General features: G+C 46.2%; 1 protein-coding gene across 1 annotated transcript; it reads right to left on the bottom strand.

Moving 5' to 3' along the window:
* Positions 1-13336: 13336 nt before the first annotated feature.
* Positions 13337-48758, bottom strand: LOC144790789 (uncharacterized). The gene is made up of 3 exons (XM_078665478.1): positions 48753-48758; positions 15570-15978; positions 13337-15294 (listed from the first exon to the last, which is right to left on the bottom strand). The coding sequence occupies exons 1-3, from the start codon at positions 48756-48758 to the stop codon at positions 14309-14311; spliced, it is 1401 nt and encodes a 466-aa protein (XP_078521604.1). The 3' UTR covers positions 13337-14308.
* Between the last annotated feature and the right edge of the window lie 23331 nt (positions 48759-72089).

Raw genomic sequence — 72089 nt, 5'->3', positions numbered from 1 at the left:
ATACCGATTCGGTATTTAAGAACTGGCAATCGGGAAGTAGGTATTTTTACCGATTCAATTACCGAATCGGTAAAAATCGGTAATTACCGAATCTGTATTTGACAGATTCGGTAATTGCCATTGATTTCTATGGGCCTTGAGGCCCATTGGAATCAATAGCAATTACCGAATCGGTAAATATCGATTCGGTAATTGGGGGAAACATAGAAGGGTGGCAGGGTGTCACTTTGACACCCTGTTGCACCCCTCAATTGTGCATGGGTGCACATGTTGCACACATACATGCCCTTAGGGCATGTATGTTTGCAACATGGCACCATTTTAAAAGCAAAAAAAAGGTTTTGAAAGGGTTTTCATTATTTACCACCAACTTCTAGTTGGTGGTAAATAACGACTTCTTAAAACCCTGTAGCACTGATTTAAGTGCTACCTACATGTCAAAATACAGAATCAGTAATTTTACCGATTCAGTATTTTACAGAATCGGTATAATTACCGATTCTGTATTTTAACATGCCCCCACATCTCCATCTTCAAATACCGGTCGGTAACGGCCGAAATCGGCCGTTACCGACCGGTATTTGGCTACCTACATTGGGCCCTTAATTTCAGATTACATAATCATGCCTTTGTGGACAAGGTCATATATTGTCTCTGGAAGTATTCAAAGAATTATTGTTCTCTATAAATAGATCTACTCTAAGCAGATTACTTGTGCCAAAACATGAAAGATACAAATTTGGAGGAAAAGTATTAATCATATGAAAAAGTTTCAAAGTTTAGTCTTTGTTTTGAAAACTGAAGGTCAAATTCAAAGTCTCTCAGAACACTGTGTGCCAAAATCAAAAGTGAGTGTTAGGGCTTGGAGAAAACATCAAATCTTCTAATCCTGTAGACAAAAAGTTGTCTACCATTGTAGGTGAAAGTTGGATTACCTCGTTTAGAAGACTAACCGCACATAGATGCATTGGTCGCATAAGCAATGTTCGTATCTGATTGTGTCTGTGAGATCTCAATGAATGCAGTCATCAGGATTGGTAGCCGCTGGGGACAACACGGAGCATGGGCCGTTACTGGGTCCAGCAAAGTATCGATATCCGTAGGCATGACTGATGGGAGTGTTAGACAGATGTCTAGCACTCATTCTTCACCGCAAAGCAGGCAGTGTAGAACAGGTAAGATGCAATCTTGCCAGATTGGTCTAAATGACAGAAACCATGTAGTATTAAATTCTCGTAGTCGAGGTAAACCTAAAATTTGGACAATGCACTCACGACACTTCCTCTCCAATAGAGCTCTCTCTATAGTGCTTGGAGTGACGCTGGTGATGTGGCTTGCCATATCGGAGCAGTAGGAACAAAAATAGGATCCCTGCAACGAGTCCAAAAAGTAGTGGCAGTCCGCCAAAAACAGAGTGCAGGAAGTTGGGAAGTATTCCGAGGACTGCTTGAAAAGGTGCTAACAGTCCTGAACACACGGTCTTAAATACATTTACAATACCACTCGTATCAGACATGTTTAAGATACATTCCAACATTCTGAGAAATGTATAAGGCAATTTGTATTCAAAAGGGCATGTATCTCTGCAAAAGTCCTTGTGACTTGTAGATCATAGGTTTCTTTGGCCGAGGTCAGTGGCACAGTTTTTGCAAAAGAATGGCTTTCATTCAGCTTAGAGTATCAATTCGTATCAATTCGTATAGAAGAGATGTTCAGTGAAGGCCATAGAGGAGACTCCCTGGCTGTCTTGGTTTGTGGAAATAATACTTGCATACTGTCACGATTCATACCCGAAGAAGGGCTAGATAGTGGGAAACATGGTTGAATGCATGAACTACATCTCCCAGAAGTCTAGGGATGGTTTTAGTCCTCTCTTCCTTTCTTCTTTTCTTTTAATCGCTTCCTGACAGGGGAATGGTGCTTGTCACTTAAAAGAAGAAGCCGACTTGCTATCCTAAAGTCCTTCGCGCCTGGGGCACTTTGTTCCTTCGAGCGCCGGACGGCTGGATTCTTCGTTGTCACCTTTGCATCAGGGGCGCCGTGTGATTTTCCTCGCTCCACAAGGCGCTGAAACCCTAATTACTCTTCGCGCCTTTGGCGCCTTGTTATTTCCTAGAGCGCCGAACGGCGCTAAGTATTTCTGAACTCCTCGCGCTTGGGGCACTTTCATTTTCCCTCACCAGGAAGCACGAGAGCCTTTATTTGTCGTGCGCTGGACGCTTCTGTTCTCGTCAACGTCGAACGGCGTTTTTGGTTGTTATTATTGCACCCGGGGCATTTGGCCTCAATGTGGCCTCCTGAGCAGAAAGGAGAAATCTCCTTCGCAGAGAGTACATGACCTTCAAGCCTCTGCTACGAGGTAATGGATCTCTTAGCCCTTTGAGCTGTTGAGGGCTCGGATTAGTTGTGCATGCAGCATTGGATTGGTCTACACTGCGGATCTTGAAAAGAAACGTTCATATATTTTTACTACAAGAGTACCAGAGGACAGACTGGTGACAGATAAGTGCATAGTAGTTAAGAAGTATCTAATTACCTATTATGCCTTAGAATTATCACTGCTATTGAAGTGATACGAACACTATTTGCTTTCTTTTCTTTATTTTTCATTTTGTGCCTTTTTGTTATGAGGTGCTGGCAGCAGTTATAATTGTAAGTGTATCACAGACACATATTACATTGATAGAGCACTGCCAATGTTGTCTGTATATTTATGTGTCGATGATTATATCTTTATACAGGATACACTGAGTCACTGCAGGGAGAGAGGACTACACAACTCCACAACAGTACTCGTACCACGTCAGTTGGCTGCTGCAACTTTATTGTTTCCTGTGAGAAGTTGGCCTGATGTATGATGTCTCCAATTCTGGGGGCACCTTGTATCAGTCCAAACAATCCCTTATGGTGGTGGTTGTAAGTCAACCTTAAAAGACAAGCTATCCTAATGGTAGCATGGACTAAGCAGCCTAAAGGCTTAACTCAAGAGGGCATGTGAAGCCAGCTGTTTTACCATATGCAATAACACAAGTTATATATTATAAAAATATGTATTTATTACTAGAATAATCCCCTGTACTCTTTATGAGTATAGAAGCACAAGCGTTTAAACAAAAGCACAGTGTAACATCTGAATTTTGCACAATTATGGATGAGGCCGGTGGCCACTCAAACCATATATCAAAAAAGTGGTATAAGTATCACCTTTCGAACTGTGGTAGGCCTTGGGAATCGATGGGACTACACTGGACTAACAGCAGTTAGGACGGGAGTAGCCCGCGGGAATCGGGTGCAGCGTTAAAAGCACACGCATGCACCAATGCAAAGTCAATGGTGCATAAAAGTTATCGAGTTACAGTTTTAGTAGCCTTCCGACTGGAATAGAATTACCATACTTTAAACTTAGGCACTAGAGGTGTAAACCACTACAGGAGCACCGGTGTTAGATCGTTACCTCACCCACAGGATGCGGGTGCATAGGTGCCAAAGTGTGTTGGGTTTCGTCGTGTAGATCTATGGAGCCTGGAGATGAAGATGCTGTAGGCGGCCAGTAGAGAAGAGTCCGGTTGGATCCAAGGGTGGATCGAAGATGTAGAGTACCTGAAAGCAGAGGGGACAGAGTCTGGGTCACTAGCCAGTGACCAGGAAGGAACCAGGCAATGTCGGGTGCAATCAGGTGCTTGATGGGAAGCTTGTCTCCACTGCCACGATGACTCTAGGGCGTCGAGGGCGTCCAGGAGTGAATCACGAGCTGTCCCTAAAGGCTCTCGCTGACGGCGGTGTCGGCTTCCAGATCGGAGTTAACAAGCCTTGGCAAGTGCAACACACGCAGGATTGGAAGATCACTTCTTGTTTGGACCAGCAAGGTCAGATAGATTGCTCCTTTTCATGGGAGCAAGGGCCAATCTAGAGCAACCAGACCAATAGTGTAAATTTAAAGGATCTTGTATGTCTTATATATATATATATATATATATATATATATATAAAGTATGTCTTCTTCCTCTCCATCCTGTTGTATCCTATAATCCATGTCTGCTACCCCATTTTTGACTTGTATCTTAGAGGTTTGGTGTCGACCCTGGTTGTCATTGTCGCCGTCTCCCGCTTCCACCACCCCCATTCCTGTTCTGGTGTTTTCGTTTTGGTAAGTATGTTTTTCAGTCGTCCGTTTTGGACGTGTACTGTCTTCCTGATCGTTCTTGTCACTATTCTCTCTCCTCACTCTTTCTTTCTACATTTTCTCACCCTCTCTGCTTTTTTGTCTTCATCTCCTTTTTTCCCCCTCTCTTCTACACCCTACTTTCCTCTCTTTTACACTTCTCTATTATCTCATTTCCTTTTCTCAAATTTTTCTATTCAATCCTCATATGATTATTCTTTGACCTTAACTAATCTCTTTTTTCTCTCTTTTCTATTTTTTAACAATTTTTCTTGTTCATTACAATTGTTAAGCATGTTTTTATTATTAATCTTTTTATACTGTTTCATTCCGAGTTACAACTTGGAATGTTAAGGGATTAAACAATCCCATTAAAAGGCAAAGGATTCTATCGCATTTTGCTAGATTGCATACAGATGTTGCCTTCGTCCAGGAATCTCATCTGTCCGAGGAGGAGGCTCTCAAGCTGAAACGTTGTTGGGTAGGCCATGTTTTCTGCTCCCCTACTGTTGCTAAAAAGAATGGCGTTGTGATTTTACTTCACAAAAAGTTAAATGTTACCTCTATTTCACATGAATGTGATGTTAATGGTCGTTGGGTCATTGTTAACCTTTTAATTGATAACATTCCGCTCACTTTTTCAATGTATATGCCCCTACAGGAATTGATAAATCTTTTTGGCCCTCTGTCTCGAACAAGCTTGTTTCCCTTTCTGGGGACTATATTCTCTTTGGTGGTGACTGCAACCAAATTATGGACCCCTTCCTAGATCGGAACTCTAAGACCAGATTTACTCCCTCCAAAATGCACTCTCAGTTTGTCAAAACTTCCCAACACAACGCCCTAGTGGATATATGGAGATTGTGCAACCCAGACCTCAGTGAATACAGTTTCTTCTCCCCCCACACCATTCCCAATCCCGCATTGATCACATTTTTCTTAGCAAGTCCCTATCTCAACTCGCCATCCGTTCTGAAATAGGCTCAATCCTCCTTTCTGACCATGCCCCTGTCTTTGTGGATTTGGATCTCCTCCCCTTTTCTCCACCCTCCGGCAGATGGAGATTTAACAACACCCTGCTTCAAGACCCCAATTTCTGCTCCGAATTCTCTACCTTCGCTAACGAATTCTTCCTTCTTAATCATACTCCCGATTCATCTTTCGTCATGGTTTGGGACTCCTTTAAAGCAGCCTCTAGGGGTTTTATTATCAACTTCGTCGCGAAACGGAAGAAACTTCGAGAAGCCAAATCAGCTCAAATCCTAACAGATATTAAGCGATTAGAGCTTAAATATTACTCTTCTTCTTCTGATTCCTCCCTTCAACGTCTTATCGAAACAAAAATCTCCTTCAACAAATTCACGACCGAAGCAGCCTCTAACATGTTATTAAAATGTAATTCCAGGTACTACGGTGGTAAAAATAAGATGGGGAAGCTCCTTGCCAACTATTTGAAAATCCGGAAGGAACGTACGAAAATTGAATCCATCCGTACTTCTTCAGGTGCCTTTTGTTTTAAAGATAAAGAAATTCTCTCTGAATTTGTCAACTTTTATGATGCCTTATACACTCCTGAATCCGTTCCCTCACCCTCAGATCTTGATTCCTACTTCCAAACATTACCCTCCCCATATACTTCCCACGTTAATCTTGCCTCATTAGACCTTGATATCTCCCTTTCAGAGATCTCTCTTGCGGTTTCTCAACTGCGTCATGGTAAAGCCCCTGGGCCCGACGGCTTTACTGTCGAGTTTTATTCCCACTTTGCTTCTCTCCTTCTTCCTAAACTCCTCCTTCTCTTCCAATCCTTCATTGCAAATTATGCTTCGAGCGGTTCATTTCAGCAGGCTTTGATTTGCCTAATTCCCAAGGAAGATAAAGATCACTCTCTTTTCAAAAATTACCGCCCGATTTCTCTTGTTAACACAGATTACAAAATACTAGCTAAGATTCTCGCTCTCCGAATGGATCCCCTTCTTCCTGACCTACTTGGCCCTGAACAATCTGGGTTCGTGAAAGGTCGCCTCTCTTCGGACAATGCACGTGTCTTCCTTAACATTATCAGCAAGTCTTACCGGTTGAATCTTCCCTTTGCGGCTATATCCTTAGACGCGGAAAAAGCCTTTGATAGGATTGGTTGGGATTTCATGTTTCGAGCTCTCCATTGGTTCGGCATCTCTCCAAAATGTATTTCCCTCATTTCCTTGCTCTATTCTAACCCTCAAGCTTCCATTTTTGTTAACGGTATGACTTCAGATTATTTCTCTCTCCATAGGGGTGTACGTCAAGGCTGTCCTCTCTCTCCTCTTCTTTTCGTTATGGCTTTAGAACCTTTTCTCACTAAAATCCGACAAGACGATACCATTTCCAGATTTCATTTTGGCTCCCAACAGGTTAAACTATCAGTATATGCGGATGATATCCTCTTTTATTGCTCTGACCCTCCCTCCTCTCTACCTTCCTTTCTACAACAGGTCTCCTCGTTTTCTGCGGTATCTGGCTATCGATTGAATGTCGACAAGTGCAAGGTCCTTCCTCTGAATTCTCTCTGCCGCCAACATCATTTCACCCAATCCGGTTTCTCGTGGCAATCCTCCAAAATTAAGTATTTAGGTGTCCTATTCGCTCCTACTCTCTCTGACACTCTTAAGCTAAATTTTACTTATCTCACTAAAAAGTTAGACACTAATATCACCCGTTGGCATCCACTCTTTCTGTCTTGGTGGGGGAGACTTAACTCTATCAAGATGATGCTCTCTCCCCTCCTTCTCCACACCCTTTCCATGCTCCCGATACATATTCCCATTCCATACTTTAAAAAAATTGATTCTCTACTTTTGAAATACCTATGGCGCGGCAAACGCTCCAGAATCGCCCTTGCGACCCTTCGACAAGATAAAGCTCACTCCGGTGTCCGTTTTCCGGACTTTAGACAATACCATCGAGCTTTTTCTATGAAACATACTGCTCGGTGGCTCTCGGACGATCTCCCCTTTTATCCTCCCATATGGCTGTCCATGGAATCTTCTTTCATCTCTCCTTTCACTTTCCGTGAAGTTCTGTCTTTCACATCTTGCCCAACTCGCCTCCGCACCCCGATTATCTCGCATTGCCGCACTCTTTTCCTTCCCTTCCTGTCTTCATCTTTCCCTTCCCTTCAATCTTTTCAAGATCAACCTATTTGGTTCAATTCTCGTCTTCAAATTCGTAATCGCACGATTTACTGGAAGGTCTGGCATTCCCGTGGTTTATGTTGGATCTCTCAATTACTTTCTCATGGTATTCCTTTATCTTTCTAAATCCTACAGTCCTCTTTTCATCTACCCTCCAACGCCCGCTCTCAATATGATTCACTTTTACCTGTTCTCATCTCCTTTCTTCAGTCCCTACCTTCCTCATGTGATATGCCTGCTGATCGTCAAACCACCTTCTCCTTGCTGGAATCTTCCCCCTCCGCCTCTTCTCTTTACAATTCATTTCGATGCTCAGTAGATAGAGCAAAATCTAAACTTGAAGATACATGGGAATCCGATTTTTCTCAGAAATGGTCCACCCTTCTTTGGGATAAGATCTGGTGTAAACTTCATAAAACCTCTAGAGCTGCTAATACTACCCAAACTTTGTATTTTCTTTATAACAGAATCCTTATATATTTTATTTTATTTATTTTTTTATTTAAGAAGTTTTCTATAGCGCTAGCCAGACCCCAGGGTATCAGAGCGCTTTACAGTAGGTACAGCACAGATAATCAACAGATAAAGAATAGAGGGAGACATATCCACAGAGGTCTCCCTCTCACGTTTCTCACCTGATACCCCTTCCATCTGCTGGTCATGCCCTTTTCCCTCAGCTGATCTCAAACACATGCTTTTCGATTGTCCACACATTTCCAAGTTCTGGATTTCCTTATGGGCTCAAATTCAGAAAAATTTTCACTTTCAAATCCCCTTCTCCCCTATCTCGATTTTTCTGGGCTCCTTATCTCCAAAACTTCCTCAGTCCCCTGACCACTACAAACTCCTGGATCTCTTAATTGCTATTGCTTTTCATACTATTACTTCTAACTGGAAACAGGCTGCCAATGTGTCTTATCGTTCCTGGTGGAATGCAATCTGCTTCCATCACCGATTGGATACAAACTGTGTCTCTCCCATCTCACTAGCTATCAAGCGGGACCTTTTATGGATCCCTTTGATATCATATCTCTCTTCCACTGCTCCTGCTTGCCCTTCCTTAGCTCCTGAATCTGTTGAGGTTCGCAAACCACCTTGAATTTACTTTGCCTTTTTGTTTCATTGTTATTTCATCATTTGTATATAGAACATTTATATATCTTCTTTGTACCTTATATGCTCATATTTTACATGCTCATTGTAATACTTATTTAATATTCTTTGTAATTTTCCTTAAGTTGTAATTATTATTATACCCTTTTGCTGTTTCTTCTTTTCCTCCCCCCCTTTCCCCTTTTTCTCTTATTTCAATAAAATCAAACTTAAAAAAAAAAAAAAAAAAAAAAGTGGTATAAGTATCACCTTTCGAACTGTGGTAAGGCCTGGGGTCTTGGGAATCGCTGGGACTACGCTGGGACTACACTGGACTAACAGCAGTTAGGACGGGAGTAGCCCGCGGGAATCGGGTGCAGCGCTAAAAGCACACGCATGCACCAATGCAAAGTCAATGGTCCGTAAAAGTTATCGAGTTACTGTTTTAGGAGTCTTCCGACTGAAATAGAATTACCACACTTTAAACTTAGACACTAGAGGTGTAAACCACTACAGGAGCACCAGTGTTAGATCGTTACCTCACCCACAGGAAGCGGGTGCATAGGTGCCAAAGTGTGTCGGGTTTCGTCGTGTAGATCTATGGAGCCTTGAGATGAAGATGCTGCAGGCGGCCAGGAGAGAAGAGTCCGGTTGGATCCAAGGGTGGATCGAAGATGTAGAGTACCTGAAAGCAGAGGGGACAGAGTCTGGGTCACTAGCCAGTGACCAGGAAGGAACCAGGAAGGAACCAGGCAATGTCGGGCGCAATCAGGTGCTTGATGGGAAGCTTGTCTCCACTGCCACGTGGACTCTGGGGCATCGAGGCGGCCAGGAGTGAATCACGAGCTGTCCCACAAAGGCTCTCGCTGACGGCGTTGTTGGCTTCCAGATCGGAGTTAACAAGCCTTGGCAAGTGCAACCCACGCAGGATTTTGATCGCTTCTTGTTTGGACCAGCAAGGTCAGATAGATTGCTCCTTTTCAGGGGAGAGAGGGCCAGTCTAGAGCAACCAGAGCAACAGTGTAAATTCAAAGGGTCATTGGTATTGGGGCCACTAGCCAACGGGCAAGTGACCGGACCAACGGATCAAGCAGAAAAATGCAAAAGGGCCCCACGCAGCACTCGATGAGTGTGGAGGGGAGATCTTCAGTGCAATAGCTGCTCGGGGCTAGGGATTCTCAAAACCCAATGCACAGCATCGAGGGATCCTCGGGAGCTGCACGGTCAGCACTTTGTAGTTTTTCCAAGATGGCTGGCTCCACACTTCACGTCGCCTCCACGGGTCTCAGATTCGCTGGGACTGTGGATCGGCTGTTAGAAGTTGAGGGGAGCTGGTCTTGTTGATCTCTGTCGCTCGAGTTCCGGTCTGAACTGCAACAAAGCAAACCATTGGGCGCTGGATGGTGCCTGTTTGCACAGGGTGGTAACTCCTTGACCACAAGGGAGATTCTTCAGTCTTCCACGTCGAGTGGGAAGTCAAAGGGTCCAGAGTTTCATTTCATAAGTTTCAGTCAGGATAATCTGATGTGCAATAGCACAGCTCCTACCTTTATTCCAAATCAAGGGGCTTGATTACCTGCTAGGTCCCTCCTATGGGTGGGACCCAGGAAGGGGGTGGTTACACCCCTTTCCCTTTGTCCAGTTTCGTGCCAGAGCTGGGGCTGGAGTGCCCCAGGACCGGTTGACTGGATTTTGCATGGGACACCTTGTGTGCCCCAGGCAGTGTCTAGTTTCTTTCAACCCTCCATGCTCCAATCCACTATCTCCTGTCTGGGGTGGTGTAACACCTCCCTGTGACAGGAAACTCTTTGTCCAAGCCTCCCCTGCCAGGGTGCGGTCAGCAGCAGGAGGCCAGACTTGTGTCGGGGCAGCAGCATCCCATTTTGTGATGCTGAGGCTCTGGTTAGGATTAACCGCGTTTAAGTAAAGTAACATGTCTTCTTCCTCTAGAAGGGTGGAATGCTACCCCAGTCGCCTGAACTGGCGAGGGGGTAGTATTCCAAAGTGTATGACACCTTACACGACATGTTTTGATAAATCCAAACCAAAGTTAGCAATAACCGCGAGGATTATAATGCACTTAAGAGTATATGGTATGGCAATACCCTGGAACAGCAGTAAGGAAATGGTTCCGAACACTGCAGACAGGCTCAGCTCATGCTAGAGCACCATCTCACATAAAACCAAGCACTCTGCCTCCAGGATTGTTAAGGCCTGCCATAGGAGTGACTTATAGGTGCATATGTGTCCAGATATAGGCTTAGACATAGGTATACTATATCTAAGCAAGGGGTGATTACACGACCTTGCCCCAGCTGAGTGATCAGCCAGTTGTGTCTTTTTGAATGGCCAGCCAAGGGTTGCAAAAGATATGCTGCAACCCCTGGTAGGCCTTGGATTCACCTATGCCCTGGGTACCTATAGTACACTGTACAGAGGCTGATAAGGTGTCCAATACCAATTTAGTTATGCACCTAGGGTACATGGAGTCCATTTTAAAGAGAGAGCAGATAGCCTGGGGCCCTGAATAGCAGGGTCCCTGGCCAACTAAGTCAAAAATCAGCTAAACACAAGGCAAACAAATCTGGGGTGACCATAGTCAGGGACCCACCTTCCTACATAACCCCCCCCCCCCAAACGAAAGGAGATAAGGCTATCCTTGACCAGGTAAGCATATATTGCCTAAGTGGCCATATAAGGAAGTACCTGCACTAGCATGGTTACCCCCTGTCTCATGGTCCACTAAGCAATCCCTCACCCTAGGGGTATCAGAGGGTCTCCACCATAGGGAATCACTACCTGTGGTGTGTTTTGGCAAAGTAAAAGGCCGGTGTTGAGATGGAGTACTGAAGTGAGGCTCCACTAATGTAGGGCTCAGCTTCCTCCAATCATCTTCCACCATGTGTGCCTTTCTTTCATTGACTGAGTTGCACTGTGCTCTCAGGGTTAACCTCTGGCTGCCTACAGCTGGAGGCTGGGTCCCTTTGGTTGGCTTACTGGAGGGACTGGTCAGGTTTGGGGCCTTGGGGTCACAGGTTTGGCTGTGCCCAACAGTGTCCATTTGGGGGAGGTCCCTAACTAATTGTAAGGGGATCCCTCAGGTATTTTTAAAGTTTTTAACTTGCTAGGGCTGCTAGCTTTGGTGCCCCTAATCTGCTGATGGGGGTGTTTTATTTGACAGGGGGGCCTTTGGGGCTCACTGACCTCCTTGACCTCTGTAGCCCTGGGCTGACTGGGGCAGGGTAGAGAAGGGCAGGTTACCTGCTCCAGACTGGGTCCCACATTGGAAGGGTCCACTGACATCAGGGGTTCTGCCAGGCTAGGCCTGACTACCTCTGGGGCAGTTTCTTCACAAGGGGTAAGATCAGTTCCCTGAGGAGGCTGATCCGTTCCTAATGTCTGGTGGGAGGGAGATTTCTCTTTCTCCTCAATGCTCTCTGTTTGTGTGGAGTGATCCATAGTTTCAGGCTACACAACACATGAATCAGTTTGAGTTTGGGCTGTGGCCATCACAGCCCCACCAACCTTTTCAGGAAGGGACTCAGTTTGGGTATGGGCTGTTACCATAACAGCTCTGCTAACTTGTTCAGGTAAGGAATCTGTTTGAGATGGGGCTCTGACTAGCACAGCCCTACCAACCTTTCCATGGACATTTACCATTTTAGAATGGGTTTCTTGTTCAACCTCAGCCCAGGCTGAGATTTCTATATCATTCCCAAGTAGACAATCTACAGGCAAGTTTGTTGAGACTGCCACTCTCTTTGGGCCTGTGACACTTCCCCAGCTGAGATTTACCACTGCCATGGGATGATTTTTCTGCACTCCATCAATTTTAGTCACCTGATATGTGGCACCAGGTAAAAGTTGCCTTGAGGGGACTAGGGGCCCGATGTAGGTAGGCCGTTACCGATCGGTAACGGCCGAAAATACCGATTTAGGGCCCTTACCGATCGGTATACTGGCATCGAGATGTAGGGCTTAAAAAAAAGTACAAATCGGAGCGAAAACCGAATCGGAATGATTACCGAATGTAAAAGAATCCGATACGTACATACCGAAAATCAGATACAGTACGATTCGGTAACACACCGAATCGGAAGCAAACACCGAATCGGTGCATGTACCGAATCGGTAGTGACACCGAATCGGACATAAGCCGATTCGGTGCATGTACCGATTCGGTAGTGACACCGAATCGGACATAAGCCAATTCGGTGCATGTACCGATTCGGTAGTGACACCGAATCGGACATAAGCCGATTCGGTGCATGTACCGAATCGATATTGACACCGATTCGGACATAAGCCGATTCGGTCCATGTACCGATTCGGTAGAGACACCGAATCGGACAGAAGGCAAATCGGAGAACCTACCAATTCGGTAGAATCACCGATCGGGAAAATCCCCGCTTCGGACAGATGGGGAGATGTAGGGAGGCACAGAAACACCGAATTTGGCTCAAAATCGGTAGAATCCACTCGGCAATTACCATGGATTACGATCAGGTGGTAACCAACTCCAACCCATAAAAACAGCCCCAAAATGCATTGCAACTTGCAGGATGGCAGCTTTTTATGTCATAGCGAGGCGGCTACGGCTACAGCAGCAAGGAGAGAGGGAATGGCAAAGAGAGGAGCAGGTATACAGACAGCGTATCACCCTGGTCATGCTGACAGATGCAGAGATCCTACAGCGGTACAGGCTGGACTCAGAGACCATCACAGACCTCATTAGGGACCTCCAACCCCTGTTGCAGCACCCCACCCCAAGGGCACACGCAATCCCTGTGCAGGTGCAGGTGCTATGCTGCCTACACCTGCTGGCGTCTGGCAGCTATCAAAATGTAGTCGCTGTGGCAGGAGGGGTGACCCAGAGCAGCCTGTCAAGGTTCTTCCACAAGTTCCTTGATGCCATGATCCAGAGGATGGCCCACTACATTTCCTTCCCTGCAACCCAGGCAGAACTGGTACAGACCAAAGCAGACTTCTACCAGATGGCAAGATTCCCCCACATCATTGGCTGCATAGACGGCACACACATTCCGATTTGCCCACCATCTGACACAGAATACATCTACCGCAATCGGAAGTCCACTCACACCATCAACGTACAGGTGATCTGCAATGCGAAATGCACCATCACAGACCTGGTAGCAAAATTTCCGGGTAGTACCCACGACTCCTACATTTTCCAACAGAGCGGCATCTATGCACGGCTGATGGCTGGGGAATTTGGAGAAGGATACCTCCTAGGTGAGACACATCATCAGCCCCCCATAACCAAAAACAGCAAAGTGAAATACATGTATGCATGTAAGTAATTTTACCCCTTTTCCTTCTAGGCGACAGTGCATATGCCCTCCGCTCTTTCATTCTCACCCCCTACCTCAACCCCTCTACACCCAGCCAAAGGAGGTATAACCGTGCCCACAAAAGCACCAGGAATGTTGTGGAAAGGACATTCGGCATCTGGAAAAGCAGGTTTAGATGCCTGCACAAGAGTGGAGGTGCAAGGCAGTACACCCCCATCACCTGTTGCAAAATCATAGCTGTCTGTGCAATGTTACACAACCTTGCGGTGAAGAAGGGCACTGAGGTGGAGTTGAGTGACTACGAGGACCATGATGACGACGAAGCTGTGCCACTAACACAGCCAGCTGGGGTGTGTACGCCAAGTGATGGCAGATATAGACGTGAGGAGATAACAGCAAACTATTTCTGAGTGAGTACAAATGCACAGACAGGTGAATGGTTGTGTTGAATAAGCAATTTTTAATACTGTTGCTACACAGTTACTGCACTGATGTGCAACAAAAAAAAGGTGTAATGTCAATGAAAACAAAAGTCTAGGGTCCAGGTTGCCTCACCCGCCCTTGCTAGGCTATTTCTTTGAGCGCTTTGCAGCCCCACTGTGGTGTCCCTCACCCCCTTCAGAATGACCAGCGGCATCTGCGGAGCGCCTGGTGCTCCTGCGTGGCTCTGACGCAGCGCTGGCCGGGCTGCTGCGGCTGCTGCTGTCCCCAGCATCCCCCAGGTCCAGGGCAGGATTTGCGGCAGTGTTAGAGATGATCAAGGCCTCCATTGCTGTCGTGATGCGGGCCATTCCCCTTGTCAACTCTGCGGTATTTTGTGCTAGACTAGACTCCATGTTGGCACCGCGCTGACAGAGTTGTGCCGTTGCTGCAGCAAGGCGGCTCAAGGAGCGGTTCTGCACCCGGGCATCCCGCCTGCGCACCACCTCTTGCTCCTCCATTCTGCCACATAACTGTGTGATGGCAGTGGTTAGCCTGGCTAAACCTGCTACTGCCTCCTTGTTGGAATCCACAAAGGCCTGAAATCCTTTCACCATTTCCCCCATCTGCAGGTTGTGCTGCAGGAGCTGGCGTTGGCATGCCATGATGGATTTCGCCTGCTGCCTTTGGATCTTCACCATATTGCCTTCGAGGCCCCGGAACACACTGGCCTCCCGTGCTGGGTCTGCAGTGGTGGGAATGGCACGGCGCCGGGTACTGCTGCTGCCCGCCTGCTGCGTGGGCTGGGGTGCCACTGGTGGGGGTGTGGTGCTGGCCGGGGCCTGAGCCCCTGCTCCCAGGACAGGGTGTACTGGAGCCACAGTGGCAGGAGCTGGTGTAGGTGGAAAGAGCTCCCTTGTCGGGGAGTTCTCTGGGGAGAACTGCAAGGAGGGTGTGTTTTGCATTTGTGGGGAGTGAAGTGCATCAAAGTCAATTTCCAGGTCTCCCTCAATATCCAGCCCTATGGTGTTTTCCTCCTCCTCCTCGGCAGCCTGACTCGTGCTCGGCCCTGCGAGTGCAGTGGTAGATGGTGCTGCTGCCTCCTTTGGCAGTGTTTGTCCGCCTGATGGTGCCCCTAGGTACAAAGAAGCATTTGTAAATAGAGTGCCGATGTATTACAGTCAGTACAATTAAAGCATTCCACATGTCCTAGCATCTCCGTAGAATGTGTTCCACTGTTTCATGTCTTGTGATTCTGCACTGCCATATTTTGATACCTACTGCTGACTGGATGTACCATGATGCTTGTCTCTTGTATGTTGGTTACAGTACTGTGCTGGGGTTTGGCTATGCATTGTGTCTAATGGGGAGGTGTCTGGTAGGGTGTGTCCTGATGCGCATGCCTCTTACCTGTAGCTGTAGCTCTGGCTGAGCTGTCCAGGGTCCCAATTCCGGTCACGCTCTCCCTCTCAATGGTGCTGGAGACCAGTTCCTCCAGCTCGGTGAGGGGTGGCGCCGGGTTCCTGCCACCACCAGTGACTCCAGCCTGCTTCTGGATCTCTGCCATCTTCCGTTTGGTCAGGCTGCGGATGTCGTAGAAGCGCTTCTTCAGCTCATCCAGGGACCTGGGGGTGACACCCACAGCGTTGACCTTCTGGCCGATTTCGCTCCAGAGCCTCCTCTTGGTGCTTTCTGGCACATTGAGGGACAGCTTTCCGAATAGCTGCCGGTGCACCCTCACCACCTCCTCAACCAACACCTGCAGCTCGGTGCTGCTGAACTTAGGCTTCCTCTTCTGGCTGGACTTCTGGCTCTCACTCTGGTTTGCCATCTTGCTCTGAACAGTTCACTACCTCCTACTCCCACTGCTGCTAACTGTGACTGCTCAGCTCAGGCTGGCTCTCCAGAAAGTTCTTAATTGGCTGCACCTGCCAGGGTTGCCACTCCCTGTTTGGGAGGGGGAGGGGGAGCCACCTCATTGGCTGAAGCGGCTTTTACCGAATCGGCTATCTCCGATTCGGATATTACCGATTCGGTGAAATCCGAATCGGTATCATCCGAATCGGATACAGCCGATTCGGTTTCTTCAATGCATTCCTATGGGCTTTTTGGCCATGGGTGTGTTTTCATACCTCCGATTCGGTAATTGCCGAATCTGATTTTTCCGACTCGGCTAATTCCGATTCGGTGGTAGCCGATTCGGCTAGTTCCGATTCGGTGGTAGGCGATTCGGTACTTTCCGATTCGGTCCATGCAGATTCGGTACGTACCGATTCACATTACCGATGCCGACCGATTCCCTATTATTTCGCTGTTTGTTTCCTACATCTCGTTTTCCGATTTCAGAATACCGATTCGGCCCGCCTCGGTATTTTGGAATCGGAAATTCCCTTTTACCTACATCGGGCCCTAGATTCTCAGTCACCATAGTGATACTAGCCCCTGTGTCTCTGTAGGCCTCAACTTTTTGACCATTGATGAGGGGCTCCTGTCTGTATTTGCTCAAAGTGTTTGGGCAATCAGTGAAGTTGGCAAACCCCATGCCATTCTCACAGACAAGAGTAGCTATTGTAGGGGACCTGGTTAGGCCAGAATCCACCTGTGTTCCAAAAGTAAACCCAGCCAAATCCTTGGGGGTGCTCCACCACCTGGGGGATTACTACTAATAGTAACTGGTGTTGGAGCTTTACTTGGAGGAATATTTTCTTTGTTGCTATTCTTTGGACAACAGCTATCTGTTTTCCAGTGGCCAGTCTGTTTACAGACATGGCAGCAAGGTTTCTTCTGGATAGAGGAAGTATTTTGGGACCCACGACCATCCTTGGAGTTTTGGGGCCCTTGGGGAGACTTTTCTTTTGGTTTATCCCCACCTTTCTCTTGAGCCTTGGAAGTATCCTTCTTTTGGCCATTACCCTGATTCTTAGGCCTAATCCTGGTTCTGACCCATTTGTCGGCCCTTTTACCCAATTCTTGTGGAGAGGCCAGATCTGAGTCCACCAGGTGCTGGTACAAAAGCTGGTTTTGACAATTACTTAGGATCTGCTCCCTCATAATTAAATTATACAATCCTGTATAGTCATGTACTTTGCTGCCAAGTAGCCAACCCTCCAGAGCCTTAGTAGCACAATCTACAAAATCAGTCCAGTCCTGAATCTGAGCTTTTTGGGTATCTCTGATCAACAACCTGTATTGCTCAGTGGTTAGGCCAAACTTATCAATAAGAGCCCTCTTCAGGACAGTGTAGTTTTTAGCATCCTCAGGTCTAACTGTGAGGAACTTATCTCTCCCTTTCTCAGAAAAGGAGTACCATAAAATTGCTGCCCACTGTTCTTGAGGAACCTGCTGTACCATGCAGGCTCTCTCCAGAGCAGTCATCCATTTGTGGATGTCATCCCCTTCCTTGTAGGGGGCACAATCTTTGTCAGGTTTCTATTATCAAAGGTCCTGTCTTTCTCTTTAGGAATTATGCTGCCACCAGTGGGTATCTCCCCACAAAGCCTTTGTTCCCTTGCTAAAGCAAGTTTAGCTTGGGCCAGGGCTATCTCTTCCCTCTCTATCTGGAGTTTGACAGCTCTCATCCTGGCCTTATGCTCTTTTCTCTGGGGGAAGTCATTCCCCTTTGAGATTCCCTTGAGGCACTAGAAAGGTGAGAGTCCCTGGAAGGAGATCTCTCCCTTCTATTGCCTGGAAGTATTCTGGTATGGAATCTGGGGAGATGCTGGCTCTCTCCATTTCCGTGTAGGTCCAAGGTGGTCTGGCTAAGCCTTCCAATTGGTACCTGGTTATCCCCTTGGTCATGATCTGACTCTTCACCTTCTGATTCTGGGTTCACCTCCTCATCTTCTACCTCTGGGGTGGTGTTCTCAGTCTCTGGGGGATTCACTCCTTCTCCTGAACTACCTGAGGGAACTGCACTAGCTTTCTCAAGATCATCCTTCTCTAGGATGGCTATCAGGACAGGAATGGTAGGGTTGTGATACTTTTTCAGCCTCCTTGCAGTGCACAAGGCACTCAAGTCCCTATGGCTGAGTTTGTCATAGCTGTAGGGTGCCTTGGTCAGGTCACCTTCCACAGGCAGAGCAATGGGTTGCTCACCTGTGCCAGACATGACTCTAGTGAAGTGTAAGTGATGCACTTACCTACACTAAGTGTTTTCCTACTGTACCTTGCTAGAGTGTTGTAGGCAGGGTGTGCTAAGCCCTTTAATCTACAACTACTAAGTTCAGTAGAACTTAAATATGTAAGCTTTGTTTATATGTACCTATGGTACTTAATTTGATCTTTCAATTTGATAAAAATATTGCAATGGTAAAACAACAGCAAGCTCAAATCCGCACCGCTGCACACCAATTTGAGGAGTTGGCCTGATGTATGATGTCTCCAATTCTGGGGGCACCTTGTATCAGTCCAAACAATCCCTTATGGTGGTGGTTGTAAGTCAACCTTAAAAGACAAGCTATCCTAATGGTAGCATGGTCTAAGCAGCCTAAAGGCTTAACTCAAGAGGGCATGTGAAGCCAGCTGTTTTACCATATGCAATCCTGTAACATCAAATGAAAGGACACCACACACGTTATATATTATAAAAATATATGTATTTATTACTAGAATAATCCCCTGTACTCTTTATGAGTATAGAAACACAAGCGTCAAAAGCACAGTATAACATATGAAAGTTGCACAATTATGGATGAGAACGGCGGCCACTCAAACCATATATCAAAAAAGTGGTATAAGTATCACCTTTCGAACTGTGGTAAGTCCTGGGGCCTTGGGAATCGCTGGGACTACACTGGACTAACAGCAGTTAGGACGGGAGTAGCCCGCGGGAATCGGGTGCAGCGCTAAAAGCACACGCATGCACCAATGCAAAGTCAATGGTGCATAAAAGTTATCGAGTTACAGTTTTAGGAGTCTTCCGACTGGAATAGAGTTACCAGACTTTAAACATAGACACTAGAGGTGTAAACCACTACAGGAGCACTGGTGTTAGATCGTTACCTCACCCACAGGAAGCGGGTGCATAGGTGCCAAAGTGTGTCGGGTTTCGTCGTGTAGATCTATGGAGCCTGGAGATGAAGATGCTGCAGGCGGCCAGTAGAGAAGAGTCCGGTTGGATCCAAGGGTGGATCGAAGATGTAGAGTACCTGAAAGCAGAGGGGACAGGGTCTGGGTCACTAGCCAGTGACCAGGAAGGAACCAGGCAATGTCGGGCGCAATCAGGTGCTTGATGGGAAGTTTGTCTCCACTGCCACGTGGACTCTGGGGCGTCGAGGGTGTCCAGGAGTGAATTACGAGCTGTCCCACAAAGGCTTTCGCTGACGGCGGTGTCGGCTTCCAGATCAGAGTTAACAAGCCTTGGCAAGTGCAACCCATGCAGGATTATAAGATCGCTTCTTGTTTGGACCAGCAAGGTCAGATAGATTGCTCCTTTTCAGGGGAGCGAGGGCCAGTCTAGAGCAACCAGACCAATTGTGTAAATTTGAAGGATCGTCGGTATTGGGGCCATTAGCCAACGGGCAAGTGACCGGACCAACACATCAAGCAGAAAAATGAAAAGGGCCCCACGCAGCACTCGGTGAGTGTGGAGGGGAGATCTTCAGTGCAAAAGCTGCTCGTGGCTGGGGCTTCTCAAACCCCAATGCACAGCTTCGGGGGAGCTTCGGGAGCTGCACGGTCAGCACTTTGTAGTTTTTCCAAGATGGCCAGCTCCACGCTTCACGTCGCCTCCACGGGTCTCAGATTCGCTGGGACTGTGGGTCGGGCTGTTAGAAGTTGAGGGGAGCTGGTCTTGTTGATGTCTGTCACTCGAGTTCCAGCGGGAACTGCAACAAAGCAAACTGTTGGGCGCTGGATGGTGCCTGTTTGCACAGGGTGGTCACTCCTTGACCACAAGGGAGATTCTTCAGTCTTCCACGTCGAGTGGGATGTCAAAGGGTCCAGAGTTTCATTTCATAAGTTTCAGTCAGGATAATCTGATGTGCACTAGCACAGCTCCTACCTTTATTCCAAATCAAGGGGCTGGATTACCTGCTAGGTCCCTCCTATGGGTGGGACCCAGGAAGGGGGTGGTTACACACCTTTCCCTTTGTCCAGTTTCGCGCCAGAGCTGGGGCTGGAGTGCCCCAGGACCGGTTGACTGGATTTTGCATGGGACACCTTGTGTGCCCCAGGCGGTGTCTAGTTTCTTTCAACCCTCCATGCTCCAATCCACTATCTCCTGTCTGGGGTGGTGTAACACCTCCCTGTGACAGGAAACTCTTTGTCCAAGCCTCCCCTGCCAGGGTGCAGTAAGCAGCAGGAGGCCAGACTTGTGTCGGGGCAGCAGCATCCCATTTTGTGATGCTGAGGCTCTGGTTAGGGTTAACCGCGTTTAAGTAAAGTAACATGTCTTCTCCCTCTAGAAGGGTGGAATGCTACCCCAGTCACCAGAACTGGCGAGGGGGTAGTATTCCAAAGTGTATGACACCTTACACGACATGTTTTGATAAAGCCACAACAAAGTTAGCAATAACCGCGAGGATTATAATGCACTTAAGAGTATATGGTATGGCAATACCCCGGAACAGCAGTAAGGAAATGGTTCCGAACACTGCAGACAGACTCAGCTCATGCTAGAGCACCATCTCACATAAAACCAAGCACTCTGCCTCCAGGATTGTTAAGGCCTGCCATAGGAGTGACTTATAGGTGCATATGTGTCCAGATATAGGCTTAGACATAGGTATACTATATCTGAGCAAGGGGTGATTACACCACCTTGCCCCAGCTGAGTGATCAGCCAGTTGTGTCTTTTTGGATGGCCAACCAGGGGTTGCAAACGATATACTGCAGCCCCTGGTAGGCCTTGGATTCACCTATGCCCTGGGTACCTATAGTACACTGTACAGGGGCTGATAAGGTGTCCAATACCAATTTAGTTATGCACCTAGGGTACATGGAGTCCATTTTAAAGAGAGAGCAGATAGCCTGGGGCCCTGAATAGCAGGGTCCCAGGCCAACTAAGTTGAAAACCAGCTAAACACAAGGCAAACAAATCTGGGGTGACCATAGTCAGGGATCCACCTTCCTACATAACCCCCCCCCCCCCAACGAAAGGAGATAAGGCTATCCTTGACCAGGTAAGCCTATATTGCCTAAGTGGCCATATAAGGAAGTACCTGCACTAGCATGGTTACCCCCTGTCTCATGGTCCACTAAGCAATGCCTCACTCTAGGGGTATCAGAGGGTCTCCACCATATGGAATCACTACCTGTGGTGTGTTTTGGCAAAGTAAAAGGCTGGTGTTGAGATGGAGTACTGAAGTGAGGCTCCACTGATGTAGGGCTCAGCTTCCTCCAATCATCTTCCACCATGTGTGCCCTTCTTTCCTTGACTGAGTTGCACTGTGCTCTCAGGGTCAACCTCTGGCTGCCTACAGCTGGAGGCTGGGTCCCTTTGGTTGGCTTACTGGAGGGACTGGTCAGGTTTGGGGCCTTGGGGTCCCAGGTTTGGCTGTGCCCAACAGTGTCCATTTGGGGGAGGTCCCTAACTAATTGTAAGGGGGATCCCTCAAGTATTTTTAAAGTTTTTACCTTGCTAGGGATGCTAGCTTTGGTGCCCCTAATCTGCTGATGGGAGTGTTTTATTTGACAGGGGGCCCTTTGGGGCTCACTGACCTCCTTGACCTCCGTAGCCCTGGGCTGACTGGGGCAGGGTAGAGAAGGGCAGGTTACCTGCTCCAGACTGGGTCCCACATTGGAAGGGTCCGCTGACATCAGGGGTTCCGCCAGGCTAGGCCTGACTACCTCTGGGGCAGTTTCTTCACAAGGGGTAAGATCAGTTCCCTGAGGAGGCTGATCCTCTCCTAATGTCTGGTGGGAGGGAGATTTCTCTTCCTCCTCAATGCTCTCTGTTTGTGTGGAGTGATCCATAGTTTCAGGCTTCACAACACATGAATCTGTTTGAGTTTGGGCTGTGGCCATCACAAGTGGTACTACCAACTACTGCATAACATCCTTTTGATGGGACATGGGTCGACCGACTTAAGCAGAACATCTATTCGTCCATGCTCTTATTATCTTTGGCCTTGAAAAAGTCTCATAGAGACGAAACACGTGTCGGCGGTGTGAGCTGTGAAGTTTTGTTATATCTATGGATACACAATAAAATCTTGAAAGAATACAACTTGGTTTTGGATCTTTTGAATTTGGAGTATTACTTCATAATAATGGACACTACATATTGTGGACTGTGAATGAATCTACAAAATGTTGTTGTGCTTTGACAGATCCAGAGTACTTTTCTAGGTTTTCCTAGATCAATTACTATTTGGACAATTATCAGAGAGTGCTGTTGGGCCTGCTCTCATTTTTTCTTACTATGATTGTGTAATCGATCTGGAGCCAGGAGCTAGCATTCCATGCAGCCGCATTTACGAACTAACCGAAGCGGAGACCATCTATCTTCAACAATATCTGGAGAAATTGTTATCCTCTGGCTTCATTCGTCCTTCTTCGCCTCTGTTTTTTATTCCAAAACACGAAGGTGGCTAGAGGGCATGCATCGATTATAGAGCCATAAATAGAGTCACAAAGAAAAATCGATATCCCTTGCCATTGATACCTGTGTTGTTGGATCAGTTGAAAGGATCCACCATTTTTACCAAGTTAGATCTGAGGGGAGCATACCACCTGGTTCGAGTGCGACAGGGGGATGAGTGGAAAACGGCTTTCCGCACCAAATTCGGGTTGTTTGAGTATCAGGTGATGCCCTTCGGTCTCTGCAACGCCCCCGCGCATTCCAATACTTCATGGATGAAGTATTGAGACGATTGCTAGACGTGTCGTGTATCGTCTACATTGAGGGTATTTTGATTCACTCCGCTTCTGTCGAAGACCATGTCCGTCATGTTGATGCGGTACTTGAACGCCTACAACAACATTCCTTGTACGCTAAACTTGAGAAGTGTCTTTTTCACGCTAAGGAAGTAGAATTTTTGGGATATGTCATTGGACGTGGTGGGATATGCATGGATAAGAAGAAGACAGACGCCATCACCCGTTGGGAATCACCCTTCAGTGTCAAGGCCTTACAGATCTTTCTGGGATTCGCCAATTTCTATAGACGCTTCATCAGAGATTTCTCCAAGATCATTCAGCCAATGACACATTTACTACGCAAGGAACGATGCTGCAGAACAGGCATTTCGCATACTAAAGAACTGCTTCTAGTGGAACCCAGCTTTCTAAGATGGCGAGGGAGTTTCCAGCAATGGGCGAGTAGTGAAGGGACGCTCAGACTACAATTAGCCAGACGCACCTCCAACGACAAGGCGCTAGACGCAGCAAGGGCATGGGGCGCGTTGGTAGTAGAACTTCAGTCTACAGCAGAGGCAGGTGAAGGGGATGGGGGGGATGTGCCAGCGAGTCAGGGACTAGCGACTGGGATGGGGAATGCTGGGGAACACACTGGAGACAGGATCAACTAGAACCCCGCAAGCACACGATGGTTACCGCATCTTAGGCTGAGACAAGAGGCGTATCTGGCACAGAGGCATGAAACACACCTGAACATCTAGATGGGGCCACCAAACTCCCGAATTGGACGTAGTTGCACATAACCTCAGAAGAGAGTTAGGTACCTGAGCACGGGGATTTCTGCCATATTAGACCTTTTCTGCCCCGGTCGCAGAAAAGCGGCCGTCGGTCTTTCCGTCCGCTGCGTTCCCCCGCCATACTAATATGGCGGGGGGTCATTTAGGTGAGGATGGTGGGCGGATTGCCCCCGCCAGGCCGGCGTTGGCTACCGCCAGCCTGGCGGGGGCAATCCGCCCGCCATCCTGATGGGGCCCTTAATGTGGTGAAAACGAATAGTGGGGCAATTTGATCAAACTAGTGCATTCTGCTAGGTGTCAAAGGGCTGCCAGTCCCTAGGATGACTAGAGATACTAATGGTGATTCAAAGCGAAGTGACTTGAATAGACCCAGCGCACTGCTGTGAGCAATACTTTTTTCTTACTGTACTAAATTTCAATGTAGAATTTGTCAGCTTCCATGCAATATAACATGAACAAAAATAATCATCTCACAATAATCTTTCAATAGATCATCATTTACTTCTGCTCATGCACAGATTTGCGTATTATTAGATCTGTCAGTCCACTTTGGCAGTAGTTCGTTTGGAAGTCACAGCGTTTACTCAGGTGACAGATCGCCCTTCCAATCGAATAGGTTTACTACACATTTACAGAAATATCCGTGCTGTTTTCAAGCTCTTCTCTCTCTCCCTTCAGAGAGTGGGAGTGTGGTTGCTGGGACTCCGCTGCTTTAAATGCAGTCCATATGGTTCCATTCCTCGATGAAAATGCAGGCATAGACCGCCCCAAATGTTCTAACCCAGGTCTCACAGTCACCAATTTCAGGGGCCAAGTCTTTAGGTAAGCTTATCGTAAGAATCCTGTGTTTTTCACCAGGAGTCGTGTTAGGAAATACTGCTTCCAGCTGGTCAAATTTCTCGGCAAGCCAGAAAGGAAAATCATCCTTATCTTGGGGACGCTTGCCCATTACTTCATTGACCATCACGGGACTGAGCTTCATGCCGCCCTGTCCTGCAGGAAGCACCGCACTACCCGGGGCCCCGCCCAGGAGATTGCGGGTTATATATTGTACCAACAACCTAATAACGCTAACTGAGACTACATGTAGTCTCCTTAGCTCAACAACTATTTAATTGCCGTGTTGAGGATGAGGAGTAAATCCAGCCAAAACAGGCCAATTTGCGCCCGGAATGGACAAAGGACCTAACCTCGGAGCTGCTAAAGTGTGGGGGAGGGCGCCACCAAACCAAACGCGATGCTGCCAAGTATCTATAGGCACTTCCTGTGTTCTATACGGAGTATATTCATTCGGCACAGCAGTTGGAGTGTACGTGTGGAACACACCTGAAGTTCCGTCCACAGCCGGGAATGTCACCCACTAGTAAAATATCTCGTAATTGTAAGCCACCTCTGCACTCACCACCATTATCACCTCCATCCCATCCACGGGAACATTATACTGCAGCAAATGGTTGCGCACCGTAATGCGACTATGCTGCGGAATGTCCACTGCGGCCATAACGACACAGGGAGAGAAATTAGCAAAGTAAACTTTGTAACACAACTGGGTTGTAATTCAAGGAAACCGTTTAAAAAGATTCAAGCTTGAAAAAACCTATTTACAAAAATAGGTAGGTTTTTCCGACACCACCGTTATCCGGAAACGACAGTGAAGGTGTTAACGATTGAAAGACGAACTACTCAAGTGTCATATAGCAGACGCACTCCGCTAGCTACAATCCAAGAGGTTCTAACTGAGAGACTCATCTCCTTTGAAGATTCTACAGTGAGAAAAGAAGGACTATGCAATAAAGCTTTGGAACTCGTTCCTCTTGAGACCCAAATAACAGTTCGTCCTGATACACCTATCTACAATGAAGTAACAAGTGATCAAGAGGTTCCAGCGATTTCAACAAATCCGGATGCAATTCCAACCATTGACAGAACTGCCTCTGGCTATTTCATTAACTCTGATACGTTTTCTGAGGATCCCAGCAAACCTGAAACGACGCCAGCAAAAAGAACTTTCAAAGAACAAGCAACAGACTTTTTTCATCACCTGAAAAAGACTTATCTGGTGTCACCAGGGATTGAACTACAGATTGTTTTGGGAATATTCTTTTTTGTACTTTGGTTAGCTCTGGTAATAACTCTGGGTATGCTCATAAATGGAAGATATATTCAAATGGACACAGTGAGTAAAAAAGTGAACTTACTTCTCCAGCCACACAAATCATCACATCGTGAACAAAGAGACTTGTCAGCAGTGAACATCACAGCCGTTCCTATACCGGATGGTGTAGTTTGGGACAGAACTGAATATGACATTTTTGGTCCGTCGGAGCTTTTGAAGATTCCACACTTATTCAAGATTTCATTAAGTGACTTTATTACCTCTAGTAACTTTTCTGATGATTGGGGCTTCTTCGAGACTGTTAATAATATGATGTCTGGTCTAGAAATGTCAGCAGTATTCACAAATCATGAATATTTAGAGGTTTCATCAGACTATGAACAAATGTATTGTTATAACCATTATGGTCATCATTTCTTGCACAATGTAATGCCTAGAAATGTATATATGTATAACCAATGGAAATAGTGCCCTACACCTCCAAAGGTTAGCTCAAAAATGTTTGCAATGAAATTTCCATATTTTTCAGGGTTCAAATTATCCAATGCTAATTCATTTTATTTTCAAAATGTGAACAAGACAGGAACAAAAAATATGTTAACCAATACAAAACAGTTTTATTCTGCAGCCTTTAGCGCCCAACTGTCTAGACAGGGTTTTGACTTTTGGAAAGACAACATTGAGCCAAAAACTGTCTGGGGTACAAAAGATTGGCAAGTGCAGGGGGTAGAAGCTTTGTTTAGAGCCGGTATCAACCCTGAGCAAATTATGTTTTTGAATGACACTGTCCAACAAAAGTCTTGCCTTGGGTTAGCCAAGATCAAAGACATGAACACACCGACCATACATATACCTACAAGTAATAGCACTACACGGGGAGGTTGACGTACATAATATTTTGCATCACAACAGATCAGATCCAGAATGGAAAAAATAGTTGCTCTGGCCCACAGACACAAACAACTGTCAAGATTGATTCCTGAACAAAACACAGGGTTTCACTATCAATAGGCCAAACCCAAGATATGTTCAAAGACAGCATCCTGGGGTAGTAACAACATACAGTGTAGGAAAACTATGCCTTGATTGGCTACAGAAATCTACACTTGAGGATGTAAAACAACACTTATCTTTACTTAAAGATGGCACAGACCTTAGGGAATTCTTGCTAGGACCAAGAAAACCGCGTCAAAAATGTTTCATATATGCCAGTGTATACGCTGCTTCTAATGAAATATGGAAGCTTACCCAGGCCCTAACTATTTTAAAAGAGTTAAATTTAAGACGGCTATGGACCTAGTTAAAATTTGGCGTAATATTTTGGTTTTTTGTCACACCTCTTTTTATCACCCTAAACTCTTATTGTGGGGGAACCCTGGCCTTCCCGGCATTTTTAATGACGGGGCAACTAACAGTTGGGGTACATGTGGTATAAAAACACTGGGGGACTTATATGGGGCACAGGGTTTTTTGAGCTTTGAGTCACTAAAGGTTTTATATAAGGTCACAGAACTAATGAGGTTCAAATATATACAGATGTTTGATTTTTTTTATTCGGAAAATGAAACTTTTTGAGCTATTGGACTCGAATATTTGGGATTATTTGTATTCTGACATAAATAAATCTTTAATCAGCATTGGATATAAAAGTTTTGGGGTGTATAAGATCGCTGACTGCTCCAGGCTGGTGGTAAAGTGGAGTCAAATGCTGGGGATTATGATTACCCCAAATATGATTTGCCAATCTCTTCGAAACAGCCATAGCTTCACTTCTTCTTCCAGCCTGAGGCTTCAGCAATTTAAAACTACTTGCATGTTGTATCACACCCCTGAAAAGATCTAAAAATGGTCCATAAATGTTTTATATACTGATCGAACTAAATGCCCCAAGTGCGCTCTGGTTGCAGCGGACCTGGAACATATGCTATTTTCGTGTCCTTTGCTATCTGAATTTTGGAAGGCCTTAGATAAAGTAATGAAACAAAAATTGACTCAACCCCCGTCTCTTACGGCACCCCTAATCCTACTGAATATTTGTCAAGTTAATGTACCCCAGCAAACCTTAATCTCAATTATGTTGTCATGTGCCAAGTTAACAATTGCCCGTGCGTGGATCTCTCCCACTCCTCCACACATCATGGAATGGTGGTCTTTTCTTAATGAAATTTATGTGGCTAAACAAAGAGGCACCAATTAGTTAATGAAATTTGAGAAAATTTGGGACTCCTTCTTGTAAGTGAAATCTTGTAAATGTTCTAATTGTTGTTGCTGCCCACAAACTACTAACGCAATAACTACTATTAAGGTTATATGTTTTTTTTTGGATTTATATGTATGAACTTTGTATCAAATTTGACTTTCATTCTGTATTCTTCTTTTTTGAGTTAATTTCCTTTATGTCACAATGTGTATCTTCTGATTCTTGAGCCGCAATAAAAAAAAAGGAAGATTACCCAGGCAGAGACTGCAGAACAAATACGAGAAATTGATCGTATTAATTTAGAGAAATCTCTCTCTGTAGTATACAATGGGTTCACGACTGTGTCGTCCAGGATATATTCATTGGACAGCATTGTGTCTTCTGCCATAGACATCATGGAACAAGGACTTTGTCATGCTGCAACATGGTCGGTCTCAGCTACGTTCTATCATGCTTTTAGGCTGGACGCTACAAAACTTGCGTGCAGGCTATGTGCCTTGGCATTTGATCAACACTACGTCACTGTTTTCAGAATTCAATCTCAATGATAAACAGTCATGCAATAAGGTCCCCGGAATCGTTGGGCGCCATGTAGCGCCTTTGATGTGGTTTGCGATCTCATACTTGCTAATGTCAAGGGAGATGCAGTGAACTTTCAGGTAGCCAATGCTTTGCAGGCGCTCCCCGATGCCGAGTCCACTTGGCCTACTACTTAGTATCGGCCACATAGTGTGGTTTGATCAGGTCGATGAACACAAATCTTTTCTCCTTTTTACCAGCAAGGGGTGGCAGTAAAACTGTTCTTGATCCGTGGATTGCTGGGACAGGTACTGGTTGTCTGTAAGAAGGCCCAAATTCCTTCTTGTCCTTGATCTTTTCTCTGAAAAGATCACCAAGCTTTGGGATCCAGACAGGCCTTGCTGGGATGGTTGTTTTTTCCCCAGTGGTGGTTGGCTTCAGGAACACGTTGCTTTGTTTCGATCTTAGTTCATTTAAGTCCTGTAAAACAGCCAAACGATCTTTGATATAAAATTTCTTATTTTCCACCACTGTTCCATGAAAATCAAGATCCAGAACCAACATTCTTGTCCAAAATAGGACCTCATATTGAGTGACACCCCCTAGAGAACTTCTTGGCCATTTGTTTAGACTACGTTGGACCCCATAAAGATGTTTGACCCACCCATTACATAAACCTAATGCCCTAACTGTTATAGACTGCTTTATGTGCCGGTTTTTTCTTTCCACAACAGAATTTCCCTCAGGATGGAATGGAGAAGAGTACCGCAATTCAACCCCCAAACTGGCCTTGGCTTCTTTGTAAGCTCGAGAGCTAAACACAGGGCCCTGGTCAGAGTGTAGTGTGCCTATTGCGTATGTGCCGATAAAGATGCAAATCTTTTATAACAGTTCAAGCATCAGCCGAGCGCTGAGGCCACACCCATATGGACATTGAACACGACCATGATATATTTATAGTTACCATCCCTTTGTAAGGCACTGCAGTGGTCCAGGTAAACACACGCTAATGGTTTATCTGAAATTAACTGGAGCGTCTGGGCAGGAGGTTTCACAGAAGAGACTTTCATCTTTTGGCATATTTCACAGTCCAGGACATAGTTTCTGGTCTGTTTCCTAATGCCGGGCCACCAGTTTCATTGCTCTAATAACAACACTGTGGCGGAAACACCTGCATGAGCAGAGGTGAGCCCTTCATGTGCTGCTAGGATTAGTTCTAATCTATGTTCCATGTTTGGTATTACCCTAGCCCCCACTCCAGGGATTCGAGCAACCGGAACATTGTTCGTATCAATTATATGAGTATTTGAGTGGAAACTTTTTAGGTAACGCTGCACCGCTGCCTTTGCTTGAAGCATTGACAGCCAGTATTATTTCACTGTCCATTTTCGTTTTTGAACGAGTTATTGCAGCTAAGGAAGCCGTTTGCTCAGCCCCCTTTGCGGCTTCATCAGCCAATGAATTCCCTTCAACGTGAACGCCATCACGTTGATGACTCAGCGTGTGTATCACAAGAGTGTTTTGTAGTCCGTTTCGCAACTGAACTACTTGTTCCCAAAGCGTTTTGTGTTTGATTATCCCACCTTTTGCATTGTTGACACCATTTTGAAGCCAATTCTGTAAATATTCATTGTAAGATTGAACACAGTAAAAAGAATCGCACACTATGAGTGTGGGGAATTCGCGATCCGTATTTTCAAGTGCCATTTTGAATGCTTGCAGTTCAGCTCGCTGAGCTGTACAATCTCCTAGAGATTGCTTTTTTGTGACCATAGGTCTAAATTTGCCATCGCGCATACAACCTTTATTGATCACGCATGCAGCGCTATAAGCTTGTTTACCATCCGTAGCGGGTTGTGCTGATCAGTCAGTATAAATTATACATTCATACTGGTCTAGAGGTAGAATTTCAGTAGGCAGAGGACATTCGTGTTTGTATTGCAGGAATGCTTGTGTTTTCAAATAAGGATCAAAAACATATTCAACATCAGTTGCAGCAAGAGAATTAACCCATTGTATCCATCTTGGATGTAAAGCTTTTGCATTCGGAATGCTAGCTTTTGTAACTGCCTCTAAGGCTGGTACAGGAGTTACGACCATAATGCGTTTCCCCTGTGCTTGGGCTCTTTCTTCTGCTACAGCGGTTTGAACTGCTTCAGATTTTTTTCTGTCAATGTAAATTTCATTTCTGCTTGTGTATACAAATGTGGTTTCTATGCAATTGGAACTTTCTTACCTTCATTAAAAGTTAAGTAGGTGAATCCGCAATGACCCGGAATGATTCGGAACACTAAGTTGCATACGTTTACGCGTGTTTGTGAATGATTTGTTGCTAGCATGTCTGTTTGTAGCGATCGCACAATTTCTATGTGTTCTTTTGTCCAATGTGTCATATAAAATCAGGTTTGATTAATTCGTAGAGAGGTTTAACCCTTTCTGTGTAGTTTAGAGTGTAAGTTCTTCTGAAATTCAGGAAACCTAGAATCGACTAAGTATTTCAGCGTTTTTGGTAACCCTGGGCGTAGTTCGCGAAGTAGCGATATCCGTAGCTACGCAAAGTGCACTTCGCACTATGCGAGCTACGCGTCGTGCTACGCAATCTGCGTAGAGTGCTTTTTTGGCATGATTGCACAGTGCCGGATGCTTGTCCGCACTGTGCAATCATTGAAAACGGCATCTTGCACAGTGCGAGCTGTCGTTTTCTGCCGCTCAAGAAGATTTTTACCCGAGCGGCAGCTTGCTCAACGCGGACTGGTAGTTTCCTCACGACTCTCACCTATCTCTCCATGTTCAGGCCAATAACCTTAATGCCTGCCTGGCCACAGGCAGAGATAACCTTGCCCCACTCAGGAATGTGAATCAGAAAAGACCCCATGACGCACAATGCTGGTTCACCAACAACCTGAAAGAAATTAAATTGTCCCTGCGCCAAGCAGAGCGAAAGTGGAGACAGAACTACTGCCCTATACTGAAATCCTCCTTCGTAACGGCTCTGCATCAATACAAAGCTGCCATCCTGAAAGCAAAATCCGAATATTTTTCGCTAAAAGTTCTTAGTTCTGATAATAAAGCGAAAGAAATATTCTCTATTGTGGACGAGCTTGTCAAACCTGACAGAATCATCACCAAACCAGCCCCGTCCCAACAGCTCTGCGACTCCCTTAACACTTATTGTTTCGATAAAATTGCCACGATCAAAGCTAGTATCCCCAAGACTACACCCCCCCGGTACCCGCTGAGATATATCACAACCCATCCTCATTTGACTTATTTTCACCCATCACACAAGATATCTTTTTCTCCCTCTTCAATAAAGTTTGTTCTGGTTTCCCCACAGACAGCTGCCCCCCCCACATTGCTCGAGAAATCTTCAGTCATCTCCCTGAAATCCCATTGTCTCTTCTTAATAACTCCCTGTCGTCAGGCATTGTCCCAAACTGTTTAAAAATGGCAGAAGTGCGACCCATTTTGAAAAAACCAGGTGCAGACCCCTCTGTGCCCAGCAATTTTCGGCCCATCTCACTCCTACCATTCTTGGGAAAGATCCTGGAGGCTTACGTCACAAGTTGCCTTAGTACATTCGTGGAAAACACACACTACCTGGACCCCCACCAGGCAGGTTTTAGACCTGAGCACTCCATAGAATCCATCTTACTAGCCGTCCACGATGAGCTAAGACAAGGCGTGGACCATAACATCTCGCAGGCACTTGTCCTCCTGGATTTGCCGGCTGTTTACGACACCATCGACCATAAACTTTTGGTCGAACGTGTCGAAAGCGCCGGCATCCAGGGTATCCCCCTAAAATGGATATCTTCCTTCCTCTGCAATCGCCACCATGGCTGTCCGCCTATCCGACCTTACGTCGGAAAAAAAAGAACTCACTTGTGGGGTCCCCCAGGGCTCCTCACTTTCCCCGCTCCTTTTTAACCTTTACATCCGTCCACTAATATCAGACCTACGGAAGAGGGACGTAGCCATCTTCAACTATGCCGATGATATTCAGCTCATCTTCACCATTGACCCCTCTCCCCCTGCAATTGAATCTTTCCAGTCCACCTTAACTTTCATTCGTTCATGGATGAACACAAGTCAACTCAAACTAAACCCAGATAAGACTGAGCTAGTTCTCACCAGGCCCACATCCAACCCCTGGAACCCTAACTTCTGGCCACCCACTCTGGGCCCCCCACCTACCCCTGCCGGAGCAGTCAAAAAAGCCTTGGAGTCTTCATTAGTAGCGATCTCACCCTTAAGACTCAAGTCAATTCTGCAGTCTCTTCCTGCTTCTTTTTAGAGACATCTGGGTGATAAGGCGCTCTACAAATCCTATTACAATTACAATTACAATTACTTGCGCAGGATTAAAAAAATTAGTAAATTCCTCTCCTTTGAGGCCCTGGTTCAGGTCACCTTGGCCCTAGTAAAGTCACGAATTGACTATTCCAATTCCCTATACGCCAGGATCCCGGCTTATCAGCTACAGAGGCTTCAGCTGGTGCAGAACTAGGCGGCCAGACTTGTTCACGGTCTACCCAAGTCGCATCGAGCTAAACCTCTCCTCAGTGGCCTCCATTGGCTCCCCGTGGCGCAATGCTGCCTTTTCAAGATCGGCTGCTTAACCCACAGAGCTCTCTTTTCCCACAGACCAGTCTTAATCGCTAACAGAATCGAGCGCTACATCCCCCGCCGGACCCTCCGCTCCGCCAACGCGAATCTGTTGACTCCCCTCGCCTTCAAGCGGAAGAAACTCGGGGGGCTGAGATTTGCGTCCATTGCTCCCCAGTTCTGGAATTCCCTGCCACCTACGTTGCGCCAAATGGAGTCTTACCCCATGTTCAGGAAATCTCTCAAAACTTGGCTGTTCTCCCAGGCCTATGACCAATAACCCGCACCCCCCCCCTCTGTTCACGCTCCCTTACCCCAGCGCCAAGAAACCGTTGGTGAACAAGCGCTATATAAATCCTTTTTATCATATCATTATCATCGCGAGCGGTCGCGAGCATAGGCGACCACTCGTAATGAGAAACCTGACCTCCACACGTTGAGAATCTCGCCGGGAGGTTTATTTTCCACGCTCGCGATTGCCAACTTGATGTTGCTGATCCCGAACGAGGAAAAAGTCTCGCCGGGGTATCATTTTGCTCGCTCGCGGTCGCCAACTTGATGTTGAAGACCGCGAGCAAGCAAAAAATGACCACTACGCGTGATCGCACTGTGCTACGTGCAATTCGGGTAGTGCGAAGTAGCGCAAACTTCGCAAACTACTCGAGTATAGCGTAGTTGTCCGCCCAGGGTTAGTTTTTGGAGGTTGAAGCAGAGCACACTTTTCTAAAAAGTTGGCTGCCAGGCTTTTGCCTTCACTTGAAAGTATGTTTAGATGGGCAATTCTTGATTTTTTTAATTGAATTTATACCCTTCAGAGGCAAAGCCCAGTATAATGGTGTTCACCCTGTTCAAGTGCCTGTTCAGGTCATCGTCTGTCAGATAGATATCATCGACATATGACAATGCCTCGTCATCTTAAGTTTCTAGTAACTCTGTTACTCTTGCTGAGAATAACCCCGGACTATTCTTGAATCCTTGAGGGAGATGACAGATGTGACACTGGGTCCCTATTATTGAGAAAGCGGTCAAATACCTACTTTCAGGTGCAATGTTTTGACAAAAGAAACCGTTTGAAATGTCTAATGTGGTTTTATATTTTTTACGCACAATGTTATTCATTAATGCTGTACTGTGTGCATTTTCCACTGCAAATGTTTTACAACAAGAATTTAGGTGTCTGTAATCCAAAACTAGACGATATGTATTGTCTGGTTTGGAACCAGGAAACAAAGGATTGTTCATTGATGGGGTGCAAGTTTCAATCACCCCTTGATATTCAAGTTGATCTAAGATCTCCCTGACCTGTTTTTTTAGCTTCTTGCTTAATTGGATACTGCCTATGTGCCGTTGGTTGATTTTTTAAGTGGATTGTGTGGTGAGGTGAGTCCTCATCCCATCCTACATGATTTTTGTATAATGCTGGGGCTTGGGCGACTGCCCATTTCCTGGCATAAGTATATTTTATATGTATTGGAACATGGTTGGAAAAGGCTGGCATAATGATGTCTTCTCCATGTGGGCACTCCCTGATAAATTCTGGTGGCCAGTCCTGTTCTGTTAGAGGTATATCACAACCCTTTGAAAGTCTCTCCCAAAAGAGTGCTTTCACTTTTCTTGGTATGTGTCCCTCCTTCCGGAGTGTTATTTCACATAACCTATGTGGAGAACTAACTCTGGTGTCTGCAGTTTCAACTTGAATGTCTTCATTCAGGTCCACTATCTCCAGAAGTCCCTTCAGGTTCTGGCGAGCTATTGATACTTCTGCTGTGCTGTCCAACATTGTCTGAGCCCATTCTCCGTTCTTGAGCTGTGTTCTCAGAACCCCGGCATGTCAGATCTTTAGACCTGCTACTTTCTTCTTGGAGAATTGAGGTTTTGTTTTGTTTGTCTGAATGTGTTGATCGTCTTTGGACTTCACGCATTCTTCTTTTTGATCTGACCGCCCTCTTCTTTCTGTGACAATATCTGAAAGGTACGATAGGAACGTGTATCAGTATGTTATGTTATGTTACGTGAATTTGTACTGCGCACAGCTGCCCCAGCCAAGGGGCGTCCCGGCGCATGTCAAGGTAACACGCAACAACCACAGGAAACACAACAGCTAAAAGTAGGAAAATAAGATTTAAAACAGGAAAGTTTTTATCGCCTTGCGGAAAGAAAGAAGGTCTTCCAACAGCCGAATCTCCACCGGGAGAGAATTCCAGAGTTCGGCCGCTTTGACCCGGAAGGAACGACCACCAATACGGCACAGCTTGTAACGCGGAGTGATGGCAAGAGCTTGGCCCAAGGATCTCAGGTGACGGGTGGGGACATACCAGGACAGAAGACCCGTAAGAGTTAGAGGGGCCGTGCCCTTTAGGATCTTAAAAGACAGGCACAGCACTTTAAACTGGATTCTTGCTCTGACCGGCAGCCAGTGCAGCGCTTTCAGAGTGCCGGAAACAGGGCAGGATCTGGGAAGACCAACGATGGCTCTGGCAGCCGCGTTCTGCACTCGTTGGAGGCGGGTGACTTCGGCCAAGTTGGCGCCGACCAGTAGAGAGCTGGCATAGTCCAGGCGCGATGTAACAGTCGCCTGGATAACCAACTGCCGTGTCTTAGAATCGAAAAACTTCAGAACTGGTCGCAAAGCCCGGAGAATTCCAAAACAGCAAGCTGCTGTTTTCTTCGTGTGCCCCACAAAGCTGAGAGTGGGATCCATCCACACTCCCAAATTTTTTTATTCTGTCACCGGACGGGGGGCCGGCCCAAGCTCCGAAGGCCACCACCTGTCCCCCCAGAGATCTGCCCTTCTACCGACGATCATGATCTCGGTCTTCTTCGCGTTGAGCTGGAGGCAGTTGGCCTTCATCCAGCTTGCCACCGCTCTGAGTCCACTCTGAAACCTGGGGGCATCCTGGTCCGCATCCCCGCTGATCGTAACCGCTAGCTGGGTGTCATCGGCGTATGACACCATTGTCATACCCCACTGCCTGACAACCTCAGCTAGCGGTCTCACGTAAAGATTGAACAACGTGGGGCTCAGCAAGGATCCCTGCGGCACTCCCTGTTTCAGAGGATGGAAACTGGACTGGAACGGCGGAATCGCCACGCAGAAGAGACGACCATCGAGGAAGGACTGGAACCACTGGAGGGCGGACCCTCCCACTCCAATCTCCTCCAGGCGGTGCAACAGGATGGAATGAGAGACAGTATCGAAGGCGGCGCTTAGATCTAATAATACCAGCGCCGCCGTCTGTCCTGCATCCATCACTGTGCGGAGATGTACAGCCATGGTGAGAAGGGCGGTTTCCGTGCTGTGCCCAGCACGAAACCCGTTCTGGGTGGGGTCTAAGATGTTGGCGCAAGTGAGGTGGTTGGAAAGAACCTTGTTCACGTGGGCCTCTACGACTTTGGTCGGCCAGGGGAGCAGGGAAATAGGCCGGTAGTTTTCCGGCTTTTCCGGGTCCAAAGAGGGTTTCTTTAAAATAGGAGAAACCACAGCCCGCTTCCAGCTTGTTGGAACCGTACCTGAGGCCAGTGAGATGTTAATCAGGGAGAGTACCGCACCCACAAACAACTGGTCTCTGAAAAGGGCTGGCTTAAGCGAATCAGCGGGCGACCCGGATTTCACCTGCTGCGCCAAGATGGTAAAGCCCTCGGGTGTCAACGGGGGTAGCACCTGAAGCAGAAAATGTCCGCCAAAGTTGCGTGGAGTACCTGCCGGTAACCTAGTATCCGAAAAACTTGAATAGATGTTTTGAACTTTTCCTAAAAAGAACCGGGCAAGGGCCTCACAATGCACGATGGAGCTCGTTGTTATGGCCGGGGCTCGTTTTGCCACAAGGTCCTTTACCACTTTAAAGATGGTTTTAGAAGGGTTAAGGCTATTGCCGAACTCCGCCGCGTAAAAAGCTGCCCGGGCCCGACATATAGCACGGTGGTAAGCTTTAACGGCAGCGAGATACACAGCCTTCTTCCCGCTGTCATACACCTTCCGCCACTCCCTCTCCGCTCGCCTACAGCTGCCCTTGAGTATACGTAAAGCACCGTCATACCAGGGGCTTGACTCCCTGGAACTGATTTTCCTAGTTGAAACAGGAATCAGGGAATCAAGTGCCTCAGTGATCCACGAGCAGAACCGGTCGTAACCTGTATCCGCGTCCGCCAGAGGTCCCAACGGCACTGCCGCGAGGGCCTGATGAAGGTCCTCGAGACTCAGTTTACTCCAGTGCCGTGTGGAAATCGTCCTCACAGGAGCAGAGGAGGGAATTCTCGGCAAGGGGGCATGAATGACCACTAAAGAATGGTCTGTCCAGCCGAGCGGGGTAACAGCCGTTACTGAAGCCTCCGTCAGGTTCGTAAAAAACGGGTCCAACGTATGGCCGCCTATCTTGATACTGGTCAGGTTTTCTCAAATTATCCCTATTCCTGAGGTTATACCTCCTTTCAGAGGGCTCCTTTTGAGGAGACCTACCTCAGGATTCAGAATCTTTCTCTTTTGAATGTATGTATTTTCCCACTTCATTTTAGAAGAGGTAGGAGTGTTTTTAGTAAAGGCCTTTTCAGAACTTTCAGACAGTTTTGCTTTAACTGTATAATCCTATTAATCTTTGGATATTAGTAAGTAATTCATCGTCCGACATTGCTTCAATGTGAGGGTCAGGTGTATAGCAGGCTAAAACCGGCATTGTTGCTCCTGGTCTACCTAGTGGACCGAACCTGGTAATGTGATTAAAATGTTTTAGGGCACCTTTAAACAAGAGATTATGCTAATGGCATGTGAGTGGAATTTCAATATCCTCGAATGGAATATATTCCTCGGGTGGTTCATCTTCTTTGTAGAAGTGAAACACGTGTGTTACTGGATTTGATTCTGGAAATACTATCTATGAATAGAATACCTCTGTCTGGTGATATTCATGTGCCTCTATCACAAAAACTGTTCTACCACCTCTTGGTGTTAGGCCATGTTTTATAAGTTTTAGAGTGATAGCTCTCCTTAAATTTGGAGGAATGATTATAGCATTCTCATCGGTTTCATTAAAACCTGTTTGATTTAAAGCTGCTGCAACTTGGTTGGCTGCAGCTCCACCTGTTCCGGTGTTATTGTCCTCGGACATTGTTTAATGAAAGTTGCAGAGCAAGTTTCAAGGGAACAAAGATAAGGTGGACAATATTTTGGAACATTGTATCTTTCAACTTTGAATAAACCAAAAAGCAAATACATAGGACTTTCGTCCTACTCAGCTATGGTAGATATTATCCCTACCCACTCCAGACATCTTATGGAGTTTTATGAGTAGGGGTCTCTGAGAAAAGCACAACTGAGTTACTTCAGTATCTAGTGTTAAATTAGTGCCTTACCAAACCGTTGGGCGCCATGTAGTGTAGTTCCTATATCCCTGATAGGCTCTGTGCATTGGAATACAATACACTATAGTTATGACATAGGACTGAGGTCAGTATGTCTCTATCGAGTACATTAAACTTAATTACTTGTGTGTGCCAGCTAACTCAGAAGTCACTAGAAACTTCTCGAATGAACAAGAAGAGATTAGTTTCTGACGACCTCATAAACATGACAACTTTGTTTCCCTTAGAGTCGGAACAATCTCAGAATCGTGGAAACAATAGATAACCATTTCACTCAGTCAATTGTTCATGCTTCGTTTCTCCAGAGTTGCACAGAAATAGATAGACGGGCGTTTCAATAAAAAAAGGTTTATTGAACAGTCTTATTTCTCATGCAAGAGATAGGAACTGCTACAATTGTAAGACAGAATGCAAAGTATAATAAGTACAGCGTAAGCAGTAGGATTAAATAATACTGCAATAGCATGGTCTGTAGCTGTGACATATATTCATAAAAATACGTACATAAATAACACAGGCTAAAATACTCATCTGGTGCTTCTAAAATAATCCTACTCCAGTGTACCTAACCTAAGTGTAGTACGAGGGAAGAAGTAGGTGCTGTTCAGCTATAGTTTAGTTTAACTATAATTGCCAAGAGTCCCTCTAGGTTCTAGTCTGCTCCATAGCTTAGAATGAGAGAGGTTGGAATCTCTTTCCCGGGTCTCGATCTCCAACAACCCGCAAGGGGAGTCAGAAACACTGGAGCTGGATTCTCGGCAAGGAGGATGGCAGCGTCTGATCAGTGCATCAGTTGGGGACTGGACTTCCTTCTGAACTTGCCGTGGCGAGCGGCATCATGCAAGTAGGCAGTCGAACCGTGGACCGAACCATGGTTTGCCATGGCAAGTGAAGGCATATTTATACCTTGAAGGTGTTTAGGAATGCCAGTATTGACGTAAAAGTTGGGCATATAAACATCATGAAGGAACCCCTAAGGAATAGATGTTCAAGCATAATAAATGAATTCTTGGAGAAATCAATATCCAAGCAAGGGGAGGTCCTAAAGGCTTAAGAGTCTGGTTTTCCAAGAACTCGTTGTGACGTAGATGAATGAATGTAGGTGGCCATGCCTGTATTTGGTTAGCATGAGCAATGCCTAAATAAGGGTTGGATTTCTATATCTAAATAAAATGTGAATTATACCACTATATGGGCATAAATTGGGAAATTCATACGGAATCTAAATCAACACTCAACACCAGGTTGTAAGGTCCTCTGCTGAGATACAGGCACACTAACTGCCCTTTCCATTTTGGAGAAATGGTACAGCGTATCTTTAACATGTCTGATACGAAGGGTATAATAAACCTTTTTAAGACCATAGCTTTCATACACTCCTTATTCAGAATCATTTTTGGAGGACTTCCGCAAATCTTGCTACTAGTTGTGGGTATCCTGATTTTAATTTTTATGCTGCACAATGGTCGTCACAGTCACCAGGGAAATGGAAAAAGTGCTCTTGGAGCGATGTTATCATGATCGCATGGTGCTCCATCTTGGCACACCGCGACTTTGGGAGCTTAGCGAGTCTTGGTTCCTATCATTTTGACCAGTCTGGATTGACTGTGTTTTGCATGTCCTCCGCTCCTTGCGTGGGTGGCTCAAGGACCCACAACAGGCAAGGGCCCAAAACCTAATGAGGCTACATCAAAATTACCTATCATAAAGCGACCTGGTTTTGCAAGGGGGTTCCAATGAGGTTTTGGCCTGGGGCTCAGCGGCCATCTAGGGAAACCTACCTAACCCACACATTTCTGGAAACTAGACACCCGGGGGAGTCCAGCGAGGTATGGCTTGCGTGGGTCCCTTATCATTCTCCTACCCAGAATCCACTGCAAACATCAAATTTTGCTACAAAATTCACTTTTTCTCAGATTTCTGTGTGGTAAAGTTGTGGAATCTGCGTGGATCCTCAAATTTCATCCCACCCAGCGTTCCCCCAGCTCTCCCGATAAAAACGGTACCTCACTTGCGTGGGTAGGCATAGTGGCTGCAACAGGAAAAGGCCCAAATCGTACAGTGGAGACTTAAAAATAACCTTTAGCAAAACTGCCTTATTTTTGGGGGGACCCTGAGTTTTTGGCCTGGGGCTCGGCGGCCATATTTGGAAACTACCATACCATAACAGTTCTGAAAACTAGACACCCGGGGGAGTCAAGGGAGATATGGCATGCGTGGGTCCCCCAACGTTTTCCTACCCAGAATTCCCTGCAAACCTTAAAATTAGGTAAAAAACACTTTTCCATACATTTTTTCGTGGGATTTCCGTGCCTGCACAAATGTCCTATCACCCAGCGTTCCCCTTGTTCTCCCGAGTGAAATGATACCTCACTTGTGTGGGTGGGCCAAAGCAGAACAGGCCAAAAATGCATTTTTAGGAAATTGTAGCGTTCAGGATTGACAAAAAAGCACAGAGAATTCTACTGTTTTGGGGTCATCCTAGTCACAGGCCTTTGGCCCACCCACACAAGTGAGGTATCATTTTATTCGGGAGAAAAAGGGGAGCGCTGGATGGTAGGACTTTTGTACCGGCACGGAGATCCCATGCAAAAATGTATGGAAAAGTGTTTTTTTAACCTAATTTTAAGGTTTGCAGGGAATTCTGGGTAGGAAAACGTTGGGGGACCCACACATGCCATACCTTCCTGGACTCCCCCGGGTGTCTAGTTTTCAGAACTGTTTGAGTTTGGAAGTTTCCTAAGATGGCCGCCGAACCCCGGGCCAAAAACGCAGGTGCCCCTCCCAAAAAATAAGGTAGTTTGGCTAAAGGTAATTTTTAAGTCTCCACTGTACGATTTGGGCCTTTTCCTGTTGCAGCCACAATGCCTACCCCCGCAAGTGAGGTACCATTTTTATCAGGAGACCTGGGAGAACGCTGGGTCGGAGGAAATTTGTGTGGGCCCAGTCATGCCACGCTTTCCCACACAGAAATGTGTGAAAAAACTGATTTGTTTCAGCTAAAATTGAGGTTTGCAAGGGATTCTGGGTAAAGGAACATTGGAGGATCCACACAAACCATACCTCCTTGGAAGCCCCCGGGTGTCTACTTTTCAGAAATGTGGGGGTTTGGTAGGTTCCCTAGATGGCCGTCTAGCACGCGGCCAAAAACCCAGGTAACCCCCCTTGCAAAAGCTGGTGGTTTTGACATAGGCAATTTTGAAGTTGCGTTGATCCTCCAACGTTCCTTTACCCAGAATCCCTTGCAAACCTCAATTTTAGCTGAAAAAAATCAGTTTTTTAACAAATTTTGTGGGGGAAAGCGTGGCATCACTGGGCTCACACAAATTTCCTCCCACCTAGCGTTCCCCCAGGTCTCCCGATAAAAATGGTACCTTACTTGCGTGGGTAGGCAAAGTGGTTGCAACAGGAAAAGGCCCAAATCGTACGGTGGAGACTTAAAAATAACCTATAGCAAAACTACCTTATTTTTTTGGGGGGGGCACCTGAGTTTTTGGCCCGGGGCTCGGCAGCCAACTTGGGAAACTACCAAACCCAAACATTTTTGAAAACTAGACACCCGGGGGAGTCCAGCAAGGTATGGCATGCGTGGGTTGCCCAACATTTTCCTACCCAGAATTCACTGCAAACCTTAAAATTAGGTTAAAAAAACACTTTTCCATACATTTTTGCATGGGATCTCCGTGCCGGCACAAATGTCCTACCACCCAGCGTTACCCTTGTTCTCCTGAGTAAAATGATACCTCACATGTGTGGGTGGGCCAAAGGCCTGTGACTAGGATGACCCCAAAACAGTAGAATTCTCGGTGCTTTCTTGTAAATACCGAATTCAAATTTTTTTTAAAATACATTCTTGGCCTGTTCTGCTTTGGCCCACCCACACAAGTGACCTATCATTTTACTCGGGAGAACAAAGGGAACGCTGGGTGGTACGACATTTGTGCCGGCATGGAGAACCCACGCAAAAATGTTTGAAAAAGTGTTTTTGTAACCTAATTTTAAGGTTTGGAGGGAATTCTGGGTAGGAAAACATTGGGGGACCCACGCATGCCATACCTCTCTGGACTTCCCCGGGTGTCTAGTTTTCAGAACTTTTTGGGTTTGGTACTTTGACAAGATGGCCACCAAGCCCGGGGCAAAAAACTTAGGTGCCCCCCCCACGAAATAAGGTAGATTTACTGTAGGTAATTTTTAAGTCCCCACCGTACAATTTGGGCCTTTTCCAGTTGCAGCCACTATGCCTACCCACGCAAGTGAGGTACCATTTTCAACGGGAGACCTGGGGGAAGGCTGGGTGGGAGGATATTTGAGGATCCACGCAAATTCCACAACTTCACCACATAGAAATGTGAGGAAAAAAAGCTATTTTATTTTACAAAAATTGAGCTTTGCAGTGGATTCTGGGTAGGAGAATGATGAGGGACCCACGCAAGCCATATCTCACTGGAGTCCCCTGGGTGTCTAGTTTCCAGAAATGTGTGGGTTAGATAGGTTTCCCAAGATGGCCACCGAGCCCCGGGCCAAAAACTCATGGGAACGCCCTTGCAAAACCAAATTGTTTTGACTGAATTAAGTTTTCAGTTCGACAGCGTGAGATTCATGGGACAATATTGCATGGAAATTGTGACAGACATTTTCAAGTTTGCAGGACATTGTGGATAAAAAATAACTTAGAATTCACAAGAAAGACATGACCATATACTCCCATGGTTTAACAATAATATCTACATTTAGTAAGTTATTTATAGCTGTAATGTATACCTTAACAGAGTTACTCAAAAGTCAAACATTCCAGCACAGCTATCTATTCCTCAAAGACACACACATACAGGTTGTATTTGGCACGAGGGCGAGTGATGGTTCAGTACATAAAATTTTATTAACAAGATATTTCAACGAAATGAAATGATCTGTCAATAAATAAATGCATAAAAACCGAACCAGTGACTCGCAACTCGTGAGCTGGAAAGCCATGACCAGGCACCAACCGTTTTACAGGCCATTCACGCACCTTTCATACCTGATACACACCAGACCATTGACACCATCCGGAAGGAAAAGCAACACATTACAACATTCACAAAAAGGGACAAGGTACACCCTACTGCAGAATGAGAAAAAAGACAAATATTACTGCACAGACATCTAATCCGCAAGCACACACACATACTGGTTGGATTTGGCACGAGGGTAAGTGATGATTCAGTACATACAATTATATTTGCAAGTTATTTCACAAAAATGAAATGCACTGCAAATAATTGAAAGTATGAGAAACTGAACCACTGACTCACAGCTCGTGAGCTGTAAAGCCACGTCAAGGCACCAACCTCTTTACAGGCCATTCATACACCTTTCATACGTGTGACACATACAAAACATTCACACTGCCAGCCGCGGGCCCATCACATTACAACACTCACACCAGCAGACAGAGCCATTCAAGGGCCCATCACTTTCACACGCCCACATTCCTGACACTGCAACTACACAAAATGATGGACTGCGTGGAGTGTCGGTCAACTAGCAGTGTGTGTAGTGACCAACAGAAAGTAACTACTCACACACCGCCAGCCGAGCGCCAGTCCACCCACACCACATCCAAGCACCAGGCCATGCACACCGCCAGCCAAGCACCACTCCACGCACACCGCCAGCCAAGCGCCACTCCACGCACACCGCCAGCCAAGCGCCACTCCACGCACACCGCCAGCCAAGCACCACTCCACGCACACCGACAGCCAAGCACCACTCCACGCACACCGACACACCGACAGCCAAGCACCACTCCACGCACACCGACAGCCAAGCACCACTCCACGTACACCGACAGCCAAGCACCACTCCACGCACACCACCAGCCAAGCACCACTCCACGCACACTGACCCACTCCACGCGCACCACCAGCCAAGCACCACTCCACACACACTGACAGCCAAGCACCACTCCATGCACACCGACAGCCAAGCACCACTCCACGCACACCGACAGCCAAGCGCCGCTCCACGCACACCACCGGCCAAGCGCCACTCCACGCACACCACCAGCCAAGCACCACTCCACGCACACCACCAGCCAAGCGCCACTCCACACACACCGCCAGCCAAACACCACTCCACGCACACCGCCAGCCAAGCACCACTCCACGCACACCTCCAGCCAAGCGCCACTCCATGCACACCTCCAGCCAAGCGCCACTCCACGCACACCGACAGCCAAGCACCACTCCACGCACACCACCAACCAAGCGCCACTCCACGCACACCGCCAGCCAAGCGCCACTCCACGCACACCGCCAGCCAAGCACCACTCCACGCACACTGCCAGCCAAGCACCTCTTCACGCACACCTCCAGCCAAGCGCCACTCCACGCACACCGACAACCAAGCGCCACTCCACGCACACCACCAGCCAAGCACCATTCCACACACACCGCCAGCCAAGTGCCAGCCTATGCACACCGCCATCACATTTTGAATTTTTTTAAACAAAACAAACAAAATAATTGCAAATAGATAAAAATCTAGTAACACAAAATCTGTAACTAAATACATTGCACAAATGCCAACCTTAAAAAAGAATACAAATTATTTAAAAAAACACAGCCCAAGCAGTACATTTTACCACTCATGGATACTCCCAAAAATTCTTTTGTGTGTGGTAAGATCTATAACAAGCAGGCACACACAGTCAAGGGTTAGAAGGACACCCAGGGCAGTAAAGACGAGTCTCCTTCCACAAACCTCTTCGCCAACAGACTCTACATCTCCTAGTGGGAAAGTATTTTGTAGATGTGGGAGGAATGTAATCAGGAAAGTGGCGATCTTTCAATCGAGCCACATCCTCCACCACTCCAAATCTAGGAACACTTACTTGCTCCACAGCAACAAGGCTAGATATCACAGAGTGCTGAAACTGAAGACATGTCAACTTTGACCCAGGAGAACACTCCTTGAACACAATAAAAGCATTGAAAGATGCTAAGTTGAAAAAATGGATGGCCAACTTCTTATACCAAACATAAGCCTTCCGAATAGCAGTGTAAGGTTCCAACCTCTGATCTACTCTGTCAACACCACCCATGTGCTTATTGTAGTCCAGAATGCACACAGGTTTGTGCACTTCAGCAACCGGACCCCACACTGGTGGAGGTGAAGTACTCTCATCATGGATAGTAGTCAGCATGTACACATCCCTCCTGTCCACAAATTTCACAGCTAGTAGTTCGCCACAACTTAAGGAACTGCACTGACCCCTCTGAAGTTTCTTGCAAACAAGCTCCTTTGGAAAACCTTTGCGGGTAGAGCGGATTGTGCCACATGCAAAAGTGTCCACTTTAAACAATTTCTTAAACAATTGCACAGCAGTGTAGAAGTTATCAAGGTACAAATGGTGGCCTCTGTTGAACAGTCTTCTAGAAAGATCCCACACAATTTTCTCAGACACTCCAAAAGTGGACGGACAACCAGGGGGGTCAATAGTGGAATCTCTACCAGTGTACACACGAAAATTAAAAACATACCCTGTCTTACTCTCAGACAACATATACAGTTTAATTCCATAGCGTGCCCTCTTGCTAGGGATGTACTGTCTAAAAACCAAACGACCCTTGAACAAAACCAAAGACTCATCAATAGATATTTCTTTTGCAGGAATGTAAATCTCTGAAAATCAATCAACAAAGTGATCAAGAACAGGCCGAATCTTAAAAAGACGGTCACAGTCAGGGTGACTACGTGGCAACGCCTAAGAATGATCCACAAAATGCAACATGCGTAGCAAAAGTAAATACCGATCACGAGTCATAACAGCTGGAAATATGGCTGTTGCCATCAAGGGACTGGTAGACCAATATGAAGCCAGGTTTGGCTTCTTTAACAAACCCATCAATAAAGTCAATCCCAAAAGCTTCTTCAGCTCTTCCAGATTTATGGGAGTCCACCAGGTAGCTCTAGAGTGGGGCCTAAGTTTATCACTGTTGACCCTCTGTGGTGTTGGGTTCAAATCAGGCCTACATACTCTGCTAAACTCTCGAACACCTTAGTATAGAAGTTGGCACGGACGCTGGAAAAGGGTAAAAGACAAGTTTATTAAGACCCCATGGGGTGGTGATACATTCCTACAGCACCCTTCGGCAATGTAAGAAGTAGCACACCGAACATCGGTGCGCGACCTCTTTTATACAGTTTAATAGCAATAAAAAGATAGGCGGTTACAAGTTACACATTTTAGGTACATATAAGGTCATTTTTGGAACACAGCCAGCATGGGGGAGGAGTTCAATAGCACTGGTCAGTTAGTACTAACATTCCTAAAGAGTGACCAGTAAATGCATGATGCGCATGTGCGCTTGACCAGTACTAAAAATAGCCTGTTGCCGAGCAGAATAGGGACCATGGGTATCAAGAAAGGACAAAAGGGCACACTGACCATGAGGCAGCGTGTTCATAGAAAACGGAAGTCAGAGGGATTCAAAATGGCCCCCGTTCGTTTTGGTCAAGTTAACAGAAAAGACCGTGTAGCTGTGCTAAACGCTAACTCAGGAGCTGCCAAAACACGACAGACGGCCCTTTTAGCGTTTAGCAAAAGCTACCTCATAGTGAACGTAGTCAGAATGTTCATCCTCAATGTTAATAGCCATTATTTTCAATACTTCATCATTGGTCAGTTTCTCTTGCTTAACAATAGCTCGTTTAGACGGAATACAGGCTGTGATACATACGGAACATAATGTAGGGCCACATTGAACACATAGACAAAGGGAAAATAGTACTCCAATAAAAACACAGAGAATCGTTAATAATTTCCAACCCCAAGTACTAAGCAGGGTCCAGAACCAACCAGAAAAGGTCCATGTTCCATTTTCTGGGTGGATCTCAGCAGCTATCTTATGTAATTTTGTAATCGAATCATATACGGAAGGTGAGTTATCTGGTACGTACACGCAACAACTACTTCCGATGACGCGGTATGCTCCGCCCCTATCAGCTAGTATCACATCTAGAACCATTCGATTCTGGAGCGCCACAATTCTGGTAATTTGCAATTCCTCAGTAATATTCCCTAAAGCAGAGGCAGTTTCATTAGCGACAGCTTCCACCACACGTGTAAGCCGCCTTATCTTCCTGCTATTCAGTGCAGCTCCTACGAATGAAAATAACCCCAAATTGAAATCTACATATTGTTGTAAAGTGGTATCAGTCTGGTCTATTTCATCAAGATCTACTGTTCGTTTAACTCTGTTCAGTATGAAATCATGGTACAGAACGTAATCATTGTGGTACATGGGAGGAGCAATAAATACAGGTGGTAATACAAAAGCTATATAACATGTTCCTAACCATCCCAATGGTAGACGATGGTATCCCTTACTTCCACAAATGAAATATGTGTTACGCGAAGCTACAAATGCAATTCCAGTTGGTGTATCAAAGGTAAGTGTAATATTACATTCACTGCGGCCTACAGGGATTGTACCTTTATTTCTAATACACAAATCTGCTTTTGTATCAATGACTGTTATCATATGCGAGCTCGTCACATTTATAATTCTTTGATTCGTATATACACGAGATGTAGAAACATTGTCCGGACGATACTCTTCCCATTCAAATTTAGTTCCTTCAGCGTGTGGATAGCCATCTTTGTCGTTATAGCAGATTTTATTCAACCGAAAAAGTAGTCCACCTTTCGTTGGCCATCGCAGAGTAAAAAGAAGAGTGTACCAAGCATGACAAGAACCATTATGAGAAAACGGGAGAGGAATGAGTGGTGTTCCTCCCTTCTTCTGATGTCCGGGCAACATTCCACATACCCAACAATTGGACGTGTTGGTCATGTTATGAGTATGATGCAAAATCTGAATAAAGCTGTTATTCAAATAAGTCTGTCTATGTCTTTCTTCGTGAAAAGGCAAAGTAAAATGAAAATGTTCAGATGGACTTGGAGTGGTGGACAGCAAATGTTCTCGTACGGGAAACAATAGTTCTATAGTCCAAGCTAAAGAACTGGCAGTACCCTCAGACTGAACACATTGACCACACCCGCCAGAGCTCCAAGGCTATTAAATCCCTTCCAACTCCTCAACAGTAGAGCCATTGCATAGCTATCGGAGACTTAAGGCTATAGCAACCCCCTTTTTTTTTGGACTATTTTGGACTACTTTTAGGCTCTTATTAGCCTTGGTAGCTTACCCTACCTCCATTTAATTGAGGCAATGAGATCGGGGAAGGTAAGAAGGACCACAGCGGCACCCAAACGGAGGACTACAAAACAACCGGCACCCAAAGAGAAACCCCATCCGGGTAGCCATTCAACCCTCCTGGGTCCCGAGGAAATAGTGACAGCGGTAAAAGCTTCTCCAACCAGCTGCTGCCACTCAAGTCAGAAAGGCAAGAGTTCGGACATGCCAAAAACCATGAAGCACACAAACCTGTTGTCCTACTTTAAGAAAACACCACCCACGTTGGATATGCATCCACAGTCCCAGCCCCAGGACGCAGCAAGGCTTGATGCTCCGGACCAACTGGCCGAAATAAGCGTGCCCCCTCCACAACTGTTATCCCCATTACAGTGGTCAATGAAATCCAAAAAGTCTGTCCAACCCCCGGGAGTGTACATCTTTGGATCAACTTTCAACGATTCTATCTCGGCTAGGCCAGGGGACGTAAGCCCTAAACAAAACCCCGCAGTCATTGTTCAACCACAGTTGCAATTAGGACAGCAACTTTTAACCGCTGGAACAGACAAGCAAGGAGTATGCCCGCTCCAGTCCTCCCCGGTGGACCTACAACCTAACCCAAGTTCCTTTTCAGATTACAAACCGAGATCAGAGTCCCCTGCACTTACCTCTCAACAAGAGCGCGCCCCGTCAAATGAACCTTCAATGGTCCCCCACTGCCAATCAACTCTTGCACAAATTCATGTGCAAAATTCCCATGTGCGCAATATCACTCTCCAAACGTCCTATTCACCCCAAGTCATAAACACATTAAATCAGCTCCCGGTCACGCTAAGTCCCCAGCGCATAGACAACGTCGTGTCAAGTCCTCAGCACTCTGTATTCTCACCACCAGCAGCAAAAATATCATCCCCTCGAGAAACAGCCAAGAAAACCGATCCGAACAACCAGCTCTTAGCGGATCTGTCATTCTTTTTTAAAAACACTCAAAACTCCCCCAATCATACGCCAAATATTAACTCTAACAAAGAAGACCTAACAGTAACCGGAGTCTGGCCACAACTCCTCCTAACGTTTCAACAAACAGTTAATGCACTAAATTATCATTCGGACAAACTGGACGTGCAGGTCGACCTTTTGAATACTCTAGCCCTGTTCACGGCAGGGATAGATAACAAACTCGACAAATTGAACAACTTAATATTAGGAGCACAAGCCTCGACCAAGCTCGTACAGTCTGTCTGCTGTTGCTCCCCAATCATTGACTCACTTTCTTCGCTTCCAGACTTTCTATCCAGTGTCATAAAGGAAGTTAAGTCGCTGAAGGGGGGTAACTCACCCACAAATTCTGGTCTGCAACAGCAAAGACCATCGGTAACGGACCAAGCCTCTACTAACCCATGGTCCATTACTAATAAAGGCTTAAAGCCAAGTGGTGGCACAGAACCAAGCACAAACCAGCTAAACGATCAGCCAAAAAGCGGACACCTCCAACCAGCAACAACAGGTTCTGACCGAACTGAAGTGACGAGTGAAAACGCCGGGGCGTCCACCGGATACACAACCTGCATGGATAACCCTGTGACCAGGTCAACGGCCAGTCCAGCGGCCTTGGTACCCTCCAAATCAGAAGCGTTGTCAGCCCCCCCGCCACCATGCAGCAAGAGAGAGCGCAAACGACAGCGCAAACATAGAAACAAAACAAGAGCCAAAGCAAATGCAGCATACCAGGACTTCTTTCCCCTCTTTGCGAAGGCAATTGATAAGAAAGTCATAAGTGAGACGGATGTCCCATCAACTTTAACTAGTCCCAGTGCCCCCAAATTAAAAGGGGATTCACCAGCAAGCGCCACCCAGCCATCCTTGGGGGGTATCCAAGATCTTATCGAACCAGCTAGGGGAGCAGCAACTGAAGAATCAAGCATAGCTGTGGAAAATTTAATGACCAAAACTGTTGAGCCAAGCCCAATAGGGCCCACAGTTACTTTAATAAAATCTAACCCAATGTCGGTCACATCCCCTCCACGCTTGGACACTGTAAAAACAGGAATGAATCTCACAAAAACAATTTACATCCAAAAAACAACTGTGCACAAAACCAGTCATCCTTCATTGAAGGTTCCTATTTGTCCAATGCAACAGGTGCAGAAAACAGATGCAGGACAGTCTACTAATAAAACCAACAAGTCGGCCCCAAGCATACCCAAAGAAGAGAATAAAAATGATTCCTCACTCTTTCACATCCTACTGGCACCAGAATATAAATCAAGGGGTCGTCAGGATATCCTCAACAGATCTAACATAATAAAACTCGTGGAAGGCATCCCAGGGTTCGCAGGCCTGGCATCGGAGGACATAGAATCTATCGAATTTCTCCCACCAAGAGGCACCCAACCGTCCGAGGTAACGCTAGTGTCACTCAAGTCGGCCAGCTGGGCAGGAGTCTTTTTGAACCATAAGACCACCTTTCGGGACTGGGGCATCAGAGTGTATCCATATTCCACTCCAGGTTACCCCACCTCCCTACTAATCCAGCCGACACCTACTCGAAATGCTGGTACTACCAGACCAGCGCCCTATCTCAGACCGTATTCGATCTTAAAAAACGCGGCAGGATCCGAGGAACTATATAATATTCCCCCAACGGTGGTCTCCAACGTCGACACAAGTCTAGGCTGGGAATGGCTTCCAGCAATCCTGTCAACCAAAAGCTCAGATTGACCCTCCGAAGTAGAGCTTTCTGCCGACAACTACAAACCCCAAGCAATGCCAATTCCACCAGTAGTTTCATCTACAACCGCTCCAATTCCAGAAGCTGATCCAATTTTTCTTATATGTTCTTGGAACATTAGCGGCCTCCACCAGAAAATTACGCACCCTGACACTTTTTCTTTCCTATGCGAACATGCCGTAATAGTCTACAGGAAACCTGGGCTACAGAAGGATTTCCTGTCATTGGCTATATTGAATTATGGAAACCCGCACTCAGGGACAGCCGCTATGGCCACGCCAAAGGTGGCCTTTCAATATACATATCAAATAACCTAAAAGGCCCAATCTCACGACTAAGTACCAAGGAAGATTGGCTACTCGGGGTCAAAATTAACTCGTGGCGAAAACAGCGCCCACTTCTTCTTTTTAATGTATATATCAACCCCAATACACGTACAAAAAAAGATCACTTGGCACGCCTAACGGAAATAATGAGCGACATAGCTGCGGAACACCCCGACTCAGACTGCATTGTCACGGGGGATTTTAACACCAACTTATTCCAGGGGGACTTAGCAGACACCGACGGGCCCTTCTTATTCCCCATTACTGAGGCCCTGACACAAATCAAACCAACCAATCAAGCCTATTGCGGTCTGGGTGAGATCTGTGTGATGAAACTATACAGCGCCGGCTACCTGGTAATGAATGGCAGGTCTTCGGGGGATATCCCCCCGAATTGGTCCTGGTCTAACGGTAGCAAACACTCTTATCTGGATTACACCATCTGTAACGCGGACCTGCTTCATTGTTTGACCAGCTTCTGTATCCTTCCACGTTCTGAAAGTGACCACAGACCCCAGGTCATATCCCTTAACACAAACACAGTGAAGCACAAACCCGCACCCTTGGCGTGTCTGGGAACATATACGGAAAATCTTAAGCGCCTTAAGTGGAGCGATGATATCAGCCCAACTATCCTACAGGTATGCATGGAACGTATAAAAGGTGGAAACGACCAAGATATCTCCCCCATCGTAATATGGACAACGCTGTGCTCCCATCTGACCAACTGTTTTCCAGTAATACAGCAGGCCCGAAGGACAACTCAGCCTCACAATTTCAAACTTTCATTACAGTCAAAGGTACTTAAGAAAGCCAGGAATAAGGCCCTGCGGTCACTTGCAAAAAATCCTGGGAACAGCGAATGTTTAAATCTCTATCAAGCTGCCCAAAAGTCATTTAGGTTGGCGACCTTCAAAGACAAACAGAACCACGAAAATCAATTTTGGTGCAAACTGGTGTGGGAGAGTAAGAGCAAAAACCCAAGAAAGTTCTGGGCCCTAATAAACCACACCAATTCGAGCACCACCAGCTTCGGATCAGCAAATATCCAAGAGTCTGAATGGGCATCATTCCTCACAGACCATTTCAGTTCCCCAGAACATCTAGGACCCATAGGATGTGGACCGTTGAGAGAGACCGCGATCGGGGCCAGCACCCAGCGGAACACACCCAATGAGCCATCAAGCTCACTTAATATGGATCTTCAGGTGTCCCAAGACAGAGTAGCGACGGTTGTGACTAAAGCAAGATTAGATGGAGCACCGGGCCCAAATGGCCTGCCACAGAACCTTTTCAAATCTGATGTAGCTTTTTGGTCAGGAACTCTAACAAACCTTTTCAACTACGCCCTGAGAACCGCAACCATCCCTGATTCATGGCGGGGTGCAATAATACATCCAATTTATAAATCAGGATCTCGCGCTGCCCCTAACAACTACAGACTCATAGCTCTTTTGGACATTGAGGCTAAGCACTATGCAGGCCTCCTCTTGGAGGACCTGAAGCATTGGGCAACGGAACACAACCGGATCCCGATGAATCAAACGGGGTTTGTTGCCAACTCAGGGACTATGACCAATCTCCTAGCAGTGTCAACCATCGTCGACAAAGCACTCTTAACATCCAGGACAGTGCTATGCTGCTTTGTCGATTTCAAAGCAGCATTTGATAGGGTTCCTAGGGCGGCCCTATGGGAAAAGCTAAGGAAGTGGGGAATCCCTGACAAACTACTGGAGGCCATGATTCAACTTCACTCTCGTACCTGGGTACGAGTGAAGTTAGGGTCCGGCACGCATCTCTCCCGGAAAATTATGACAACGAGAGGTGTAAAACAGGGATGCGTGCTGGCCCCCCTTCTCTTTAATCTGTTTATAGCAGATCTGTCACAGACCTTGGATGAAACTAATAGTCATCCTCCAAAGGTGGGCGGCACGGCACTCAGCAATCTGTTATATGCCGATGACCTAGTTCTTTTCAGCCTCACCAAGGTCGGGCTGCAAAGGCTCCTTGACGCACTGCTTCGCTACACAATAGCGAATCAATTAGAAGTCAATCTAAAGAAAACCCAAGTAGTCCCCTTTGGGAAGAAACGACATGTCTGCGGTGGGTGGACTTTCAACAACATAAGCCTCGCGATTGGTCAATCGTATAAATATCTTGGTGTCCACCTGGATTCAAGGGGCAACCTTTTAAAACAGCGTCACGAGATTGCAGTTAAAGCCACGACCCTTGCAGTATCTTTAACCAAGCTTTCGAAAAACCTCTCAGGTCCAACCCTTTCGCCCCTCCTGGAAGTCCTGAGAGCGAAAATCGGCCCCACCCTATCATACGGGATAGAGTCATTCAAGGGTAAATTGAATACGGCCTTAAATCAACATACCACCAAAATCTATAAAAAGGTCCTCCAGTTGCCAACTTCTGCATCTGCTGCACAGATAAGACTGGAGATGGGGCTACCAAACTATGAGGTTTTGAATATTGGTGCATATCTAAACTTGTGTCACAAGCTGAGGCAGGCTAACCCAGGCTCACTAGAATCTCTAGTCTGGCTGGAAATCTCCCAGAAAAATCCAGGTGGAACGTTTGGTCGCCTTTTTAAGGACTACATTCAACAAATGTCAGCAGGTGACCTATGGGCTCTTAACCCCAGTCAGACAGCGTTTAAAATCGCCATCAAAAAATGTGTAAGAATGAGATCACTCATCACAGACAAAGCACTCTTCTCAAAACGCAGCCATTCTTGGGCCCTTGTAAATTCTTACAGTCGGCTACTCCCCGCCGCTTACTTTTCCTGCACATATCCACTGTATCTAAAACGAACCCTTATAGCCATTAGAATGGGTGATTGGCGTTTTCTGCAAGATTTACCTCCTTGGAGACGGACAGTGGAAGATCTAACCTGCAGAGGGTGCGGTAAAACAGCCGAAACATTGCTACACGCGGTTTGCCTTTGCCCAGCCTTTAACCTCCAACGCAGGTGCAAACTAAAACCCGAATGGAATAGGTTGGGCGCCCGAACCTGCAGGCAAGCCATCATTGTGGCTCTGAACCCTGAAAACACTGACTTGAATATCAGACTCACAAAGTTCATCCAGCAAGCTTATCGTAATTTTAACTTAAAGAGGTCCTGCTAAATCCTCCCTCTTATTTCCTTTTTCTTTTTTATTACTTAATGACCCTTACGATGCATCCCAAATTTCTAGGGGGATGAAACGAAAAGAATATGAGTAGTACCCCTAGGAGAATTGGGTCGTTTTTTAGTTGTTTGATATCTAACTCAGTGAGAGTAAAGAAAATGGGGTGAAGTTCCCAGTATATTAGATTTTAACTTTTGTACTATTTTTATTTTTTTTCTTTTTTCTTCTGGTTTTTATCCTTTATAAAAATAAAATTTTTTTATGGACCTAGGAGGCTGAGGATGCGGAAGACCCCTATTTTTATCATGCCTGGCTAATTGACTGTCTTGTTGTTTTTATTTTTAATAAGTTGTATACAACGTGAACTATGTAATCCTCTTTTAAAGATATCTGTGTTATATCTAAATAAAGAATTTCTACTTGTAGTCCAAGCTAATACTGCGATCACCACTACGGTCAAGACAAACAAAACAGCACCAAGAATTCTCCCTTTTCATGTCGAAGGAGATGCCATAGTTCACAAAACAATACTCTTCAAAAGCAACACTAAGCGGGAAAAAAAAACAAAACAATGGTTCTGAACCGAGGCTGCCGTTGATTTGTTCTCCGGGATTCAAGACGGGTGTCGCTACACTGGGCAGAACTGATCCCCCCCCCTTGATATTCCCGGCTTCCGTTTCACAAACCTCAGAGCGGTTACCAACCAGTTTCAAAAACACAAAGGGAATCTTATTTCCTGGGACGTAGATTGTATTTCACTTTATCAGAAACAACGTGGTCCGGGAAGGCTCCCTCCAATTCATCAGGCGTAACAGCTGGGCTCTTTTCTGTATCCAAAATCTTTCTGAAGTCAGATAGCACCACAGGGCTCACCAGATCCGGAGAGACACGTCGGCAGTGCGTTGAATGTATCCACCGCTTCTTATTGGTGACTCTCACAGCAGTCCGCGTCGCCAGCAGCACTTGCTCAGGGCCATGCCATCTTGGTTCCAAGCTGCTGGATCGCTCAAATACTTTGACCATCACGTGGTCCCCAGGGCGGAGATCGTGAGCCTCACCAGTGGAGTTATCGGGGAGCGCCTCTCGAACCTGTTGATGAATAGAAAGCAAGTCATTTGTTAATCGTGCCAAATAATCGTTCATCATTATACAAGGCACATCATGTATCAAGCGAGGTTTTGGAACTCCCCAAATATTCATCGGCCTTCCAAACACCACTTCATAGGGTGTGAGGCCAGATCGAGAATGTGGCACTGATCGAATGGACAGCAATGCCAGAGGCAAAGCATCCGGCCATTTCAGAGATGTGGATGCCACTATCTTTGCTAGCTTCAGCTTCAGAGTTGCATTGTATCTTTCTACCAAACCTGCTGATTGCGGATGAAAGACAGCGTGGAATCGTTGCTTAATTCCCAATCCTTTCAGGACGTACTCCACTACTTTCCCAATGAAATGAGGACCATTATCACTCCACATAAGTTTACAAACACCATAGCGCGGGAAGTACTCTTTGAGTAACACCTTAGCTGTTGTCAATGCTGTATTGTCTTTCGTAGGGTAAGCCTCAATCCATTTGCTGAAGGCACACACCACTACTAGGACATACTTGAGATTATTACAGCGCTCCAGCTGGATGTAATCCATTTGTAGTACTTCGAATGGTGCAGTAGGTGGAACAAACCCTCCTTTGGGAGTATGAGTCCCTTGTCCAGGATTGTGCTGTAAACATATCAGACAGGTCTGCACTACTCTCTTAGCCGTGCTAGCAATGTCAGCATTTTCCCAAACTCGTGTAAGCAATTTAGTAATTGCGAGAGCTCCAATGTGTGCCAGCCCGTGTGTCATGTGCACCATTGTTTGCAAGTAGGCCATGGGTAGTTTCCATCTTTCCATATCTTTACTACGCCAGCAACCCTCGTCATCCAATACTCCTTCAGTGGCCCATTTCATAAGTTCTGCCTCAGATGCCGACTTCTGTATATCTAGTATTTCTTCTCTAGCATCATGCCACCGCTCGGCTTGTGACTTCACCACATACATGGGGAAATTATTTTGCAGCATAGCGGTCTCTCTCGCAATGCGATCTGCGAAAGCATTGCCTTGCCCTATTTTGTCCGTCACCTTTTTGTGTGCGCTGCACTTGACTATTGCAACTTTCTTTGGGCATAACAGTGCATTCAGGAGATCGCGTACCAATTCTCCATGCATGATGTGTACTCCGTGTGAAGTCAAAAATCCTCGTTCCTTCCAGAGTAGGCCAAAATCATGCACTACTCCAAAAGCGTAACGACTATCCGTGTAAATGTTCACACATAGTCCAGCACTTAACTCACATGCTTTCGTTAAGGCTATCAATTCAGCTGCTTGAGCCGATTTCTGGGGTATTCGTGCTGCTTCTACCACTGTCTTAAGTGTCGTGATCGCATAAGCTGCAGAAGTCGTACCATCTGGTAACCTCACGCATGATCCATCAACCCACAGTTCCCCATCTACATCTGGAAACGGTGTATCCTGTAAATCGATACGACCCTTTGTCTGTTCCTCAGTCAGAAAAACACAATCATGTTGTTCTTCCTTCTGGGTCTCAGCAACAGGATCCGGCAGTAAAGTAGCAGGATTCAGTGTCGCACATCGTTTTAGTGTGATGTGCGGCGACAACAACGTTAGCTCATATCCTGTCAAACGGGCGCTGGTTAGATGCTGTGTTTTCGTTTGATTCAATAACGCATCTACCGCATGGGGAACTAACACCAGCAATTTGTGTGACAAAACTATTCCCTCACTTTGTCGTATCGCAACTGCTGTTGCTGCAACTGCTCGAAAACATCCAGGCAATCCTCGAGCCACAGGGTCGAGTACCGCCGAGAAGTATGCACAAGGCCTCTGTTTGTCTCCGTGTGTCTGCACTAACACTGACAATGCGCACCCATCCTTCTCGTATACATACAATGTGAAAATCTTCGTGTAATCAGGTGTACCTAACACTGGTGCAGAACAAAGAGCTTGTCTCAATTGTTCAAAAGCATTCTGACATTCATCCGTCCATTCAATGGGGATCGGTGTATCTTTAGACAACAATGCCAACAATGGTTTAACGATATGTGAAAAACCCAATATCCATTGCCTACAAAAAGACGTCAAACCTATAAAGGCACGAACATCCTTCTGAGTGCGAGGAACTGGAGTGTCTAGGATTGCTTGAATTCGATCTGGTGTCAATGCACGGCCCTCCTTAGACAAAAGATGACCGAGGTAGGTCACCTTTGGTCTACAATATTGCAGCTTTTTCTTCGAAACTTTATGATTATGTTTGGCCAGGAAGGAAAGCAAGGAAAAGGTGCTCTTCTCACATTGTTCTGGCGTGTCTGCAGCAAGTAAGATGTCATCTACATATTGAATAAGAGCCACTCCATCTTGTAATTCAAAGGAATCAAGCTGTCTTTTTAATGCCTGACTATAAATGCTAGGACTTTCAGTATAGCCTTGAGGAACTCGACAAAATCTGTACGATTTATTATTTAATGTAAAGCCGAATAGATATCGACTGTCAGGATGTACAGGGATCGAAAAGAAGGCATTCTTCAAATCGATGACTGTAAAAGTAGTTGCCGTCGATGGAACTAACGTAAGCAATGTGGTGATGTCAGACACCACCGGGTACTGAGGCACTACTATCTTGTTTATTTCCCTCAAATCAATAATGAAACGGTAGACCTTAGCGTCTGTATCTCTTTTAAGGATCGGTAAAATTGGGCTATTGCAAACATTATAGGGGACTTCCTCAACTACTCCTGCCAAAATTAAATCACTCACAATGTGTATCAAAGCAAGTTCACCTTCTCTGGAAATCTTATATTGTGGAACACGTGGTAAAGATACTCCCTCCTTCACAGTAATACGTACTGGAGGAATTATCATCTGCCCTACATCCGTATCTGAAGTGGCCCACAACCTTTTTTGGTAAGGAGGCCAATACTTCAGATTCATGGAGAAAACACACTCGCTCAAAGTCTGGGTAATTCTCATTCAACACAACTCGCACTCCTTCTGGGGCACAGCGAATAGTAGCTCGAAAGTGTTTTAACATATCGAGTCCAATAATATTATCTGGTGTATTTGGAGACAACAAAAAGGGACAAGGGGCAGCAAATTTATCAACATGAAATGCAACTGGTTGAGACAGTGGGCTAGAAGTAGGTGTTCCATCGAACCCTATCGCTGTAATTACCTCGCCAGACAGGGGAGCCCTTGGAACCAAGTATTTGGACAAAGCGCTATGAGTAGCTCCTGTATCGACCAGAAATTGATCAGTAGAACCCAGAACATGTGCTTCTATATATGGACCCCTTTGATCAACTGGTACCTCAACCGATTCCACACCCCATCCTACGCAATCCTATGCATAGTGCTCATCCCGTGGTTCAGCAGAACCACCCTCATTTATCTGATATTGATTATGATTATCAAATGTATTATAATCTGCCTGACCACGACCCCTTGCTCCATATCCTCCGCGGTCATTCGTGCCATAACTTCCTCGATCATTCGTACCATAACCTCCTCTTGACCCCCCATGATTATTTCTAGATCTCCCACTTCCTCGTCCCCTCAAATTACGCTGCTCTCGAAACACCGGACAGTCTGCAATCCAATGCCCAAACTGTTTGCAGTATGCACATTGATTCACAGAAATGTCAGAACGAGGGGGAGGAGCATTACTGTATGATCCTCGCCCTCCTCTATTGTTTCCTCTCGTAGCCTGAACCTGAGCTAACATTACCTTCGTCTTCAAATCCTTCGCCTTCTTTTCACTACTTTCTTTCGCCTCCAATTCCTGTTGTTCATAATATTGAGCCATAGTCAATAAAGAAGCAGGGGTTGCTGTGGTCCATGAGCTTTCACTCGCTTTTAATCGTTTCGCAATCTCCGGTAGGAGATTAGCCACATACTTATCAACGAATAGATGCCTGCCAGTATCTTCTGTCAATAATTGACCACTGTAATCATGGAACGCTTCCTCGAAGCGAGAGAAAAAATCGGAAACCGATTCATCCGCCTTCTGCTTACAAGAGGCTAATATAGTCCAATCAATCTTTTTAGCGGGAGCAAGAGTCTTTAGTTTTGTCAGTATGGCCCCTGGAAGGTCTAATATTAATTGACACGGCTTACATGCTGGTTCCCTATCCAAGTCAGCCTGAACAAGATCTTTCCAAGTGGCCCCGAGAGTCGTGTGGTCATCAAACCTACGAATCGCTCTCCACATATCAGGGGGCAATATCAACCCGAAAAATAGATCAATATCAACTAACGTCATGATACACGAAGAAATTGCGCTTTCAACATTTTCATAAAAAGCCGCAGGATTTTTACGGGGATCAGGTAAAGCATTCTTAAGTGCCATAACATCTGCTCTATTCCAAGGCGTATAAACCCAATTATATACAAAATACCCTTTCGCATCTTTGGATCTTTTATCATCATCTGTGCCATCCCCTTTATGAGGGACATATAAAGGTGCAGCTTCTCGCATAGGTCTAACATTAATCGCAGCGATCTTATCTGTTTCAAAGATAGGGCATTCTTTGGATATCCCCGTCGCTCCGGACGCAGACGAATTCTTCGACTTTGCCACCTCCCGTAGTCGTGTCGCCTCATTTCGCAGTTGAATCAAACGCTTGAAGAAGTCGTCCGCATCTGAAAGAACAAAAAGACCTTTACGAAAATTCTCACGACCCTCGGATATCTCCTTTGGTTCTAACTCGAGAGAATATTTTCTGTACCGCTCAACAACTTCATCTCCAAAATGATCTAAAAAATACAGTCGCTCCTGATCAGACCACTGTTCCATTTTTGCAGTAATGTCAGAAACAGTAACAGTATTAATATTTAGCTTTCGTGCCAACGAACGTAATTCCGCTGTTCGTTCTGCCTGTAACCTGGTACGCTGTGTTCGATTACTATCCTCGTCTGATTCCTCGCTCGGAGCCGTGGGTGCGACATACGGAGGCGGACAACGATCTAGTAATGAAAAATCATCTGTTTCATTAGTAAGGACTGGATAGAGAGGACGCCTGATAGGGAATTGACCATTAACCTGTAAATTGCGTTCTCGTCTCTCCCTCTCTTTCTTTTCCTGTAATTCCTTCTCCTGTAGCTGTAAAGCTTTGTCATGTGCAGCCTTCCGCTGCACTTTCTCCGCCAAGGCTTCCTCACGCTTCGCTCGTTCACGCACCTCTTTCTCCCACATACGCACACAATCAAACATATCTTGTCTAGACCTTCGCTGAAACAAACACTGCTCTACATATTGAACCTTTCGAAGGTCAAACGACCCATATAGTGGCCACTGTAATTCACGATCAGTCTTAGTATACTTGTGCCATAATGTACTATACATTATTGGAGGAATACCGAATTTGACATACATTTCACGATTTGGAGTCCCCTCTGGGGGAGCCGGCTGTTTTTTACTTAATCGATAATTGGTACCATTTTCAGAACAGCACATCCTTCGGAGTGTGCTAAAAACAGGCATGTTTCAAAAAGTACCACGAAAACGCGATACTACAAAAATGACACCTAACGCAGTGCACCGTTCAAATCAAATAAATCAGAGAAATATCCCTACATGCCTGCCTATGTGAGGTGCACTTCACATATTCAAATTCAAATTCAAAGATTCAAACGTTAGCTAACAAATTCAAATTCAAATTCAAAATTCAAAAAGCCACAGTAAGTGTCAGTAGACTACCTCACCAAGCAAAAGCTTACCAAGTATTTTCAAACGTCCAAAGTCCAACTGCCAAGTTCTGTGGTCAAATCAGCCAAAACGGCACATCGCGACAATCCAAGATCAGAATCTCAGTCGAAGACCGGCACCACCTGGAAGGTCGGATCGGAAGGAAGGAAAAACACACCGTGGGTGCCAAGACTCGGGTCACTCAGTGGCAGCGTACGCGTCCATGGCGAGTTTCCTGACCTTCGTCGCGACCTCTCCTTCGGGCATCCGAGTCGCCGATGAGTCCCAATTGTGGTGTTGGGTTCAAATTAGGCCTACATACTCTGCTAAACTCTCGATCACCTTAGTATAGAAGTTGGCACGGACGCTGGAAAAGGGTAAAAGACAAGTTTATTAAGACCCCATGGGGTGGTGATACATTCCTACAGCACCCTTCGGCAATGTAAGAAGTAGCACACCGAACATCGGTGCGCGACCTCTTTTATACAGTTTAATAGCAATAAAAAGATAGGCGGTTACAAGTTACACATTTTAGGTACATATAAGGTCATTTTTGGAACACAGCCAGCATGGGGGAGGAGTTCAATAGCACTGGTCAGTTAGTACTAACATTCCTAAAGAGTGACCAGTAAATGCATGATGCGCATGTGCGCTTGACCAGTACTAAAAATAGCCTGTTGCCGAGCAGAATAGGGACCATGGGTATCAAGAAAGGACAAAAGGGCACACTGACCACGAGGCAGCGTGTTCATAGAAAACGGAAGTCAGAGGGATTCAAAATGGCCCCCGTTCGTTTTGGTCAAGTTAACAGAAAAGACCGTGTAGCTGTGCTAAACGCTAACTCAGGAGCTGCCAAAACACGACACCTCAAAAACTTTTCAGCATACAAATTAGTCTGCTCAACAATCTCACCCAAAAACACATCATCCATAAATAACTGAAAATACTGTATAGGCAAAAAGTTTTCACAATCTACTCTACACCCTGCATCACTGCTAAAGGCAGGGGACACCGGCTGCACCATGTTAGGATCAACCCAGAGTCCAACACTTCCAGTAGGAAGACTAGCAACCTCAGGCTGCAATCCGGATGCCTCTTGCACCATCGGCACAGCAGTGTCCTCCTCTAAAACAGGCCCTTCATCTGCACTGAGAGTACCTTCATCATCCGATGATTCCATGTGGAGAGAAAACTCACTGCCAGAATCTTCCCCTCCCTCCTCTCCCTCAGACGCACTGTCAGTGTCATAATCCGGCTCAGAGGAAGATTCAAGAAGCATACCTACCACCTGCTGAGCAGTCAGTCTACGGCTAGCCATAATGATTACTAACAAAGGTAACTTGACACACAAGTCAACAACTACAATCACTATGTGAAATAAGCAATGAACAAAATTCACCTTTATCAAAAATACCTACACAGTGCAAAACAAAACCACTCACTTGCCAGAAGCAACTAAACTCACCACCACTTAGTTTGCACAGACACAGTATGGATCAACAATATCCCACTAAAAAAGAAAGAGAAAAAAAATAGACATAAGACAATGCAAAACACATCACAAAAATGTTCATGCTCAAAACACTAACTAAATGCCACTAAGACACCACTTACAAAAAAAAAGTATACTTTGCAATATTACTCATTTGGAGTACATACAACAAAAATAATTTTCTTACCTACAAAAATGCAACTACACAAAACTGCAGAACAACCACTGTCGAAACCGCAAACAGGAATCAAAAGATTTAGACTAGATTTAAAAAGAAGAAAAAAACAAATTTGAATCACATATACAAAAAATACACTAGTCCAACATGCCAAGTTAAGGGGTAGGTGGGCCTAAAAGTATAACATCAATAGGGGAGCAATCCTTGCCCTTGAGGCCACCCCCAACAAGACAAACATTTTAATAATTCTGGTGCCTACTGGCTTCTGCCCCCCTTGGGAACAGATGGGACTAAACACATACTGCTACTCTGCCACTCAAAGAGGGCAGAACAGGCCACAATCATCCTCGCATAAAGGAAGGAGAATCACCCATGACCAAGGGGCGGATCCCCAAAATAAAAATAAACCCTGGTGCCCTAGTGGCCCTACAAAAAACAAACAGCAGAACTGCCCTTCCAGGTGATACCAAAGGGGATGATGGACGGAGCGCATGAGCAAATCTAACACTCACCCCCAGGCAACTGATCTTGATTTAATCCATCATCATTGTTTAGCTCACTTCACCAACCCAGTTCAGAAATGGCCATATACAAATCAGACTGACCCTGTGCCCTTTGATTGCCCTAAGTTGGCAGACGTGGGTACCTTGCTCACTTTGCCACTGGACTCAAGCTAACCTGGCGGATAATGGCTGATTAGCCAGTAACCGGTCCCATTATGGTTGTTTTTCTAAAAATGTGCCCCCCCCCCGGGGGCAGCTAAAGGCTTACAACATGCCCCCTAAAGGGGAGCGACCCTTGTCCAAGGGGTTGCTCCCCAAAACAAAAAAAACATTAAGGCTACTCAAAATGGCCTCCAAAAGGAAAGTGACCTTTCCCAAGGGGCCACTCCCCTGCTCTTTGCCCCAATGCATTGTTTCTATAAAAAAAAAAAATTCTGCCCCCGGGGGCCAGACAAAGCAAAAGTAATTACCCCCTAAAGGGGAGCAACCCTTGTCCAAGGGGTTGCCCCCCAAAACAAAAACAAAAACATTAGGGCTACTCAAAATGGCCTCCAAAAGGAGAGTGACCCTTACCCAAGGGGCCACTCCCCTGCTCTTTGCCCCAGTGCATGGTTTTTATAATAAAACATTTATATGCTACTGCCCCCGAAAGGGGAGCGACCCTTGTCCAAGGGGTCGTTCCCAAAAACTAAAAAAAACAATAGGGCCACACCAAATGGCCCCCAAAAGAAGAGTGGCCCTTGCCCAAGGGGCCACTCCACTGCTCTTTGCCCCAGTACATGCCGATAAATGTTAAAAAATCTAAAACTAAATATTTTCAAATGCCCCAGAAAGGGGATCGTCCCTTGTCCAAGGGGACGCTCCCCAAAACAAAAACAAACAATAGGGCTGCTCAGGGCCCCCATTATGAGAGTGACCCTTGCCCAAGGGGCCACTCCCCTGTTTATTGCCCCAAAATGCCGATAAATGTTAAAAAATTTAAATTCTGCCCCCCCGGGGGCAGACAAAGCGGAACAATTTGCCCTCAAAAGGGGGAGCGACCCTTGCCCAAGGGGCCGCTCCCCGAACGCACAAACACTGCCAATTTCCCCCCCCAAAAAAATCCCTGGTGTCTAGTGGGCATTCCTGCTGCACGATCGCACAATCCCCCCCGCCCCAGCCCCCAAACTTACCTGTTTCTCCTCCGATGCGCAGGAAGCAAATGACTTCCCTGCGCGTCGGAGGAGAAAGGGAACCTCCAATGACGTCAGCGCGCCTCGCGCACTGACGTCATTGATGACGCGGGCAGGGAGGCCAGGGAAGGTCTTCCCCTGCCTTCCCCGGACAAACGGAGGAGATCGAGCACCCACGAGGGGAGCGCCAGCGCTCCCCCCGTGGGTGGGGCTCATGACGAGCTGAGCTCGTCATGAGCACCCGAGAGGTGTATGCCATGACGATACATGAACATACAAGGGGTTAACTGAAAGGCTGTTAGGGGAGCAGTTTCCCACTTCCATAAATCAAGGCTTAGGAGCGCTCTCTCATCAGGGAGAATCAGCTGAGGTGAGATCCGTCACCATTGTGCCTTCGCATTGGTCGACAGTGAAGCTCAAAACACCCTTAGCTCAATCGAGAGGCTGTGAGGGGAACGGCCTTCCAATTCAAGCTGTCAACTGCCAGGAGTCAAGCTGCACCTGCCTCTCTATCTACGTCTCAGCTGATTTAACTATTGTGGACGAAGCTGGCAGGGAGGAGGGAGCATTCCTTCCCACATAAACATAACAAAGCCACCATCTGTTACACGGACAGCTTCCCCAAGAAGATTCTAAGGTTTTCTACTGCCACCTTCAGGTTTCTGTAGTAAAACTTCTTTTCACAAAGGCAATCCGGTGAGTAAAGTAATTTATATTTAAGATGTGGACACCCACAGCCAGGCGCTCCCATTGCATACCGGGATCTCCACCAACTGATTAACCTTGGTGGAATCCTGGCATATATCGTTCTGCACCTGATCGTTGAATGAATTTCAATAAAATACAAACAGCTCGAGTCACTCTTGTGCTATCGGCACAAGAGTGCTCTAAACCTACATGCACAATATTATAACTTTTCTCTTTCCACAATGACAAAAGAGAAATGATGACAATGCAAAATGAATGAGAACCTGAAAAGAAAAACAAATGAGTAAAATGAAATAATGTGACAACAAAAAAGTAATTTTCTTAAGACAATACATAGTCATTAAATTTGGCAGGCAATTTTCTTTGATGAGTTCTCAAATCAACATGTGAAGAAGATGCCAACCTAGTCATATCAAGAGAAGTAGAATCATGCAAAATGGGTTGTGCATTAAACCCTGCCCTGTAGATTTCTCAGAATCCTTGAGGGATAAACGAAGACAGATGAAGGATCACGCAGCCAGTTAGTCCAGTCGCATTGTTCCACCCCCTGTTTGGATAACTTAAGTAAAGAGGTAACGTTTGAGTCCGAAAGCCACACAAGTGATCTCTTATTCCACCACCCCCTAGGACCAAGTGGTACTGAGCCTTTGCTCACATCTGTGACTTGTACAGGAGAGGAAAACTTTAACAACTCCTTAGTCACCTTTTTTGGATTTTAATAAGAACCCAATCATTAAGTTTCAAATCGGTATTGTTGAAAAATTTTCCTTGATCATGAACAGATTTCATGTAACTGTTTTTCTGAAACGCGAGACGCAAGATTTTTATCAACAGGTGTACCCTTGACATGTTTACTTTGCAACTAACTGGGACACAAAGTAGTGTGAACATATCTACCTATCAACAGAGAAAAAGCGGGAAGACCAGTAGTGCAATGTGGTGAAATGTTATATGACCATAACTTGTCATCAAGAAAATCTTGAACATCCTTCCCTGTGTAAAGGGCTGCTTGAATGGCATCCTTCACTAATCTGTTTGCCCTTTCCACCAGATCATTGGATGATGGTGAATATAAGGCAACCGTAACCCCTTAGCTGCAGGGACGTTTTCCCCCGCTGTGCTGGGGGGAGTGGGGGCACGCACAGCGCCCCGGTGCTCATAACCAGCTCAGCTCATCATGAGCCATGTTTCTCGTGTGCTCATGACGAGCTCACCTCGTCATGACCCCACCCGTTCGTTAGAACACCCAGCACAGGAGGGGAATTAGCCCCACACCTGAGCGTTCCAACGGTCATGACGAGCTCAGCTCGTCATGAGCACACGAGAACCTGCATGGGAGGGGTTAAAATGATTGACATCCTTCTCTGCTAAAAATGCAGAACATTTCTGAGAAATTAAATGTGTACCATTGTCAGTAACCACAACGGAAGGTGAACCCTCAATGGAAAACACTTTCCTCAAAAACTTTATGGCACTGGTGGAACTGAGAGAATCACAAAACATATGATGAAACAATTTGAAATGGTAATCAATCAACAAGATCAAAAACTTTAAGTCATGAAATAAAAGGTCATAAGGACCCGAAAAGTCTACCCGAACTTTGTCCCAAGGTTTGTTCGGAAATGGAACAGGATGAAAAGGCGTATTCATGACTTTCCATTTTTTGTCTGACGAGGCATTCTGGACATGAATCAATATAAAACTTGACCTGGGCTTCTAAGGAAGGCCACCAATAATGCAACTTAATGAGTTGCGAGGTTTTCGAAATACCTAAATGACCATGATGTGCACATTTAATGATATCTTCTCCTAAACTTGATGGAGGAATAAAAACATCATGTCTCATAACCATGCCATTGACCAAGGAGAGTTCAGAGGCAACCATTGAAAATGCTTTTAACTCATTGCAAAGTTTCCTGCTTTCAGGCCAACCCTTTACAATATATTCCATGACAACTTTAAGAATATCGTCCTTGCCATAAGCTTCCAACCAGACGTGTTCAGAAATATTTGGGCATTCTTTAACAGCATCAAGTGCCGCCACAACACACTCTGTATCTTCAATACTTTCAACATCTGAAATATCCAAAAATGCCATTGTGAAAGGCAATCAGCCCTGAAATTCTTTCCACCAGAAATATGCTTGATTGAAAAATGAAATTCTTGCAATTTTGAAAGTAATCTGATCAGTCTGTCCGAGGCCCTCCCAAGCCCATTCCCATTGAGTAAATGTGTAAGGGGTTTGTGGTCAGTGAATAATTCAAATTCACGCCCCCAAATATAATTTCAAAATTACTTAATTGCCCAAATGCAGGCGAGCGCCTTGCGTTTAATTGTACTATAATGAGTCTCAAAGACTTGAGCATTCTTGATGAAAACGCTATAGTGTGTTCCTTTCCAGCGACCCACTGACCAAGAAGTGCACCCAACCCTGTAAGGCTGGCATCCACCATAATTAAACATTTGGAATCATCTCGAAAAGCATGAAGTGCGGGTGCTTCAAGAATGAGTTTTTTGGTTTGATCAAATGAAGAAGTTACTTCATCAGACCAAAGAAACTTTGAACTCTTGTGCAATAAGGCACGCAAAGGCTTAACAGTTTGCGCATATCCCTTAACAAAACAAGCATAATACTCCGCTAATCCCAAAAATGATTGAAGGGAATCTTTGTCTTTGGGAGGAACAGCATGACTGATTGCCTTGATGAGTGAAGACTTTGGATTGATTCCTTGAGATTACAAAGTATGACCTAAGTAATCCAGGTATTGTATACCAAATTGACATTTATCAGATCTGATGGTCATACCTGCATCATTCAATTTGCTTAAAACACAAGTAAGATTTTTCAAATGTGTTTCCCAATAGTTGGCAAAAACTAAAATGTCATCTTGATAGGCCTGGACCCCCGGCATGTCCATCATCTTCTGAAAAACACTAGCCGCGGAGGCCAAGCCAAAAGGAAGTCTGAGATATTTGTAGACCCCAAAAGATGTGACGAAAGTGGTAAAGTCTTGTGAATCTTTTGTCAATTGAATCCGGTGATAGGCTGGGCGAAGGTCTATTATGGAAAATACTTTGGCACCCCCTGAGCTGACCAGAAGATCATGGATTTTGGGGAGGCGATGACAATCAATTAAAATGTTTTTATTTAAAGTGCGTAAGTCCGCACGTAACCTGACTTCACCAGATTTTTTTCGGACAATAACGATGGGGGAGACCCATTTTGAAGAGTCACATGGTGCAATGACCTCTCCATCACATAATTTCTTTATTACTGACTTAAGTTCACCCCTGGCACTAAAGGGTAAAGGGCGGACCTTATGCACAAAAGGTTGGGCATGAGGCTTAAGTTTTATTTGATGTTGAAATCCTTTGACAGTGCCTAACTTGTTGGAAAACAAATTGGGAAACGAGTCCAAAATCTTTTTAATATTGTGTGTATGATCAGTACTATTGATACAATTTAATGTGTTTTCTTCCTTTTCTGACCAACCATCTGGGAAATAACCTTGAGGAAGATCACCAAGCACAATGGGATTGTCTGAACCAGAAACAAGGCGCAAACCCATTTTAGCAAGATCCTGCCAGCCAACTATATTACGTCCTTTAACTGCGACATAAAGTTTTGTATAGATTGACCTTCCTAGACAATCCTAACCTTGAATTAAAGTAACCCATCATTTCTATATCAAATTCTCCGAATGCCTTTGGATTGATGTCAGTTTTGGTTAACTCAATAGAACCTTACCATTTCTCAATAAACATGACATCAGATAAAATAGTTATAGGCGAACCCGAATCTGCCATAATAGGAATCTCAATTTTCCCAAGTAATGCAACACCTAATGGACCTTTGACATAGTGGGTATTGAAAATTGAATTACATTCAATTGAAACAATCATGTCATAAAATTGTTCTGTACAACCTTCAATAGACTCTGTAAAATCCACACTATTGACTCTGGTAGGTCTCTTGGCAGATCTACAAACACCTTGAAAATGACCAATTGTTTTGCATATAACACATTTTTGTCCTGAGGCAGGACACATAGGATAGTTGCCAGGGTGTGATCTAGAACCATGTCTGTAGCAAATTGTATTCCCTTTTTAAAAGGTTGTTTGGATGATTTGTTTACATTAACAGCGTTGATGGAATTTCCAGGATCAGATGAAGTTGACTTGAAAGAGGCACCCTGATCTACCGACCCCCTGGACCACGCACACGATTCAGCGAGGACATCGCCGACTTCGTCAGCCCGCATGCCCTCCCCTCCGCTGACTACATCCTCCTGGGGGACATCAACTTCCACCTGGAGAACAACAACGACCGCAACACCACCACCCTGCTGGACAACCTCGCCAACCTCGGACTCAAGCAGCTGGTGACCACCCCCACCCACCTCGCCGGACACACACTCGACGCCGTCTTCTCATCCAGCAAAGACATCACCTTCAGCCACGCCACTGGACTCCACTGGACGGACCACAGCTGCGTCCACTTCACCTTCAGAAGAACGACGACCCACCACCACCAGCAACAGGTTGCCCGAAGAAGCTGGAGCAAGATCACAGCCGACCAGCTCGCCGCTGCCCTGAGCCAGCACCCTCCCGCCAGCTCAGCGAACCCCAGCCAGGCCGCCGACAACCTCACGAAGTGGATCAGCAACTGCGCGGACGTACTCGCCCCACTGAAGACCCCGCCCAGCAGACCTGGCAGCAAGAAGGCCCCATGGTTCACCGACGAACTCAAGAGCTCCAAGAAGAACTGCCGAGCCCTCGAGAAAGCCTGGAGAAGGGAGCCAACACCGGACAACATGACCACCCTCAAGCTTGCCACCCGGAAGCACCACCAGCTGATCCGCGACACCAAGAAAACTGCATTCAAGGACCGACTGGACAACAACGCACACAACTGCAAGGAACTCTTCAACATCGTGAAAGAGCTCTCCAACCCCAACGCCGGAAACAACGACATCACCCCATCGCAAGAACTCTGCAACTCCCTCGCCTCCTACTTCCACAACAAGATCGCGGACATACACAACAGCTTCAACACCCAACCGACGAACGCCACGCCCGACTCAACCGAACCACCGCCCCCCACCACCACCCTCCGCGCCTGGACTCCTATCAGCACCGAAGACACCGTCCGCACGATGAACTCCATCCACTCCGGATCTCCGACCGACCCTTGCCCTCACCACGTCTTCAACAAGGCCGACGCTGTCATCGCACCCCACCTGCGGGACATCATCAACACCTCATTCGACACCGCCACCTTCCCTGAGAGCTGGAAGCACGCCGAACTCAGCGCTCTACTCAAGAAACCAACAGCGGACCCCACCGAACTGAAGAATTACCGCCCCATCTCGCTCCTCCCGTTTCCAGCCAAAGTCATCGAGAAGACCGTCAACAAGCAGCTGGCCGCCTTCCTTGAGACGAACGGATCCCTCGACCCCTCACAGTCTGGCTTCCGAGCCAACCACAGCACCGAGACCGCCCTCATCGCTGCCACCGATGACATCCGAACCCTGATGGATAACGGAGAAACAGCGGCGCTCATCCTCCTAGACCTCTCCGCGGCCTTCGACACCGTCTGCCACCGCACCCTAGTGCAGCGCCTCTACGACGTCGGAATCCAGGAGAAGGCACTGGAATGGATCATCTCCTTCCTCGACGGAAGAACCCAGAAAGTCCGCCTACCTCCGTACAAATCAAAGGCCACCGAAGTCATCTGCGGCGTACCCCAAGGATCCTCGCTGAGCCCAACCCTCTTCAACGTCTACATGAGCCCCCTCGCGGCCATCGCACGCCAACACAACCTGAACATCATCTCCTACGCCGACGATACCCAGCTGATCCTCTCCCTTACCAACGACCCCGCCGCCGCCAGAGCCAACCTCCACGAAGGAATGAAAGAAGTAGCCGAGTGGATGTCGACCAGCCGCCTGAAGCTGAACTCGGACAAGACGGAAGTCCTCATCCTGGGATCCTCGCCCTCCGCCTGGGACGACTCCTGGTGGCCCCCCGCCCTGGGAACTGCACCCAAACCGACAGACCACGCACGCAACCTGGGCTTCATCCTGGACTCCTCCCTCTCCATGACCAAGCAAGTCAACGCAGTCTCCTCGTCGTGCTTCAACATCCTGCGCATGCTACGGAAAATCTTCCGGTGGATCCCCACCGAGACCAGGAAGACTGTCACCCAGGCCCTCGTCACCAGCCGACTGGACTACGGCAACGCCCTCTACGCCGGAACCACCGCCAAGCTCCAGAAGAGACTCCAACGGATCCAGAACGCCTCAGCCAGACTCATCCTCGACATCCCACGACACAGCCACATCTCCGGACACCTAAGAGACCTGCACT

Source organism: Lissotriton helveticus, chromosome 11 (assembly GCF_964261635.1).
Source record: "Lissotriton helveticus chromosome 11, aLisHel1.1, whole genome shotgun sequence".
Classification (NCBI taxonomy): Eukaryota; Metazoa; Chordata; class Amphibia; order Caudata; family Salamandridae; genus Lissotriton; species Lissotriton helveticus.
This window is presented reverse-complemented; position numbering and strand designations above follow the sequence as displayed.

Coding starts and splice junctions, on each gene's coding strand:
- LOC144790789 (XM_078665478.1), bottom strand. Junction 15,295..15,569: donor AGCCAGAGCTACAGCTACAG/GTAAGAGGCATG, acceptor CTTTGTACCTAG/GGGCACCATCAGGCGGACAA.